Raw genomic sequence first — 72,089 nt, 5'->3', positions numbered from 1 at the left:
AGTTTGTGTGGGCTCTTCGAAGATTTTTTTTTTTTTTTTTTCTTTAGGAGCCCAATAACAGCAAAACAACTGCACACCAAGTGACTGTGGTCAAATGCTGGACTTTTCTCAATCATGCAAGATTATTTGCCATTCCTGAATGACACAAAGGGGCTGAATTACCAAATTTTGCTATTTTCAGAAGTGAGACGGGAATCACAATTGCATGACGTCCAAATATACATTAAGTCAACATTTGATAAAACGCAAAGAAAAGACAATACATATTAGTGCGACAAATTAATATACAGTAGAGTTTAGCATGCACTATTTAATTAATGCTTCTGCAACTAGTGTGCAGGCACACACATACTCGTACCAGTACATGTGCACACAGTCATTCTACACCGTTACTTATTGACACGTTTGCTTCTTACTGTTTACAATGGTTACTAGAGCGTGTGTATGATCTGTGCATTATGCTTACCGCCACACATATAAGACACACTGATCACTAATTCTGATATCAGAAGCTGATTATCTCTGCATAATGTCTACAGTGACGTTGGTCAGGGATTTCCCCCCCCCCCCCATGCTCATTAAATGCAAAACAAAAATGTTTCAAGATTGGTACAAGGTACTGAAAGAGGTATTGTTATGTCTAGACTCATGTCCACTTATAGTTCTACGTGCATTTTGCAAACTCATACATGCATGTACCAGGTATCTATAGTTTTACAGGTACACTTGTAATATTAAAGCAGGATACAAGTTCAGCGAGAAGTTTGGTTGGGAGTTTTAGCAGCTGCAGATAATTCTTTTATTAGTATTCTGGGTTTGAGATAATTTTGTGACACCCTTTATTTGAAAGGGTTAGATATCAAAACTGCATTGTTGGACTGAAATTTTTTTTTTTGGATTCACTAATTGATATCGCTCACAGATGTTAATAATGGAAAGCTCAAGTTCTCCATTATTTTGTAGTTAGGCAGCTGTTATTTCAAAAAGAGGCAGTTGTAACAGAAATAAAATTGATTATTCTACTATTTTACTGTCCTGTAGATGACACTTGTTTAATGAAATGTGCCTACCTGCGTGTAATAAAATAATCATATTTTAGAACTGGCCTTACAATTTCAAAAGGGCAAACCCCTTGCATTATGCCATTTCAATATTTTCTTAGTTTTCTTTTTCTTTAAAAAAGTACTAATGTGATATAATTTCCATTGTGGATGCAATGTCAAATATGGTGCTGTGATGAATTAATCATAGATATAATCATATATAGGCATATCATATTAAAGTGATTTTGTGCAGTGAAAGTACAGGTACTACAGGGAGGGGAGCTTTTGTTCTTGTTTAATTGTTTTTGTGTAACAAGCCAATTATTTGCATTTGAATGGGTCTTTGCTGAAGTTTCTGTACAAGTGACAATATGGTCATTGTATGCATAGAAGCGCAGATGGATTAATGAATGTGTGACAAATGCCTATGTCTTTAGTTGGCTATTTTCCATGCAAAGTTTTCAGGTGCAGTGCTGGTCATGTTGCACTTAAAGATTTGAAAACACAACCAGATATTCCGAAATTCTTCTCTTTTATGTTTGTTTTTCATTTTTGTTTTTCATTTTGTATTTGAAACATGACTCTAGCTAGAAGATTTTGTGTGGCTATAGTTCATTGTTTTTAGAGTTGGAATTAGGTATTGTTTGTTGTGTTACATTATAGATACATGTAGGTGCAAGAGATTACAGCTCTGGGTGGTGCAAGTTTTAGGTGCCCCACTAGTCTCTCCACATGTTGTATTTCCATGGTGCTTTGTGTTAAATTTGAGATTTTTTTGTTGTCAAATCAGGATGAAGTTTTCAGTATGTTGTTTCATTCTGCTCGTGTTGTTTTGTCTTGTTTTTATATTATGTTCATTTGTTTTGTATTTGTCCTCGTATGATTATGATTAAGAGATTAATTATTGTGTTGATGTTGTGCAGCATTCTGAAAAAGAGCTCCGCAGTGTTTTCATTGATGTTGAAGGTGTGGAGAATGGTACAGACATTTTAGATGTTTGGGACCCCATTTTGAGGAGGAAAAGAGCAACTGTAAAGTGTAATGATGCCAGTCACTACATTGTATCAGGCCCCCATCTCACTAGGAAGGCGACCATGGCAACCATTGCAATCTGCAGAAAATTTTCAAATCGTGGCACAATCGCCCTCCATCTCCATTTTTGGCCTGCAAGGCGATTACACAACGGTTTCTCCACGCTCACTCTGCGCTGTAGGCGATAGTGCCAAGATGATAATATGACTCTGCCACGTTGTTGCTGCATTTCCAGGCTGGCGAGACGCGCTGCTTCTGTGATCGAACCGACTGCATTGCGATATTTGTACGCTTATCAAGACCTCGCTAGAACAGTGATACGATCAGAGCGACTGTGATTCGTTAACGCCGGGCTCATGCGATCGAGGTATAAAATGGGTTTCATGATTGAATTTCTTCAGTCAGATCTTGGTGTCAAACCAACATGTATATTTAGCATATGGTTTCACCCTTAGCATTGGAGCACACACAATTTTAGCATTGTAGAACACACCAGTTAGAACCTGATGTGAAATTGCACATCAGGGTTAGTCATCCATTCAATTAAAAGGGTAAAATGTGTATATATTAAAGAAATGGCTTACAAGCAAACTACAAATCGTATCCTACAAGGAGCCGATTTTATGAAGATATATTTGAAAAGATTGCAACTTAATCTACTTGCATTGACTTGCAATGGTATATGATGTACAGACAATTCAATAAACAGAGTACGCTGAGTGTACGTGGTAAAATGAATTTTTCTCCATATCCACCTCCCTGATCTGGTGCATCACTTTCTTTCGTTCATGGTTATAGTTCCTGTTACATAATACTGTAAAAGTGGTAATTTTCATGGGCAATGGGGGCTGCTTTTAATGCGCTTGTGAGGCGATTGTGATGAGCTCTAAAACCACGGCGCTCTTACTACAGACGTTTCGGACATGTTCAAAACTTGGCGGCGACCATGGCGATGGCGGCGACCCTCCATGCTTCTGAACCGCTCAAGATACGATGGAGAAGATTTAAAGCGAGCAAGCCACGATCCGCCACGCTTTGTCCATTCTTGATGATCGTAGCGGAGTCAGATCTAGTAAGATGGAGGTATTAGTAACTGCCATTATTGTACACAGCATGAAACAACTGACATTACAGGAGTCTCATATAGTGTGTTGCCCATCTGTTACCATGGTAACTGCAATTGTATGTTGTAATTATGGTAGTCTGTTTTCAAGGAACAGGAGCACTGACTACTACAGTCTCGCAGCTTGATGCTGTACCAGCACTTATATAGCAAACATCTTGTATCAAAAAATGATCAGTATGCCTTTTTTTATACACGCTGCACTATTAAAGTGCCCTGTTATGTGTGTGTGTTCACTTTTTATAGTCATTGTTGAATGGTCATGGAAAGATTATGCATGTACCACGTGTGATTATACATTGTATGTAAACAACCGAAGTTTTATAGAATGTATTGTAGGCCCTATTTACCGTTAGCAATCTATGTGATTCATCATTTTATGTTTTGTTCATCTTGCCCACAATTCTTCGTGTGTGTCCATAGTGCATAATTGTTTTTAATTTTTGTTGAGTTAGTTGGTTGATTGATACATTCAGAAGGCCTAGGCCTATATGTGTTTTTAAAAATCTTACCGGAGATGAGACTAAATGTCCCAGTACATCTCCAGTCCAATGACATTACCAAGTATGTTTTTGTCATTGTTGTTGTACACTGATAATTCTTCATGTTTTGCAGATTTAATTGTCACCGGGTATTGTTGTTAAATTATGCTTCTGTTATACTCTACCTCCCCCTCCCTAATCTTCCACTATATACCACTTACCTCTTCAATGCAGTCCCTACAACCTCATGGCTTCCATGGAGGCAAGCAATCCATTTGTATTTCTAAAATAAACCATGAAGAAGAGTAATGATAAAAAAAAAAAAAAATCTTGTATGGCTGCATGCAGAGGTTGATGTGATTCTGTAGGAGACAAAGTTGATCAAAAATATCAAGGATTACACATCATGCTTTGCCAGAAATGCTGGCTCACGTGTTTAAGCCGGGCTCTCGACCAATACAATCCTGTGAGTCTATGAGAAGATTGAATACACTGTACAGCAAGCCCAAGGAGAATGCACAGGAAAGTCTGTAGCAGGTTTTTTTGTTTTTTATTTTTTTGTTGTTTTGTTGTTTTGTTGTTGTTTTTTTTTTTTGTTTTTTTCTTTTGCTCCATAACTGGGTATTTATAGATTTGCTGAAACAAAATGAGTATTTTTGTTTTCAGAAAAAGAATTCCTTATGGTTTGGCAGCCACATGGATATTCAAGGTGTCATGTTATGCAAGAGTGAATAACAGTAATGGATGAGTGCCCCCCCCCCCCACCCTGACCGTAACCTGGGATAAAGTTGCCCCCACCCCCCCCCCCACCCCCCTTCAACACACATGTTAGTGCACACCAAGTCTTTGACAAGGGTTTGATCTCTAGGGGGCTATGAGAAAGTGATAAGACTAAACTTGTACGGTCGTAAATTATCAGTCATATTTTGTGTCTTTCTTTTTTTAAGATTTATTTTCTTTGCACATAGTTCATTATTGCAATGAATCTGCCATGGTGCGTGAACACATTGCCCCAGTGGCTTGTGGAATTCAGTGAATGTTTGCCTAGTTTTTGTAATATTTTATTTATTTAATTTTTTTCTCTGTCGTTATGGTGTGTAAGACAGACGTGGATGCGATGACGTGTGTGTTGAGTAGCTCACTTGGATTGCCAGATTTCGAAAACTATCCGTCGTATTTGTAGTTATGAAAGCGCCATGCAGTGCGCAGGTGTTACAAGTAAGTCTACATGGAAACATTTAGGCATAAGTGACCTTTTCCTTTCTTGGACTTTTGGAGGAGTCTGTGTCGTTATTATCGAAAGAGTTAGATGAGTCAAGGTATGAAGACTGAACTCCTGCAGTACAGGAGAAATTGCAGGGGTGGGTTTGAAGTACCCATGTTGTATCAAAGAGGATGGAAATATGAGGTTATTTTTATTGTAAAGCATTGGGTCAGTGCTCACCCCCACCCCCCCCCCCCCAAAAAAAGAAATGGAATGCTCTCTAAAAGCATAATTATTCAGGATGCATTTCACTACTTTTGTTTGCACAAGTTTGGGGTCTTTTCTTTACAGCAAGTACGTATACACGGTATACTTGTCGCGTACAATATTTTGTAGACTTCATCACAAAATATACACTGTACTGTCTCAATAGTATATGGAGGAGCAGCTACCTTTTGGATGCCACATATGTTAGCTAGCTGCTCTCATCCCACCCGAAGGCAAAGTATATTTCCACTGGCATAATGTGCACATCATAATGACTCCCCATTGGTATAATGGGATTAAGTGTATACTACTTTATTAAGAGGATGAAATATTTTTTCCTATACAAATTAGCTGTATCCCTGTCACATAGCAGCATGTATGAGCAATGTTACCTTCTGTTGGCCTTATTCGTCTGGGCAAGATAAAGGGCGATGTTGTAAGACATTAGACGGATAGGCTAGTGTTGGGCGAGAACAGATTTAGAGGAAAGTTTTATCTCTTGTTGAACTTAATTGTAGGAGTGGAGTAAGTTTGCCAGGTCAACTTCTGTCAAGATAGAATGGCATTGACTGTATAGAATTATTTAATTTTGTAAGTGAGACAGATAAGTGCACACTTCATATAGACATCATTCTGGGTCAGGGTTCACTGAGGGGCCAACAAGCACAATGCTCTGATTGGGCAGTTGTTGATAGAAGCACAACTTTGAATAGTGATGGCTTGTTGCCAAATGTATTTGCCTTTGATGCACGCATGAAAGCCCATCAAGCTTGTATAGCTGCGAATTCGATCGTAAGGCATTGGTCGAAAAAATGAAGAAAAAAAAAAGGGGGGTGTTTAATTTTGTTTTTAAGTGATCCTGTACAGCATGAACACCTTTCTTGCTCTCAACCAGTGAAATGCACTTGACATGCATTAGGGTATGAATGATCAAGATGGGATTTTGATGGCTTTAATTCCATCCAATAGGTTCATGTTATGTTGCTTCTAGACCTGCTTAGATTGAATATCTGTTCCATTGGTAAATCGTGCTCAGTTTTCCAAAACAAGCATAAGTTATTTCCATTGGTCGGACCCAGATACTTAGCTAATAGGCTGCACATGGATAGGAAAACTTAGCCTCGGCATGCCAGGTCAAACAGTAGGGGCCCATGTTTAGAAATAACTTGTGCGTCTTTATAATCGAGTGTGTTTGGCAATTGGGTAAGCTCAGGCTCGTGTGTGTATTTAATATCCCTGCCTTTTTCTTTTGAGCACATGAACGATAATGACGTAATTATGCACTGTAGAAATGTGGTGACATTCATGTTTGTGATCGCCAGGATTTGATAGTCCTCTGCAATACAGCGTTTATCTGTGTCATAACAATTACTCAGAGGTGGCGAGTCATTTTGCGTAGGATTTTGCAATTATATTTCACAGTCACTTCTCTCTTTGTCGAAATAAATACTTTGATATCAAGAGGATATTGAGAACACACACACACACACACACACACATGCACACTAATGTTATTTGCAGGTATTGTGTTTGTGCATCTCATAATCTGTGCCATAAATTCATGTATCATTCTGTGACCACTGCACACCCTGCTTCTAAAGTCATTCACTGTTACCTTAATGATGATGCTATAAAGATTATCTATATCTTTAAAAAAACAAAAATGTGAGTGTGGTTTGTATCTTGTACCATGTTGACTGCAAAAGGCAATGTAAGAGCTTTTTGTGTATAGTGAGAGTGTGAGTACACTCTTTTGTGTACATTTTCAATCTCTAGTGGATTGGAAATGTACACAAAATAGAATGATACCTGGAAAAAAATCCTAAACAAAAGGAAAACCAACCCATTTGTATACTGTAAATGCTGTTATTTTTGCATGCAGATATTTTCGCAAATGACGAGGTCATAGACATTTTTGCGAAATGTTGTTTTTGCGAATCGATGGCGACGTCTACGTTTATGCTCTACTGTACGAGCTGAAATTTTCGCGTACAGATATTTTCGCGAATTGCTACTAGGAGGACATTTTCACGTGTTGTTAATTTCGCGGTTGCGAGGTCTAACTGTACTTATCTATTCGCACGTTGTTATTTTCGCGTGTTGTTATTTTCGCGGTTCAGAGGCGATTCGCGAAATTCGCGAAAATAAAACCACCGCGAAAATTTCAGCTCGTACAGTATTTAAGGTGCATAGTCCCGGTAGTGTAGAGGGTGCTGTTGATGATACTGCCAATCACCGTTAGCGTTGATACGAAGATTGCCTAAGTTGAGCTGTCATCAAGAGTAAAGAGCGTAGGTGTTGCTAAGTAACGTTGCCTTTTGTTGTCTTCTCTGCGCATCACGCAGTCAGCTGTAGTAATGCCACGGTGCGTGCATATGTGTTTCTTATCATGACATCACAAAAGAAGTTTGCTAAAGCTGTCATCCCCTCAGCCGAATCATGAGCCAAATTGTGATAGGACCACTGGCTACAGTGGATCGGACTTCTTCGGACTTGGGGAAGTGGGCCACAGCGTAAGCGCTAAAGAGAAGTCGATAGCGTAGGTCTCTATAGGAAATTTGTGCCGTGCGCCCGCGTACGCATTTGACTAAACCACCGGGACCATGTGCCTTTAACTCAGCGCACGGAGACATTTTTGCATGTTGTTAAATTTGCGATGCAACTGTGATTCGCGAAATTTGTGAAAATTGCACTCGCGCGAAAATAACAGCTTATACAGTATCAATTTTAGCATAACCAAAATCCTGGTTTTCTTTTTCTTTTCTTTTTTTTTTTTTTTTTGGTGGTAATTTTGGAGATTAAGTGGAACAAGGAGATACCGTACATTTTCTGACAAGTTCAGATACTGTAGATGATGTATGAATAATGTATTGGGTACATTGTTTTCATACACATCTTACATGTTACAACTGATTGAGAATATTAAATCAGTGTTGTAGTTGTAGCCATATCGTCGCTGGGGCGACAAGACCCCGTATCTACAAAATGTCAAATGTTCAGGAGAGCCAAAAAACGTGGTGGCCAAAGCACTGTGGCAAATGGGATAGCCTTTCCTTTGACATGCCATGGTGGCTTCATTTTTTGGAGTATGACAGTTGGGATTTGGACAGGACATCACTTAATTTAACCCATTATTTGACCATTAATAAAAAAAAAGTCATTTTCACCAAAATTGCAGATACAAGGTCTTGTCACCCCAGCGACGATATATTCATTCATATCCTACATAAGCACATATCCTAAGCACTGTTCAGACACTGTAGATGATGTATGAATGATGTACCGGGTACATTGTTTTCATACACATCTTACATGTTGGAACTGATTGACCGTATTAATCAGTGTTTTGATTGTAGCCATGATAAAAACATGAGCATACATACATTCACATCCTACATATTAGAAGACATAAGCATTCGGGGCACTTTTTTCTTCTTCTTTTTTAATCATACGAGTTTCTTATCAGATGGTTTCACAGTCAAGAAATAATTTTATACACACCATTTGAAGGCATTTCAGTTGTATTACCAGGGCCCCAATGCATAGAATTGAGATCAAACAAACATGTAAGTCAAAATATCAAACATTGTTTCTTGAATACTCAGTTCTGATTGGCTGATGTCTGACTAAGGTTTGACCTTCTGACTTCTGTTTGATTGCATCTTTTTATGCAATAGGGCTCAGATTTTTCCTGAGATTTTATGTCACACAGGATTATTGGCATTCAAATAAGAGAAGTAGGTACAGTGTACATGTTGAGAATTGGACATAGTCGTGGATTAATTAGCTTTAAAAGGTACACAGGTCTAGGCAAGATAGTCATGTTGGCATAAGCAATTACATAGGATCCCCCAAGGTGCCGATATTAGCACAAAAGAACTCTTCCATTCATATTTTTACCCAATTATATTGTTAAAAATAAGAGGAGAAAATCATGCTTTTGGTTGATAACCCAAGAATTACACAATAATCCCTTTCCTCCTGAAAATTCATCTGTAAAAGTCTTTACAACAATGCAATAATTTGATGCATACATAGAACACAAGTTATTTGTCTTGATCTGGTTCATCTATTTTTTTTAAAGGACCAATTTTGTGGAGATCAGTGTGCTGCTCAAAAGAAAACTTTTTGAATGAACTCTGATCACTATGAAATATAAATACCTTAGACTGTATGATTGCAGGTAACCCACACAATCAAATGTAGTTACTCATGATTTTTTTTTTCCAATGCTTATGTACGGTCTCTCATGTTTATCAAACACTTGATATCTTCAGACTTAGGAATGTGAAAACTACTGTCTTTTTCTTGTTCTTTTTTTTAGCACTTGTGACACATTTTAAATCTCATTGCCAGTTTGTGATACAATTCCTCTCAGGGTCCTCATGTCTTCCAGTATGGGCAAAATGCCAGGCTTTGTGAGCTAAGCGCGAATCAAGGAAGTGGTCTATACCTGTGTACTGTGCTTAGGCGACATAAACGCAGTTTAACGCTATTCGAAAATATTGAAATTCCTGTGTGCAAGTTTTGTAAGCGCACAGACGCATCTGAATAATTTGAAGGGCAGGAGGTTTGTTTGACACAGCTCAGATAGTGTCGTATTTCTCTCAGACATAAGTTCAACAGAAAAAAAAACCTAATGCACACGGTACCATCCATCGAGACAATTCCAGTAGCACTTGGACACTGTCATGGGTTAACATCCATTTCCCTGTGTTTAAAATAAACACACATATCTCTTTCTCTGATGAGAAGATAAGGAGTCATGATAAATACCGAGACAATGGAGGATGATGGCTTTCACAAGGCACAACGTTCTGTTCCTCATTGTGGACATGGGGACACAATTCGTTTGACCTCACAGATGGGTAGCGTACAGACCATTGGAGACGGTTAATTCTCTTTGTGCACCCATCATCGTGTGTTCATCCGAAATTCTCAAAAGGTACTAGTATATATTGGCTAGAAGAAAAGAGCAGGTTGAATCAAGGCTAAACTCTTGTATTATCACTAAGCTATGGATAATGCTGAGGTTCACCCCTCCCCCCCCCCCCCCCCCAACACACAATTTGATAAGTTAAGGTCTCTGAAGCTGAATATGTATGATTTACAGCATTGCAATATCCACTGTACTCACACGCTGGAAACTTACTTGACGATGATGGTGATGATGATAGTGATGATAATGGATGATTGAGGTGATGATGGTGGATGATGATGGTGATGATGGTGATGATGATGATGACCAGTAAGCCTGCAAAGTTTTCAACTAATCCCCCCCCCCCCCACCCACACACATACACACTGAAAAAATAGTTAATAATGTCAACCCCATGGGATAAGCAACAATGTGGGCAGTGAGATGGCTCAGTCAGTAGTGTGTCTGTGTGTTTGTCTTGCAATCAGATGGCTTGGTTCAAGTTCCATTGAGTCTAGGGGAGCAATGTTGTGTCTTATCAGGCTGTCTGTCTTCTCTAGAAAGAGGTAAAAACACTCTTGTCTCTGGAGAAGGCAAAAAATTTGAGACTTTCTGTGCGAGAGTCAAAACTCGTGCACGTTAAAGGAAACTCAACCCAAAGAGCAATGTGAATTGAGTGAAAGTAGCAACATTAATTAGTAGAACATATCAGTGAAAGTTTGAGGAAAATCGGACAATCGATGCAAAAGATATAAATGTTTAAAGTTTTGGTGTTGGAACCGCTGGATGAGGAGATTACTAGAGGTTATGGCATCATGTGTGGACAACAATATAAAGAAAATATAAAGGGCATTCCACAAAAATTCATTTTTCATGAAAATTACACATTTCATCAACTTGATACTGACGTATTTTAAGGGTAGTAATTATTCTCCCTGCTTTCTGAAAGCAGTTAGTCAAGTGCTCTTTCATTATGGTAGAAAAGTGAATTTTTGTGCAATTTTCTTTATATATTTTTTCACGCTGTTGTCCACACATACGTCATGACCTAGATAGTAGTCTCCTCATCCAGCGGTTCCAACACCAAAACTTTAAAAATTCATAACTTTTGCATCAATCGATTGTCAGATTGTCCTCAAACTTTCACTGATGTGTTCTGCTAATGTTGCTGCTTTCACTCAATCCACATTGCTCTTTGGGTCTGGGTTCCCTTTTAAGATCCCGGCTTCACTCGTTCATTGCAAAGAGCAGGGTGTAAACACGATGGAAGTGGTCCGACCCACACACACACACACGCAACAGAGGCAGGTGCTCGATGCCAACTCCTCAAGGTGAACCCCAGGTGACTAGCAACAGTCAACAGACAGTTATCAACCAGGCACGTTGTGCCACACGAGAGGGAGGAGCACTAATATCACAGCTGATATCACAATTCATGTCATTTGTCATCAGGAGGAGGATCGATATCTTGGGCAATCTTTATTACATAGCTTTCAGAGTAATCAAAAGTTGATTCTCTCTGAATGAGATGAATCTCTCACAGAGTGTTGTCTCGAGTAGATAGCATTGTGAGTGGCATCCAGAATAGGGCAGATCTTTTAGATTTGACTGTTTGCTTTAAAATTCAAGTCAATCATGTGTGTTTGTATTTCTACAGGATATGCGTACAATGTATAATGTTGATATATATGGATGTGTGTGTGTTTATATTATATTATATTATATTATATATATATATATATATATATATATATATATATATATATATATATATATATATATATATATATATATATATATATATATATATATATAATATATATAAATGTATATATATACTCCTAGATGGGTCATTTGGAAGACATTTCCATTTGTTTTATATGCAAATTTATTATATACATGTTCAATGGCAGTTTACGCAATGGAGACACGAAAATTGTCTCCTTAATGACCAGTTGTCTCCCTAATGAAGACACTTCCCCCCAATATGTCTTCCTAAGGTGCCAACTAGGGATATATAAATTTATATATATATATATATATATATATATATATATATATATATTTATATACATATATATATATATATATTATATAAATGTATATAAATAAATATATATATATATATATATATACACACACACACACACGCACACACACACAACATAACATGATCACATGGCTAGCACAGATGGAAGAGATGCTGTGCATGCCACGCTTTATATTCTTTATAAAAGAGAACATACGAAAATATTGCCTCCTGCAACACAATGCAATGTACATTATCTCCAAGGTAGGAAATAAATAACTTTCCTCTTAAATGAAATAGGAAAATACTTGCATCTAATTCCATCACCATGTACCGAATTCATCCACTCACTATACTGTCCTACAAGTCCAAATTTCCTCGAAATATGCTCCCAAATATTAATAGCATACAGAATACTGTACAAGCTGAAATTTTCACGTACAGATATTTTCGCGAATTGCTACTTGGAGGACTAATTTCGCGGTTGCGAGGGTCTAACTGAACTTAGTTATTCACGCGTTGTTATTTTCGTGTGTTGTTATTTTCGCGGTTCAAAGGCGATTCGCGAAATTCGCGAAAATAAAACCACCACGAAAATTTCAGCTCGTACAGTAGATTGTGGCTTTGCTCTGACCAATTACCAGTAATATATTCTTTGAAGGTAGAGAGACATTGAATAATTCATAAAACGCTTGGCAATGAAAACTGATCTTCTCAAGCGAAGTCATGTTCTGCTTGCCAGAAACCTACTGTTGCATCTTCCTGCTTCTTTTGTTGAGCTAGGTATTTTATTTTATTTTAGTTTTTATTTAGAAATACAGTGCAATCCCACTATAACGAAATTCCGGTCACAACGAAATAAAGATTCAGGCCCTAGCATTATCCACTCTATGTTTTTTTTATTGTTATAATGTTATAATGAAATTACGATATAACGAAAGAAAATTGTCGGTCCAGAGGATTTCGTTATACAGGGAGTCCACTGTATGCTGGACAAGTAATCATCTAATTCTACTTACAAAGCATGTCCTCTGTTAGGCCTTACCCTCATTCATACCATACCATGTCTCCTTTCGCATCATTGAGAAGGTAAACAAATTTTGTAATATTTCACTTCCACCAACTTCCTTGGACAACATAGTTGTTTTTGTGAATACCAGAGTAAACTGCACATCGATCTTTGGACCAGTTACACGCAACTACTATTTAAACAGATTTTGGCAGATGAGCCAAATATTCTGTGCAACACCCAAGCAGCCTCATATCTATGACGTCGCACTGTGTCAATGTGGAATGGGAAGAAGGAATATAAACAGAAACAATTATGAGTCTCTCACATAGTCTGTTGGTACTTGATAGATGGTTGACCTAAAAACCCACAAAAAGGTTTGTCCCACACATGAGACAGCTCAGATGCATTAATCTTCCACAGGGGGCAAAGGCTGCTAATTTCCTTGACTCTACTAACTGTTAACCCATCCAGTCGAGGGTGTGCAGCTCTCAATATCCAGAGTTAATGAACACTGCCTCATTTTGTTTGCTCTTTTTGAAGTGCCTTGACACTTGTGGCGTTCAACAAGCAATTCTTTCATTGTTATCCCTTCTGAGGCATATCAAAGTCACAACAGCGACAACACTAACAGCAATATTGGACATAAACACTTCATGAATTTGCTGGAAATTCTTCCTTGAATCTAGTTTTCATCTCCTCCCAGATATTTTTGTCTTAAATCTGGATTTGCCAAATTTGGGACACGTTTGGCCTTCTATGCATTTGTGTATTTGTGTTAGTCTACATTGCAATTAGTGCAGTTCACAGACTATTGAAAAGATCCACACTGTATTACTGCAAATAGTTTGCTTCCTGTTTTCTTTAATAAGTTAAAAGGTCTTTTTTTCTTTTCTTCTTTTGTTTTGCAATAGTGGTACAATCAAACATCTCTTCTACTACTGACCTACAAACACCCAGTGACGCATGCAGATTCGACATGTGTGATGTAACACTGACATTTGCTTGCTTGCTTAATTCACTTCCCTCAGACAAAGAGTTTGATACGTACCTGACTAACTTTACGTACACATTTTATTACTGGTGAGCTGCTCATGAGGAAACTAAGTGATTACACTTGAAGGAGGCTCACGAAATGTACACTGAGATTGAGCAGTGACACTAACATAGCCTTGCTTAAAGGGAAGGTAAACCCAAAGAGCAATGTGGATTGAGTGAAAGCAGCAACATTAGTAGAACACATCAGTGAAAGTTTGAGAAAAATCGGACAATCGATGCAAAAGTTATGAATTTTTAAAGTTTTGGTGTTGGAACTGCTGGATGAGGAGACTACTAGAGGATATGACGTATGAGTGGACAACAATACAAAGAAAATATAAAGGATATTCAACAAAAATTCACTTTTCTAGAATTATGAAAGAGCAGTGGACCAACCACTTTCAGAAAGCAGGGGGAATAATTGCTACCCTTAACATATGTCAATATCAAGTCGATGGAATTTGTAATTTTCATGAAAAATGGATTTTTGTAGTATTTTCTTTATATTTTCTTGATATTGTAGTCCACTCATACGTCATAACCTCTAGTAGTCTCCTCATCCAGCGGTTCCAACACCAAAACTTTAAAAATTCATAACTTTTGCATCGATTGTCCGATTTTCTTCAAACTTTCACTGATGTGTTCTACTAATGTTGCTGCTTTCACTCAATCCACATTGTTCTTGGGGTTTATCTTCCCTTTAAAGTCGACCTCGCATAAGTTGACTTGTCGCCTAAGTTGAAGTTCTTATCTTTTCGCTTTATATTCTATTGATTTTAATCCCTCTTAAGTTGAAATTTCTGTAAGTCTAAACTATTTCTTCGGTCCAAATAGATTCGACTTAGGCAAGCTTGAATGTAATTTTATGACAATTAAGTCTCACACCACAACACATCCACAAGCGAGAGACAATGTACTTTGGGAAGAGTTTTTTTTTTAAAACATTAAAGCTATAACATAGCTTTCAGAAGGGCTCAAAATTCATTTTTCTATTACTTGGGAATTTACATGCAATATATCAAAAGGGTCTTGTAAGAAACTTGTCTGGCCAACGCGATTTCCCATGATAATGAGTTGTTTTGGAATATTTTGAAATCAAAGGTGTGGAAATAATTTCTGTCGTAGTATGCAACTTTTGTTTCTGCGGTGCCCTTCGCACTCAAGTAGTGGGTATGTAGAAAGTTAGTAGCATACAAAGATAATCGAATTGCATCCTAGCAAATGTAGTTTGTACAGTACTGAATCACATGCAACTAACATGCTACATACAATTCACTCTTGTGTGATGGACACTGCTATGACCTGACGTATGCATAGAATCGATTTAATCAATTATAAAACATCAGGTAGCAACCACAATCAGTTATGCTCCGAGATTGCAATACTACTGGCATAGTCTTTCAGTAATATTTCATGCTTTTGTCATTACCCAACTGAAATTTTGATATCACAGCATTATTTTAAACATTTCATATGCACAATGTCTCCATTTTGTGCAAAAAATCAAACAGTTTCTGTAGTAAAATGGAAACTATGTTTTTCCTTTCACACATCAGGTCTACAGTCAAAATGTGAAGAAAAGGCTACAGTCAAAATGTGAAGATTTTTTTTTTTTTTTGTCGTATAGCTCTACAAACAAACAGCAATATCCCATCAAAGCCACTCTAATAATCAGACAGAATTCTTTCAATGCAACTCCACAGCTACCCACAAGACACATTAATCTACATGTTGTGCTTATAGATCCAGATAACAAACAATGGCAAGTCATCACACTGATGCATACACATGCTTTGTGAGCGGTTTTCTTGTGAACGTACCAGAATGAAGGGCAACGAGCGAAGTTGAGGATCTAAGGAAAGAAACATAACAAAATTCAAGCATTCCAAGCAAACTAAAATCGTTGTACGTCTGGCGGTGTAGAGGGGAAAGTGGAATTTCAAAAAAGGGAATTAATAGCACTTCTTCCTGTAATAAAAGACACAATTGGTCTATTTCCTACCCTACATACTCTTCTGCATATTTAAGGCAAGGTTATTGTGGGTGTTACATTGTTATTTTTTCCCTCTCGCTCTTTAATCTCATACCTCACATCTGGCTTGTATTACATAATCACAATGCTGAATGGGTTGTATTACATAATCACAATGCTGAATGGGGACATGAACACTGTGTATGGTCAAAAACTGCACAATGATTGAAGAAGCTGACCAGACACAGATTTTTAGTTTGTGATGATGTATAATGATGATGTAATGATGTGTACCTCAATACAAATGGACTTTCCTGACCTATCTAAATAATGGAAATAAAAGTACACACTCTGGAATAGTGCTTCCTGAGATAAGAGGCTTTGAAGTTTAGGGTCTATTCAAGTGCTTTGATAATCTCACTAAGCTGTGGTCTAAACAGGATGTAAAACTACAGGACAACCACAGTGAAGGGATCATCAGATTATGCTAAAATTTTGCCCACTCTATTAACACAATCTATTGATGAATACTGTCAACTTTCAAAGCAGTCGCATTATCTTTTCAAAAGTTATTAAGAGTTGAACATGAAGAGGGTGTTAAGAGTTTCGAAGAAATAACAGAAAATCTCTGAAACATAACTTATCACACTTCTACAAAAAAGTGTTCTAGAAAATCTCCAAATAACACAACATCCTATTCATGTTATGATTTCAAACTTGAACATTATGTAAAAGAAGGATGGCTCTTTTTGAAAATACATAAAAAAAATGAAAATTGACTAGGTTCACCCATTCCACCCATTTTGAGTCCTCATGTAAAATCTTGCCATGCGACTTTTCGTTCATTTTGTGATGCATGGTCACATATGCAAACGACTGGTGGACAGTTTTGGCCAACTGACCAGAAGAACATGTTCATATGCCTGGGGTGGTCTGGATGATAATTCGTCAAGAGATTTACTTTTCAGAAACAGGCTGTTAGTACTTTTTGATACACAGTAAATGGCATTTGTCAATTTATATGAAAGATATAAAAATTTCTCATCAACACACGTGGCTTCTGCATCTGCAAAATTATACAACCAGGCATAACGAAGAGTGACATGTTGATAGTTAAGTCTGCATCATGCTCTTGTAGCAGAAAAGCAGAGAGAGATGATTATCACTTTGTCTGTACCTGCAGACAAAAGTCAAGACATTTGGGGCCACATTATGGCAGCTCCAGCACAGTTCCTGCCTGCCTTCTACCAAACATTACATCACAGAGAGCACGGCTCTGCGGTCATCGCTACACTCAAAAGTCTGCATTGCTAGCTAGGAGTGGATTCCCCGAACGATATGTGTCACGGCGTAAAATGATGTCTTGCCCCGCAACGGATCTCACCGTCTCAACCCGCGGAGGAGGAGGTCTGCAACTTCAGCTTCCATCAATGTCTCCAGGTGAAGCAGCAGGAGGAGTGAAGGCCTACAGACTACACGAAGACAATTCGGTCTGAAAGACGGGCAGCAGGACGCAACACACTCATTAGCCACTCACTCAAGTCTTTTCACCAATGTCAACTGCCCGAATTCGCATCACAAAACAGGGCATACGCGGTCACATGAAGTGGCTGGCCGGCCGGCTAGCTGCCGGGCTGGGATGAGGCGGCACTGCCTTGCCTGAACTGGCGGAGTCCCTGCAGAAAGACCGTCTTGGTCTGGTCCATCATCTGGTGGTAGAGACGCAGGTCCTCCTCCTTGGCCTTCAGTGTACTCTGCAGGGCAGCCTTCAGTGCGTCGTTCTCGTCCACCTGGATAGCCAACCTGACGTGGTAAAAAAACAAAATGGTGTTCATGGAAGTAAATGGCGATTACTTTGTAAAGACATATCGTAACCTACACTGCACACATCAATAGGTTATGCAGATTACATGAAACAGCTGCCCTGAGGGTGATGGGGATTACCAGTGAAGGCAAGAACCTGATACAAGAAAATGGTACACCTCAAAGATATAATACAGATTACTCAAGAAGAAAATGAAAATAAAAGATGACAGAAGCACAACATGGCACATATGAAATGTATTCAAACAAACCTCAAATGTAACAAGGCAAATTGATTAACACCAAAGGAGACATAGATCGAGTGAGAAATTAAGCCCGGCAGGGTGAAACGGTACAGTGCAAGATTGCAATAATCAATCATGAGAAAAATCAAACATATCACAGCAAAATTGATCAAGTGAAAGTTGTTCATGCACTTTTCCCTAAAAAAAAAATGAAAAATGAAAATAAAATAAAATTTCAAGATAACACCTTAAAGAATGCTCTGTAGAGTCAAACAGTTGATTTCCAACAAAAAATGCCGTTTTATGAAGCAATACACTACATTTATTTCATTATATAGCAAGTTGGTAGAGTCTACTGAAATATATGCAAGGGGAAAAGACTGCACTGAGAGCATTGGCTGACCAATTTACATCAGAAACTTACCTCTGCTGCAGTGCATCTATGGAGTCCAGTGTGATTGGGAGCCCTTCTTTCAGAAGCTCCTCGACACCCAGCAGGCCGACAGATGTTTTGTTGGAGATGACCGCGGTCACTGCTTTACCACCTGCATTATGATTGACATTCCCAATAAAGTCAGTGTCATTACTTCCAATTATTGTAACAATTTCTGATGAGAAAAACAATTATGAAGTGCATGCTGGCTAAAGGAGGATAATGGAAGTTTGTAAAATATAGTAGAAGTTACAGAGTTTCTTGTTTTATGATATGAATATATAGATTCATATTTCACATTAACTCATGTTGACAATTGTGATAACAATATCTATACTACAGAAGATAACAATATCCATGTCAGTAATAATAGTAGTCTTATTTTCAGTACTCACATCCCAAAGTTATGATCAGAAAATGGCACTAAAAATGTCATTATTTTGCATCTACTCTGACACCACTATCTCAGGTTTAAATTGTTCTTCATACTCTTTGGCATACAAGCGTGTACAAATGAGATTCAAAGTAACTTGAAGACAGCAAATCAAGCCATCATCTCATATGTAGGAAATAATGTCATATATGCACAATGGCACTGCTAGCCTTGATTCAAGGGGTAAACGTACCTTTCCCACTGTCCATCTTGGCCCGTCCCAGCTGTTTCTCCAGGAAGACGTTTTTCTGCTTCAGCTCATGCAGGCTGTTCTGTGAGTCTACCACCTTGGTGGAGCTCTCATCTAACCTGGTTTCAGCAATAAAGAATGAAAACAAACAAACAAACAATTTAAAGACAGACAAGAAAAAAAAAGAAGAAGTGCTATCCTTCATCCATGCTGTCATCATTGTGAAATTTTTCAAGATTTGCAGCTGTCTTTTACAGTGGTTTTGCTGGGATCTTATCATTTGATCAAATAAAGATATCTACAATGTCTTTTGATGGACAGCTGTATCATTCTCCATTGCATATCATCTCCTTCAAGAGTTTTGAGGCATACAAGAACTATGCATTGAACTGGAGATGTCGAAAATCATTTCCTTCGCTCATTTCACACCAGAAAAATTAAAACAAATGTTATTATGCATAACAGCAGTTACATGGGCATCAGCAATACAACAACTTAATCATTTCATTTGCTGCTCTTGTAATTACAATTTTCGTCTGCTGCAATACAATATGTAATTGCACATTTCTCAGTGATACAAGGTCGTAGCATCTAAGTGTAGGATAAGCAGGGCTGCACACTGGCGCCGGTCCGACGGTCAAGACCGGCAAAAGTCACTGTCGGACCGGTAACTTTTCAGGAAATCCACAAGTTACCGGTCCGACATGACCAGTAAAAAAAAAAAAGCATTGGCGGGGTCAGTAGAAAGAAAAAGATCAGCCCCGATCAGGGAGAAACAGAATGCAAGATATCGCATTGTTCAACACGTTTTACGCAAGTTTTCGAATATGTCTACCGGTGCAATTTGTAAAGTAAACATACAATTGTATAGTTTTGAGCACTAGCATGCAGTCGACCAGTTATTCGCGCTCGCTTGCGCATTGGCGCTGCTCACGCACTGCCATACTATGCAATACATGCAAAGGATGTACGGTACAATGTAACTGTTGAAATGCATGGATTGTTTCCCCGATCCCGTTTTGTTTGTTCGTTTGCTTGCGATCGGCGGTCATGCCAGACAAGAAGCATTGATAGAAGCGCACGCATTTCTGGGTCATTTTACTCATGATTTTTTTTTTTTTTTTTTTTTTTTTTTAACGCAAGATCGATCCGATCCCGGCTTCGCAGCTTTTTAGAAAAAGTAAAAACATATTCTATATTCAGCGATACAGTAAATGAATATTTTCATTCGTTCAGAATGGTCTCATTATGAAGATAGGCGCGAAAAGGATCACGAAATCGGCCCTTAAAAAAGTGTAAAGAGATAATACAAGGGAGAAAAAAAATCATGAAATCATCGCAGTCCCGCTTACATATTTCAGGTAGAAATCGTCCCAAAAAGGATCATGAATTCGGCCGCGTCGTACACCTTTCAAAAGCTCATACAAGTACGAAATGCGAAGAGATTATAGAGGAGAAAAAAAAAAATAAGGACATATTAATTTGGTGCGTGCATCATAAAAGATTACAGCCGAATAACAATTCATGAAATCAACGCAAACCCGTTGAAATTTGAGGAAATAAATAGGCGCAAAAAAGATCTTGAATCCAGTCCTGCATGCCGTGTCGGTTATCAAAAACGCATGCACAAATGCAACGAGATTATCGGGAGAAAAATAAAGGACACATTTTTACCCTTCTGGTGCGTGCATTACAAAAGATTACATCCGAAGTAATCCATGAATTCGCCACAATCCCGCTGATATTTGAGGTAGAAATAGACGCAAAAAGGATCGTGAATTCAGCCGTGTCGTATACCTTTTAACAACGCATGTACTAAATGGTAGGAGATTAGCGGGATAAAAATAATGTACACATTTCCAACCCCTTTTGGCGCTTGCATCATATAGATTACAGCCAAAGAGTAATTCGTGAAATCATCGCAATCCCGTTGAAATTTGAGTAAACAATAATAGGCGCAAAAGAATCTCGAATTCGGCCCTGCGTGCAGTGTATAATTTTGAAAACGCATTCACAAATGTGAAGAGATTATCGGGAGAAAAATAAAGAACTTATTTTCAACCCTTCTGTCGCGTGTATCACAAAAGATTACAGCCGAAATAATTAATGAAATATCGCAATCCCGCTGATATTTGATGTAGAAATAGGCGCTAAAAGGACCGTGAATTCGGCCGTGTCGTATAGGCCTACCTTTTAAGAACGCATGTATACGATATGTGAAGAGATTATTGGGAGAAAAATACAGGACACATTTTCAACCCGTTTTGGCGCGTGCATCATAAAGATTATAGCCGAATAATAATTCATAAAATCATCGCAATCCCGTTGAAGTTTGAGGAGACAATAGGCGCAAAAAGAATTATGATTTTTGGTCGTGGCGTATATCTTTTAAGAACGCATTTACGAAATGCGAAGAGAAAAAAATAAAGGACACATTTTCAACCCATATTGGCGCGTTCATCATAAAAGATTACAGCCGAAGCAATTCATGAAATCATCGCAATCCCGCTGATATCTGAGGTAGAAATAGACGCAAAAAGGATCGTGAATTCGGCCGTGTCGTATACCTTTATGTATACGAAACGCGAAGAGATTATGGGGAGAAAAATAAAGAACGCATTTTCAACCATTCTAGCTGGTGCGTGGATCACAAAAGATTACACCCGAAGTAATTCATGAAATCGTCACAATTCCGCTGATATTTGAGGTAGAAATAGGCGCAAAAAGTATCATGAATTCGGCGGTGTGTAACATCTTTTAAGAACGCACTTACGAATTCGAAGAGTTTATCGGGAGAAGATAAAAGGACACATTTTCAACCCCTTTTGGCGCGTGAATCATAAAAGATTACAGCCGAAATAATTCATGAAATCGTCACAATCCCGCTGATATTTGAGGTAGAAATAGGCGCAAAAAGTATCATGAATTCGGCTGTGTGGTACACATACATCTTTTAAGAACGCACTTACGAAATTCGAAGAGCTTATCGGGAAAAAATAAAGGACACATTTTCAACCCCTTTTGGCGCGTTCATCATGAAAGAATACAGCCGAAGTTATTCATGAAATCATCGCAATCCCGCTGATATTTGAGGTAGAAATAGGCGCAAAAAGGATTGTGAATTCGGCCGTGTCGTATATCTTTATGTACGGAATGCGAAGAGATTGTGGGGAGAAAAATAAAGAACGCATTTTCAACCATTTTAGCTGGTGCGTGCATGAGATCACAAAAAGTTACACCCGAAGTAGTTCATGAAATTGCCACAATTCCGCTGATAATTTGTTTGAGGTAGAAATAAGGCGCAAAAAGTATCATGAATTCGGCGGTGTGGAACATCTTTTAATAACGCACTTACGAAATTCGAAGAGTTTATCGGGAAAAAATAAAAGGACACATTTTCAACCCCTTTTGGCGCGTGAATCATAAACGATTACAGCCGAAGTAATTCATGAAATCGTCACAATCCCGCTGATATTTGAGGTAGAAATATAGGCGCAAAAAGTATCAAGAATTCGGCGGTGTGGAACATCTTTTAAGAACGCACTTATATACGAAATTCGAAGAGTTTATCGGGAAAAAATAAAGGACACATTTTCAACCCCTTTTGGCGCATGAATCATAAAAGATTACAGCCGAAGTAATTCATGAAATCGTCACAATCCCGCTGATATTTGAGGTAAAAATAGGCGCAAAAAGTATCATGAATTCGGCCGTGTGGTACATCTTTTAAGAACGCACTTACGAAATTCGAAGAGTTTATATCGGCAAAAAAATAAAGGACACATTTTCACCCCTTTTGGCGCGTGCATCATACAGCCGAAGTAATTCATGAAATCGTCACAATCCCGCTGATATTTGAGGTAGAAATGGGCGCAAAGAGGATTGCGAATTCGGCCCTGCATGTCGTGTACCTTTCAGAACGCATGCACAAATGCGAAGAGAGTGTCGAAAGAAAAATAAAGAACCCCTTGTAGCTCGTGCATCAGAAAATATCACAGCTAAAATAATTCATTAAATCACGGTTATGCAGCAAGTTCGTGCGCCGATGTTTAGAAAAAGTCACAAACGCATGATACAATCTGATTTTTTTTTTCATTATCATTTTACACTGTAATTCACGAACAAACTTTCTATTTTTTTTCTCATTTTTTTTATTTCTTGTGCAATAAATAATTCAAGTTTAAAAAGACATTAATCAGTAAAATGTACATGGGGGGGGGGGGTACGTCCATAAAAACAAGAAAATAAGTTTGCAAGTAATTTAATGTTCTTTTTAGGTTGCCGTTGTTGACCGGTAAGTTTTCTGTTCGGACCGTTAAAAAATGGTAAAATGGGGCATCTACCGGTCCGACAGAGACATGTCGGACCGGCAGAAAAAATGGGTTAGTGTGCAGCCCTGGGATAAGGGTTAAAATTTCGATTCAACTTTCTCTCTTTTACAATATGGGGTTTGGGGCTAACATTTTACCTCTTCTGGAGTACGGAGACCAGCTCCAGAAGCCGATCCCTCTCCACTTCCGCCGCCTGGTTCAGGGATTTCAGCTCCTGGCATTGAAGCCTGAGGGAGTCTATGGCCTCTTGGGAGTATGAGGATATGCTCCTGCCATTGGAAAGAAAAAAAAAGAAAAAGTGATGAGTACACAGTCCAGCATTACTATGAGGAGTAGATCATTCTAATTAGGTGACTTTTTTATTTTCCTTCATACTGAAAATTATCATAGATTGGTGACTGTCATGTTTGTCAAGTAGGTGATGCCTGATACATGGAAATTATCACAAGGTTTTCTCTTCACGTTAAACACACAAACACACACACACACACAAAAAAAAAAAATATTGAAAGATATACAGTAGATCCCCCCCTCAAAAAAAAAAAAAAATATATATATACACAAAAAAAGAACAAAACAAACTGGAAGGAAACATGTTCATTAACTTGAGCTAATTCACACGTTGGATACAGTTAATGCTTAAATTTGATGTCTGCTGATGGTGTTGTATTTTGTTGTTCTTGTTATTGCTTTGTTGTTATTTCTTTGTGTGTGTGTGGTTTTGTTTGTTTGTTTGTTTGTTTGTTTGTTTTTGTGTGTTTTTTTTTTTTTTTGGGGGGGGGGGGGGGAGGGTTGCTAACTGCATCTTCAGTGACCTGACAAGAAAACAGGTCTGCTAATGTTTGAATACTCTTGATTGCATCACTCACCCTGTGCTTGCAGGGCGGACCGATCGAAGTGGCGATCCCCTGGGAGGGAGGTCGGCATCCCCAACACTCTGTCTGGAGCCACTCCGATTGCTCAGCTGTGAAGAGGTGCGAGCCCCTTGCCTGCACAAGATGGAAGTCCAGAGGTTTACACATTGATGTATAATCTGCTGGTTAGATGTGCAGATCATGCACTATTTCTATTTTGCTCGAAACCTTTGACATGGTGAAAATCCTTACCCAACTCTGACAGTAAACGTCTCTGTCACTTCCTTATGCCCTCTTACATTTAAAACATTAATTCACATATTTTACTGTGAAACATCACAATTTCCATTCTCATGTGATATTTCTGTTACCTGTTGGTTATTTGTTTGCATTTATAAATTTGATCCTTTATGCATCACTGAGTATTCAATCATATATTTGTTGGACTCATTTGGTCTCACATCTTTGCAAGACAGGCAAGAGCGTGTGACTGCAGCATGACATAGTTGCACTACTTCTGGTTCCGGAGAAGAAGATTTTTGGAAATTTATCAAATTTAGGGCTTCTCGGGCTTCGTGATTCACAGTTAGCCTGCCAGCTGGATGGCAGGCTCTGAAGGTACGCAATGGCAGTGCTGTCAAATTAAAGTTAGTAGTTTAAAACCCCAAATTCAAAAGAGCACAGATGATTTGACTCATTGTTCAGACGCTTAACTCTTATAATGCCATAAAGAATCACACCTGAATGGACTTTGTGTGCATATCGTGTGGTGTACTCTGGTGACTGTGGCATGCTAAAGAGTTAATTCAAATGCCTAGTATCACGGGAAGAGGTTTCATATCTCACCTTGATGATGGTGGTGGTGGTGCAGGGGACATGGGCGTTGTCTGTGAGCGCCTCCCGCTGGACGAGGGCGGCTTACTGTCTGGCCTGGCATCCGGGTTGAGGACGAAGCCTCCGCTGGATGGGGGTCTCCCGACGGGCGTGGCAGCAGGATTGAGGGTGAAGCCCTGCTGGGACGGTGGCCTGTCTAACCCGTTTATCTGCTGCTTCTGAGAATAAATCAAAGAATGAAAGACATTGACAAACGCTTTCACCAAGCTACATAACACTTGATACAATGTGATGCAGCTTGCAAAGTAAAAAAAAAAAAAAAATGAAACATAAAGCTATATCTGACGTGATTTAAAAAAGAAAATATGAAAACTATAAGAAGACCCTATCAATGGGGATTGTACACAGTATACTGTATGGCATATAAGACTAATTTTATCAAAAATTATCAATTATTGTAACTACTGAGGCTGATCAAAGGCAATTGGGACCACTGCAGGATATCAATACAATAAATAACTTCATGCAACCACATAATGTATCAACAAGATTCGTAACATGTTTGAGAGAACTGTGTCAAAACTGACTTGCACTGACACTAACAACCAGCAAGTCTACCGCAATCACTGTTACGGGGATAGTAAAGTTTACACTAAAACAAAGTCAGAATTATACAGATAAAAGACCACACCTTAGTATCACTTGAAGAATGTTTCATCCCCTCCCTCATGACTTCTGTCCAGTTTAGTTGAATTTGACCGTGGTCCCACATAAGTAGATGAAAATTCACAGTGAACAGCTATTGGTTGACAGATGATGGACAAATATTCATCGCAACGGCTCTCTTGAGCTTCATGTTATGGGTGAGCTTAACACTTTCTGTGCCAGGGACTTTGATTAGTGTGTACAACACTATGGGGTTTTCTGTGTGAATTGGGAGTCAACGGGTTAAGACAAACAAAGACCACAAACCCACAGAGCTTGACAATGTCCTCACCTGTCTCCTCATCTCCATGATCTCTTCTTCCAGCACCCGCACCTTGCGCTCCTTCTCAGCAACGATGATGCGGAGCTGCTCCATGGCGTTGGCCTCCCGCTGGGCCTGCATGGTCAGGTCCCGAGCGTCCCTGCTCTGCTGCGCGCTGACGTGCTGGTTGCGGGCGTTCAACTCCTCCAATGACGCCTTCAGCTGGCTCTGCTGCTTCTGCAAGTATCATACAGTCATCAGGAGAAAAAAAAAATAGTCGTGTAACAGGTAAAGAAATATGTCAAGAATAGCTGCATCTTGCATACTGGTTTGCATTGGGAGCATTCCAGTGCTAGGTGGAGATAGCATACCTCACAACAACATTTTCGACTCGAGTCAGAGGTGTCACAACGATCAATCACTTCACATACTTATATAATTTACAAACAGGCATCACTAATACAAAGCATAAAATCTTTGTACTATGATGTAGTATGTGTTATGTGCACTGTTTTCATGTCAACTTCCAGGACCGTATCCTTTTGGACCAGTTAGTGTTTGAGTGCTCTTTGGATCACATCAGGAGGTGGTCCACTTTTTTTTAGAACAGTATGGTACTGTTTGGTTTGCTTCATATCAGGAGTGTTTGAACGTTTCTCTGGAATGGGTACAGTATGGTACAGTTCTCGAACGATCCAATTGAATTCCAATTCATCTTTCCATAGAAAAAGGTTGGCACTGATTTACACACAAGAACAATCACTATCTTACAATGTGTGCAGTAAAGTGTACTAAAACTTTCAATTATGTTGTCTTTTTGTCCATGTGGATAAACTGCAGTCTCTTCGACTAAGTAACGAGCCATTTCTATGGTTAGAAACCGAGTCTGGGGACAGAAAAGGGGATCCACTTTAGGAAGCAAGAGTGTATTTACCAGCAATGCCTCAATGAGTTCGTCGTCATGCTTGCCCTTGTCCATGCACCGCGTCACCTGCTGTTTCAGGCCCTTGATCTCCTCTGAGAGGACCTTGTTGCGGGCCTTGCTGGCGTCCAGCTTTCCCTTGAGGCGGGCATAGTCCTCCTCCAGTGCTTTCAGGTCATTGGATGCCTTCTGCATGTTTGGAAGTTTGGGAAGAGGGGAGAAAGAATATCCTTGCATCTCAGTGGCTCTTATAAAAGTAATATTTACAGCGAGGTGCACTTTGCCATTTAGAATCAATGAGAGAAGAAACACACCATCCTATTGACACTTTAAAGAGTGATACTGTAGTGATGTCCGATCAATGCTTAAGTTTTGAGTAATCAAAGAAGTGACTATACACTGAGGTTAGTATATTGTAAAACCACAATTTTTGTTTTAAGCACTAGAATCATCATACTCTGTATTACCAACTTTAAAAGTCTGGATAACACCTGAATAGAAATGACCACATCACATCAGATAAACAGAAGAACAATACACATGATGACAGAGTCATTCTGGAATAACCTTCAGACAGGGCCTCTAGCAATAGCACAGATGGGAGAAAGATTTTCACAAGATATGTTGTTCTTTTCCTTTAATCTGCTAGTACACAACATGCTGGACAACTTGTCAGGAGAAAGACAAAGATACTAAACACAGAAATCTTGTTGTTGAAATGATTTTGTGACTGTGGGACAATATTCTAACCTCTTTCGCCTCACGTCTCTCCTTCTCCATCTGCCGCACTCTGCTGCGCTGCTTGTCGTCAATAGAGGGCTTGCTGCTCCTCGTGGCAGAGGGCGTCATCAGCGACGAGAGGTCCAGAGCATCATCAGTGACTCCCATGGTCATGAACTGGTCCTCCAGGCTCAGCTCCGTGTCGGGTCGCAGACTCTGACTCTGGCTCTGGCTCAACTGCGCCTTTAACCTGTCCACCTGCATAGGTCGAGAGGACGAAGATTGATGGCTGGAATGGATTTCTCTCCAGGATTATGACACACTGGCATATGATAGTTTTGTGAGCACCAACATTTTCCTTACATTGATCTCGACTCTCCCTGACAGAGATATATGAAACAGTGAAAAAATGTGCTTTCACAAGAATACATCTTCAGAAGTAATGAGCTGGTGAAGTTGTCACTTTTACTTTCCTCTCCCCCCCCCCCCCCAAAAAAAAAGATACTTCAACTGGTTTAATTGTACTCCTAATGAATGTCTATACTCTCCAGAGTACCATCCTCCAACTGATGAATTGATGAACTACAATACTCATTCCCCCACCCCCACCTTATATCAGCATACAAAACAACACAGGTAAAGCCTACATCCAGCTGAATTTTGAGGCAAATCAACAAAATCTCTAAGTGGGTAATAATAAAGACTGCGACACTTGATCCCACCTTCTTCTGCAGCAAGAGGACTTGTTGGGCCCGCCCCTTCCAGCCACTTGGTTGGTTGAGGAGGGACTGCACGTTGACGTTGTCCCCGACCTCGCTGGAGAGGACCTTGCCGTAGACCTTGACCTCCTGCTTGAGGGAGGCAATCTGGGTCCGGTATTCCCCAAGGCGAGCATTAGCCTGGCCCAGCTTGTCGCTCGTTGATTTCAACTCTGTTTGCAGGGCCGCCATCTTAATCGTATGAAGGTTGGAGATTCTTCAAGTTATTCTCACTTGGAAAATTTATTATCTTCTTGGACACACACAATAATTTCATCAACAAATGAATTCAGTGGAAAGAGACTTGATTGTAGTAAGTTGTCGAAGCAAAATGGACAAAATAGTGGATTAACTAAATCTAATGATTATAACAAATGCTTGCCAACTGTAAAATGTTAGTATTATATATGTAGACTGTACATTTTCAAACAAAGAAAAATGTGTTAACTGTAAACTATAATTCTTCTCTTAGCTTAAGCTCATATTGAAAGTGCAGTCACACAAATTGGATGGTCTTATATAAAGGATTGTATAAGAAGAGTAAATTTGCCCCTATACCGGCATACAAAAGAAAACAACACACACACCTAAACTAGAAATGTCGCTACGGCGACTGGTGTATGCCTCCGCCATAATACATGGTTCTCCTAATAGGTCTATAGTACAATGTCTTGACAATGTGTGATGACAGTTTCACACAATTGGCAAAATATTAAAATGACAGGTTTGCCACAAATGTGCTGAATGTTCACTTTCCTAGAACTAGGTTCAATTGGATGAATGATTAAAACGTCAGAGTGCAGGTATTTGGGGGAACTGATGATTTTCACTTGACTTTTGACCCTTTTACAAGTTTATGCATTGAGTAATTTTCAAGGTATTGAGAAAAAGTATAATTTCAGTATCAAATGGTAAAATAGTATTATCGAAACCTGGCCTTTGACCTTTGACCCCACAGTTCCAAAGAGAATCACTGTTAGGTAGAACATGCATAAATATGTAAGTTTCATGACAATACCTTGAGTTATTTTTGAGATATGGAGGAAAAAGTGCAATTTAGCACTTTCACTTGACCTTTGACCTTTTGACCTTTGACCTTTTGGCAAGAAACTTCCCACAGAATATATATTGGGTTATACATGCATACATCAAGTTTTTAAAAAATCCTTCAGGCACTGCATAAATATAAGGAAAGTAGTTATATTTTGAGGAGTTGACCTTGACCTTTGACCCCTGACCTTTGACCCATGACCCCCAACTTCCCTAGATAATCACTGCCCATCGGTACAAGCATATATACTAAGTTCCATGAAGATACCTTGAACCATTTGCGAGATATGGAGAAAAACATGAAATTTCAATTTTTTTTTCACAAAATAACCTGTGACCTTTGACCTTTGACCCTGTGACCCTAAAATCCACATAAAGTATCATCCCCCAAGGATATACCCTCATACCAAGTTTGATGCAAAACCACCAAACGGTTCTTGAGATATCGACAAAAACAAAACGGGACGGACGGACGTACGGACGTACGGACGGACGGACGACCCGAAAACATAATGCCTCCGGCCACTTCGTTGGCGGAGGCATAAAAAGAAAAATAGCTCTGCCAAAATAAAAGACCTCTGTGTAAATCATAAATGAAGGATAACAAAAATTCCAAAGTGTTCAATAACTAGCAATATCAAATTGGCAACACTGATTCATACCTTTTCCTCTGATGGGCTTGGTGGCCTGGCTTTTGCACTGTGGTTTCCCTGGCTCATCTGCATACACAATATGAGAAAAAGATGGAGATTTTCAAGGTCAGCATTTCCACTTAACTTTTGCTATGGTCACTTTCAACAGACTTCCTATTTCTGAAATGTTACTTGCCAAGAGATGCCTCTGTTGTGTGAACCAAGTCAAATATCTAGCAGCATGAAATACAATGAACACAAAGTACCCCATACTTGCTTGATATTTATTACAATATGGTGACATCACCGCGATGTCTTTGGCCTAGAAACGCTTTCCACGTTTTAGGCATGGCTTAACGAGGGCATGTCTGTGTGAGGACCAATCTAATGTCAGGTCAATTGATGTCTAAGAAACACAGCTTGAATTAATTTGTTTCATTCATTTCACATTGGTAAAGTAATAATGGAAAATGGCTTCCCTCGGGATGCATCTTTTGATGGGAAAGAAAAAACCAATAGCAAGCATGTGATATACTTGTGATTTTTTTCAACTCAAAATGCTTGCATGATGACTCACCTCTCTCTCCAAGTCTCGGACTTTCCTCATGAGCTGCCTGTTTTTGGTCTTCTCGCCCTCCAGCTCGGCCGTCAGCTCCCTGGACTTCTTCGACAGCTCCACGATCTTTGTGGCGGCTGTCTCGTTTGCCACGCCACCTCCTGCACATAACAGCATTTTTATATCCTTTGATCACTGCCCCATTTCTTCATATACTCGGGGATTTTAGCTTGCATCCAATGCAATGCTTGTGAATGAATTAATATTTCTTTTTGTTGTTGTTGCAGTAATTCTGTTCTTTTGGCTAAAGAGGATCCTATTAAAGAGAAATGTTCCTACCACTTTCATAGTTACAAATGTTTTCAGGTAATGACTCCTTCAACAGTCCTTGTATAGGGCAATTAATTTTAGCACATCTTTTTTATTTCGTAGTCATTCATTTCTCTGAGGAAATGGGTTTTTCATTGCATGATTACAATGGAGATTTAGCCATTTAATCAACTTTACTGTCACTTTACTTTAAGGCATGAAGTTGAAATATCTTATCAACAATTTCTGTTACTACCTGTTCATCTTAATTTTCTTCAACTCCATCTAAATCAGTATACAGCATGTCTCCTATCCTTTCAAAGATGAATACAAAAAAAAAAAAAATGATATAAGAAATAGACATTGTTGTGTCCCCACTCCACTTACATTTTATAAACACTCTCATATGCTATGACGTGGTCATTTGCCTTCTGATTATGTACATTCTTTGAGAGGTATGAAGCATATAAGCAGACTCACTATCATTTACATGTTAATCTAAATAACTGTACAGTTTTTTTTTTAATATCTGCCACAAAAGATTTGTCTGTTGTCACAAGAGTATAAAATGCAACTGTAATGAGAACAGAATGGCATACCTCCAATGGCAAGCCTATCTTGCTCTCTCTGCTTCTTGAGCTTGCGTATCTCGTAGTCCCTTTCACTCAGCAGCTTGTAAAGACGTCCCGTCTCATCCTTCAACTCCTGAAATGAATTAACGCAGCAAAGGAAAGTGCACATTTTGACCATGCACAGGCAGAGTCTTAAGGGTAATAACTCTGTACATGACATGATATCTCGAAAGACAGCAACTCCTGTGATGTGCAGACTGTATGATATGCAGTTGAGCAACATTTCCCTTGACTGAAGACGTTTTCAGCGTTCATTGTCTGTACCTTCTTTGGCTCCTTCTTCGCACTGATGATATTGGAATGCTTAACAGATTTTGCTGTTCATTCTCCATTGTACTTGATAGATCAATGTACAAAGTACCTTTAGAAGATTGGGACAAAATGTTGCTTTAGGGTATAGATTCCCTAAATAAGATTTACTGTTAATCTTGTAGTAGATGAAAGTAATTGAGCAAAACTTTGCAAGTCACGCTATCTTTAAACCACGGCAGGACAGAGAAATGGACCTCAAATTTGCCAATAGTAATAGCCTGCAGCTAGTGTCATTCAGGGAGATTTTGCTGTATAACAACAGTACCGGTATCACAAAACTTGATAATACTGTCAGGGTTACATATGAAGTCATTTACCACAGACTTATATCATATGCACAATTTTCACTTTCACTTGCCAAGATAATCCCACTAGATAGGTAGATTCATCACAACATAGGTTAAGAAGATTGATGAAGACTCACTCTTATTTGCTCCGAGAGTTGCTCATTGATATGTTCCTGGAACATGGAATTTTTTGTAACGGGATCACTCAACTGTCAAAGAGAAACAGCAAAACAAAGATTGCACTAAATGTATAATGTCAAAAACATGAAGAAAAAACTTGCATATCGATGTCCAAAATCAGACCACCATTATTTTACTACTGATTAGAATCCTTTTTGCACATGGTCGAGTTTTGGCACAGGTCATGGTCTATTTTTTGAACAGGAACTGATTCACTGCAAATTTACAACAAAGTCAAATACACTGTAACCGTCTCTGTAGAAACTTACACAACCCCCTCACAGGAGTTGAGTTCAGTTAAAATGCTGATTAACTGTCATCAATCATCACAGAAATGTTTGAATATCAGACAATCTCATTTCATAACACCTTCAATACAAACGCAAATTCCTGTCAATACAGTGCACTCCTGTTACAACGAACACGGTTATAACGAAATTTCGTTATAACGAAGTAAAACTTCTGGTCCCAAAATTATCGCCATTAAAGTATGGTACAAAATTCGCTTATAACGAAATTTCCGTTATAACGAAGTCTTTTCCGAGCGCCACTGACAAAGAAAAACAAAAGAAATGTGCTCCATTATAACGAAATGAGGATCGCCTTCAAAAATACGTAGCGGAACAAGCATTTTATTTATAGCGTCTCTACATGGGAAAACGCGTCACATCACTGTGTGTTCGCTTGGTGTGTCACGCACAGTTTCCGAAGGGAACTTGCGTTATTATATATGAATAACTACTTGTTTTCTTGTTCACGTAGCTTTCCAGTGTATGACAAGTATTCAACATACAGAATTTGATATATGCGTGGCTTTCTTGTTTTCGTTATATATCTTTTTTGTTCGGTTATAACAAAATTTCGTTATAACGAAAGAAAACTGCCGGTCCCGAGCATTTTGTTATAACGGGAGTGCACTGTAGTGTCCTTTCTTTGTTCATCATTTGGATTGTTTCCTTTTTGTTTTGTTTTTCATTTCAAGTTATGAAATCATATCTCCATTCAACAGCCATTCACAAAGTGGTAAACATGTATGCCATGGCAGCTAGAGCCTTGCTTCTTATATGGTAGTAGAATCTATTACTATTATGTTAATTCATTACATTTCTAGCTATACATAAAAAAACATAAGAAACAACTCACTTTCAGACCCAAATTATCATCCACACCAAAGCCATTGATCACTTCACTGGCATCAGCCCCTCCCCGGGGGCTCTTGCCCGCTCCTTCCTTCTTGTTGGCCTTTTCCTCTTGCCGCTGCTTCATCCGCATCAGCTTCTTCTGCTGCTGCTCCTGCAGAACCTGGAACTGCTGTCGCAGCCGCGTGTCTCCCTCCTCCATTATGCTGTCCAATACCTGGTTTTCTGCTTGATATCTCGTCTTGCCCTGGCCTTTATAGTGTCAGTGTATGCCGAAAACAAATTGAAATGCAGAACAGTTGAATAACTGTGTCTCCAGCTCCAGGTTACTTTATCTTGAAAGATGCGCCGCATAATATCATTAATGAACAAGAAATAGATCAGATGGCCAACTTCAAATTGCACAGGTAGGCCTAGTCTAACTAGTAACAGTAACGTTACTAACACAGGTCATCTATAATTTAGATCTACTCAATTGACTTGTTTTGAGCAATGACATGTAAACAGTTTTACTTTTACGACACTTAAAAGCTTTTCTGCAATATTTGTTCAACTCAAAATAGTCAAATAAATATTAATAGGGGCCTACATACAAAATTATATCTACAACAATGTATGTTAAACAGATATAGGCCCTCTTTAGATCTAGAAAAACGTTGTGTACAGATCTAGCGCCGAGTAGCGGTAGATCTAGGTCTAGAAACCCTATATCAAATCACTTTTTCTCAATATGATTGATTTTGTTGAATAATTTTTTAATACATTATAAAATTTCACAAAATCCCCAAATATTATCACATTGATAGTTCCCCAGAATTTGGATGGCCTCTCCAAAACTCAATTTGGCCATATTCGTTCGTACGTACCAACGACGTAGTCCGACCGACCATGGACATGGTCATGCATGGATGACCATGCAGACGCTGTGCGAAGCACAGCAGCTACAGTAGGGCCGGGCTGGTCAATTCGTAGACGAAGGAGTCTTTTATTTATTTTTTTTTTCATTTATTTATTTCATTTTATTTATTTATTTTTTTTTGACGTTATCACTCTCTTCCGGAGCTTAGCAGTTAACGTTAGAGACGGGATCCGATCCGTGAAGCCAGACGCAGTCTCCGCTAGCTCCGCGGAACATCCCCGACGACCAGCAGATACAGACCGCGGCCGGTATGTGCATAGATACCCTACAGTACTAGGCCCTACACGACACTGCACTGTATTTGGCCCAGCAGCAGCATTATAGTATCAAGTTTGAAACACATGTACTAATAAAACTACAAAGAGATAAAATACCTACAGCTAGAATTTAATCGTCTGTATTGCAACTACTCAAGAAATGAAATATTATGTCATTTTGGACCGTAACTAATACGTAGTTTACCTTCACAACGCTGGCCCAGGAGGAATGCACTGGCTTTTCAGTACTGTGACACATTATCTTCATCAAATATTCTATTTACAATTTAGTCATCAATAAGTGCGTTCAAATAAATTCATTCACAGAGTTAAATAATATTTATCATAGCATTAATTTGAACATTTGTTTTATTATACTTAAAACAACATAATAAGAAAGAATAATATCAAAGAAAGGTCAAAGGTCATATTTATCATCACAAAATTCCAAGTTGAGTGAGCAAGTCAGCCAAGTGATCAGGGTGGGTACCGTTCGAAAAATCTTTTCAAAGTTTTGATTTACAAGAGTTTCTCCCTTTCACGTGATACTTTCTGAATCGTAATATTCGAGTAATATTTGAGTAAAGTCATATGTTGATTATAATGTTATTTGCCATGCCATCAAATGGTGTATGTATGTGTCCTCCTGTATGAGATAAAGCCACACATGCAGCACAGCGCAGCAGCGTCTTTCGCTACACCTGCGGCTAGGCGGGCTGCTAGCTGCGGCTGCGTTGCCTGGTGTGAAGTCGCGGCGCAGCGGCGATCGAGTCCAACCAACCACCGCCTGCACGGCACAGGTCTGGGTACTGGGTAGCCCCGGAGACCGCGCCGCTATGCGGCGGGGTCCTGGCGGCTACCTCGCAGTTTCGCTAAAGTGAAAACCACGAACAACTCCCTATTACCACATACGGCGACTTCACGAATAAATTATGGGTAAATTTCTATTATAAACACAGTGACAATAAAAAATGAAATACACATTACCCCATTGCCTTGGTTCTTTTCACCAATTTATCCGGAAACTGCAAAATTTTCCACATTTTTTAGGAGTAAGCGGCCTGCCCTAGTGGGAGAGCCGTGCTACCATTTTGAACGTGTATATCCATTAGTAAGCATCTGCGCATGTAGCGAGTAATACGTAGCCTTTTGTCAAGGCCCTCTCGCTGCGTGGTGTAGAGAGCCCAGCCGAGTAAGGTAGCGCGACTCGCTTCGCTCGTCCGTTCGCTCGTCCGTTACAGCGAGAGGGCCTTGCCAAAGGCTAGCATGCAACGTTAGTAAGCATCGCTGAGCTGAAGATAATTCGCCTTATAAGACAACATTTTCTGCATCATAAGCAACGAAACGCATCAAAAAGTCGCCGATTTGAATCATTTAGGTTTAATCGACCCATGTAAGTATTCCTAGTAGTTTTTGTTGAAAAATTAAGGAAATATAGCGCCGCAACGGCACCCGTTTTGTACAACATTAAGATCTGAATGCGAAAACGGCGCAGCCCCAACGCTGCACGTTGGGGCTGGTCGCAGTTAGGTACTGGGTAGCCCGACCAGACGCTGTTACGCTATGCGAAAACAGCGTCTGACGAGCGCGGCATGCAGCCTCAAAGTGAGGAACCTCAACACAACTACAAAACTTAGGAAATTGTATACTTTTCTCCTTTAAACAGAATACTTTACTCACGTTAAATGCATGTTTCTATTACAGAAGAATTTTTCGCCACACTGGGTCCATGGAGACCACTTGCGATAAGTCCGTGGAACAAATAAATGACACTTTCTGGCGCAATTCCTGACCGTCGGTACGTCGCGACGTACCAAGTACAGCGACTGGGCTGTGTATAGTTATGCCTGGCGTGAAAGATTGTGTACCGTGTGGACATGCTGGATATGATGATCAATTTCGGTAAGTTTCATTGCGTACATTTGAATACTGATAGCATCAGATGTAGAGTAAATATTGAAAAGTATACTCGTTGAGTTTGAGGTGACAAAAATTATGTTAAGTATCAAAATTCAAAGCTATCGTAATACGATTACGTCGCTCTCCTAGTGGTTGGTGGTCGCGCGCGTACAGCCCTGTCGCGACGTACCATGTACAGCGACTGGGCTGTGTATAGTTAGGTACTGGGGCACAGCTTCACAAAGCAGAGCAGAGCTAATGGCGCTAACAACCTTAAAAGTTTTAGAGCTGCGTCGGTCATGGATGAATTGAGCCGCATATTCGCAGCAGCAAGCAAGCAGTGCAGTGCTAGTGCAGTGCTAGTAACCATCTAGAATTACAACTCTAACGTTAGTTTGCTTGAGTACCCCCCCCCCCCCCACCCCCAGCTGGCAACTATTTTTTTCAGCCGGCCTCCAAAATCCAGACACTTCTCACTTATCACAAGTCAGCAAGTTCTGGATTCTGCTGTCATGACACACGCATATCACATCGTTTCACATAGCACCTACTTGCACACTCGTTCACCACAGAAAAGTGCCTGAGCTGAGTCGCCTCCAAAGATCCATCTAAAATCCCAAATTTTGCCATCAAAAACACAGAATCGGCGCAACTTTTCCAAAGCGTGTGTGAATTAGGTCCCGTGTTAAGAATTAGGGTCGCCGAAAAAGCGCTATAAATTTGAAAATCACGCCATTCTGCTGCGAGATTTTTCGCTTATCGCAAGCTCAGAGTGTGATGGTATCCTCAAAAACGCAAAAGAAAAACAAAATATCAGACATCAGTTTTCATGTCGTTGCTCAAAACAACTTGCTCTTTGTGAGCGATCACGGCATACATGTATGCTGCCTGCACATTCTGAAACTGAAGTTAGTGGTCTAATATTATGCAACAACTCCTTTAATTTAAGTTTCATGTAACTGGGAACAGAAAATCAATGTACAAAACGATAATATTTCAAGTTCAATAAAGTTTGATTAGAAATTCAGCTCCTAGATCGCACAAGACCACCCACATATACAGACAGACAGACAGACACACACACACACATACATGCACTTCTCAATAACTGCAACTTCTTCAACTTGCCACAATCATTGCACATTGATTTTTAGTACGGTAAGGAATAGGACTTAGCTAGTCACTAGCTAGAAGAATCTAGATCCTGATAACATTAAAGCACACACAAAAAAAAACAAAGGCAAAAGTAAAGCAAGTAGAGTACACTGCATCTAGGGCCTAGTGTAAAGTCATAAAACTATCAAATGAAAGGAAATAAATTAATAATAATGTTAAATTACTGTGAAAGAAAAGATACTGATGATACTCAGATACTGTAAAAGTGGAAATTTTCGCGGTGTTGAAATTTTCGCGCATTTCGCGCAACCAGAAACTAGCGCGAAAATAAAAACACGCGAATATTTTTGCTTGCCATACGTTCCTGTGCGTGATGTCTTGATTCCGCGGAATTAAAAACACGCGAAACTCTTCTGACCTGGCCTAGCGCGAAAAATTAATCGCGCGAAAATATCCACTTTTACAGTATCGTGATGATTTGGGGATTTGTCTAACTATTAAACTTGTCTTTTGAAGTTTTGTAGACTCCTGTCATCATGAAGTATTTCTCTTGAAATCTGCATTTGCCAGAAGGTGACTGATGGCTGGGTCATCACTTTAATTTGAAGGACAGGGAAGCAAGAGTCATCTTGATAATGGCTGATTCAGACGTCTCAACTTTGGTGAGTACAGAAGATGCTAAATTTGATTAATTGAAAGTTCCAATAGTGTGGATTACATGTGCTTTAATTGAAGATCTTGCAGCTAGCTGTCTTTTTACTGCTGAAGTCTGAATGAAGAAGTCAGCATTACTAAACATCACAACAAAGGTACTCCACACTGATATTTTCCAAAAGAAATAGTCCCCGCGTTCACATTGGTCCCCGCGACGTGGGGAAAGTTCCGAGCTGTGGGACTTTCTCCTCAAAAACCATAATGTGAACGCTCGCTGGGACTTGTCCCCTCGTCCCCGCGAAGCAGGTCGGGTACGGGGACAAGATTTGAGGGGAGAGTGACCTTGGGGCGCAATTGATGGCGTCCAGCTGTGGTCATCAAATGTACGCATGCGCTATGCCTGGATTCAAGTGGCAGAGCTCGCTCCAAGCCCCAAAATGCCCCCACAGCTCGGGGACAGATGAGATACCAATGTGAACGGTCAGTCGTAAAAAAGATAAGATCTCTTGTGGCTGTCCACGCGTCGCAGGGACCAATGTGAACGCGGGGTGTATGGTATGCATGTATGAAGCTTATACACTGTGTAAATTTCATTTTTAGCAGTGGTACATGCTTTGTGCTAGCTTTCAGGTAGAATGAAATTCTTATATAAGGACATTGGAATGGAGCCTGCTTGTTGATTAAAACACAAACATCAATACCTCAGCCATTGAAAGCGAAACCGCAAGAGTTTCTTGTCACTTTTTGCACACTGTACAGTGCCATTGTCTAATTTCTTGTTCTTGCTCTCTCGGCAAATGTCAGGCGGCCATCAACTTTTACTGTCAGGAGAAGCTCTACCGCCATGTACAGCGTGTAGCCCTTGAGGCCATCAAGAAGTATGGCAGCGATCCTGTACTCCTCTTCTTCAAGGGGTATGGTCTCATCTTGGAAGGTCAGTGACTAGAGTGTTACAGTTACAGTTAGGCTGCGTTCACATAGAAGTATACTATTCGGGTATTCGGGCTCGTTTTTTCGAGGGCACGCGAATAGCTTGAATCGAACGATAGGATTTCCTCACACCGGTTCACATAGGAGGGCACTATTCGAAAGTACCGAATAGCTGCGAAAAGTATAGTAAAGTGGGAATCGAACTTGTTCTATTTTCTTGCAGCGTATACCGTCTCTCGTTTATGAAATAATGACAATTTTGGTCTGGATTTGCCCTTTAGCAAAAATAAGCATGTAGACTGACATTCTGATGCAGTTTAGAAATTGTTAATAAGATTTGCTAGGATGTAGGAGGAAGAAATCCTCTCTGCATGGGATGGTGAGTTGACGGTGCGGGTGATGATGTATTCGGGGCCTGAATAGCGAATAGCGAATACCGAATACCGAATACCGAATACTTCTATGTGAACGCAGCCTAACACTATTTCTTTTTTATGGCAGTTGCCCTCCATTGCAAGTCACTGTAGCATATCCTCAGGGGGGAAAAATACCATGATACAAATGGGCCTTGTTGTCAAGATAAATTCCTTGAGTAATTTGTTTATTTTTGTTGAACAATATGTGAGCTTTTACCATGACATTGACAGGTGCTGTTGATGATAAAAGGGACTGAAATATTCATGTCGGCCATGCTACAGTACTAACACTACAGACTAATGACAGATTGCACTTGTATGGAAGAGAGCTTGTGGAGTTGTTTGTGGTCATGTCACATATTGTACACTCATAAATTTCTGAAAATTTGAAATCAAGATGATTTTGTGGATTATAAATTCTTGCACATTGCGATATATACTATATTTGACAAAGGAACATGAGTCAGGAGCTAATCATATGCAGTTAACAGCCTCTCAGCTATTGTTAGCCCACGAGAAGAAAAAAAAATACATTCGGAATTTGATGGTCCGGTATACAGCTAGCCAGTGAGCTGTAAATGATCTCAATACTCTGATCTGCACATGTGGTAGATAACAAATGCATGATACATTCAAGCAATCACTGTTTGATTTTTCCTATAGACCGTCTCAGTGAAGGAATGCGGGAGTTGGAGTCTATACGTGACAAGCCGGATGTGATCCTGTGCTCCACAATGGCTCTTATCTATGCACACAAGAAAAGCAAGAATGTTGGTGAGTTATCATGCGTACTTTAATAATGATAATGATAATAATAATAATAATAATGATGATGATGATGATGATGATGATGATGATGATGATGATGATGATGATGATGATAATAATAATAATAATGATAATAATGATAATAATAATAATAATAATAATAGTGGCCTCTTATAATGTGCTGAAGTCCATCAAGAATGATGCTCATGGCGCTCTTACATAACCAGCACGAACAGTACATAATACAACCATACAGTATTCAAATACAATAACTTATCAGAGCAAATGAAATACAAACAAAAACAAAATGCTGTACTATACGTAACACAATTAATCTCAGAACGTAAGAAAAACCCATCATAATCTTATCTGACAGTTGTCTGATACCTTAGACATGCCTGATTGATGTTTCTTTTTCTTTTTTTTTCTTTTTTTTTTAGAAAGCATGCCTGATTTGTGATAAAAGAAAATTGATGATGAAAGGTTGAGAGCTACTCTCACGTCATTTGGAATGCCACCAGCATCGTTTTTCATTATATGTTGTCAGGGATGTGCCTACATTCTAGATGTACACTTAGAGTTTGTTTATTTGTATGTTTGTTTTGTGTGTGTGTGTGGAATAAGGGAAGGGCAATGCTTGTTTTATACTCTGCAGCTTCTGATTTTGCAATTGCCATGACTGATTTATTATTCCCTAGTACAACGTGTATGTCAGCATGATTGTGCATACCTATATGCCTAGTGACCCATTTCTTACATGCTAAACCCCTTAAGTGTAGTTTGTATATCAAACTTCTCAAAAACTTTGTTGAAGTTCCTTCAACCAAAACCAAATTTTAAAGCCTGACTCTACTATTTCATTGTAATTTAACTAGGGTATCCCCCTCCCCCTTTTTTTTACAATGGCAGATAAAGAGGCAGTTCAAGAATTAGATGCCAAGATGAAAGACGACAGAAAGAGAGCCAGCGACAAGGTAAGTTGCACCGTCACTCAGTACATATCTTACATGTGATAAGAACTATAATCATGTCGCATTCAGCACCCAGGTGTCTGCTTTCAGTCAGCAAGTGTGTACACAGTACACTTGGAAGAAAATTACTTTATGTATGGCAGTATTTTTTTTTTTTTTAAGTAATGAACACAAAAGCAGCACAGTGAGTGTGTTGAGTGACAGATTTGATGTGATATTGAAAATCTATGACTCGAAGTACTGTTGAATATACTCTGTGAAACGTCTAAAGCACTAAACAAGATATTGCTGTATCCATGGCAAAGCAAATTAAGTTTCCCCAGGATAATGTATATTAATGAACCATCCTACTTGACTACACAATAAATTGTACTTTCTTGTGTTTTGAATATCTTTCGTGAACAGGCTGTGTATTTTGCTGCCCTCTTCCTGTGGCACACTGGTCGTCATGACAAGGCCAGAGAGTATGTCGACAGGTCCATCAAAATGGCTGGAGGATCATCACTTGATGTGAGTATGATTGTGACACATGACTGACATGATTATCCCATCACCAATGCTTGTATAATTTGCTGAAGGTAATCATTGCTCACAGGATGGATCAGAGTGACTCAAATTGATGGAATCTTTGTATCCTTGATATTACTCGAGCAGACTGAGGATAAGCATAGGTCTAAGAAGAAAATTTGGAATGTGTGACATCATATCCACAAAAGTTTCAACAAAATTCAAGTAGTATTCGAGTCAAGTTATCGCATTTGGTTCTTTTGTTTGTTTGTTTTGTTTTTTACAGTTAAACAGGGATGTCCATCGATTGCCATTTTAGAGACTCGTACCAATCAATGAATTGGCCATTTCTTTTAATTTGTCAGTCTTCACAACACGTCTGTCTGTTTTATGGCAATTGTTTGAGCCCATCTTTTGCACTTTCTTCCATGGATGGCATCTTTCTGGGCAGATGAAGGCCGTTTTCTTTCATTCTGATTGTTTTTGATACATTGTGCCTACCAAACTCTTGGGAATGTCATTGGTATGATTATCCAGGGCTCAACTCTCCGGGGCTGGATCGACCTGACGTCAGGCAGAGACAACTACCTGAAGAAGGCCGGCAAATTCTTTGAAGAAGTCCTCAGGTAGCCTCATAGCATTCCAACATAAGTTTTGTATGTGTGTGTGTGTGTGTGTGGGGGGGGGGGGGTGGGGTTAATCTGCTATACATCCAGTTTAGATGACTGTTGAAAGTTAGTAATGTATGTTTTAGTGGATGGAAATGGCAAAGAGTCCAAAATAGACATAGAAAGAGAACTGTATATCATTGGGTATCTTTACCACAAAAAGAAAAACATTTCCCACATTTCCATTTCCCTAACATTTCCCTTTCCCTTTCCCATTTTCCATAACATTTCCCTAACTGTCATGCAAATACTGTAGTGCTCCCCAGTATCTTAATCAGCACTTTTGTCATTTGGTAATAATTATAAAAAAAAACAGAAAGAAAACAATTATGCAGAGCAGAAAGTAAGTGGTGTCTGTAAATGGAGGGTATTAAAGGACTAAAAGGGAATGAAAATCATTTGGAAGATTTTAATGTGACTGAAATTTGGCATTGTGACATTGTGTCGTTTTTTTTTTTTTGTATATGTATATGACAGTTTATGACTTAGAAATGTATGTTTTGAAATTCATATGTGAGATGCTTCTTGTGGATCTGAGTATTCAGATAATAGAGGTAGATTTATGAAAAGATATGCATGTATTGGTTGGTGTTTATTGACTTGGATGTAATACCCATCCTCCTCACTTCAGTTATCTCTTTCTTCTGCGGGCATAAGTTTCCCTGATCATCTACTGTGTACGCCATATATTTAGCAAGTCGATTTTTTCGCGAATAGGGACTTTCTGACAATTTCGTGAGTGGTTTAAATTCGCGATTGTGGAGCACAACACAGAATGGATAAAATATTGTATGCGTGCACGTCACATCCATGTCAGGATCAGACTTAATATTTCTGCCTGTTTTTAAATTTGTGAAGAGCACCTGGCTTGCGAAATTTGTGAAAATAAAAACCTCATGACATATTCGACGTATACAGTACCCCTTTCGCATCTCCCATTTTCACACATGTGCATGCACTCACATTGCAGTGCTACCCCCAAGGCCATCAGCGCCCTCCTGGGCAAGGCACGCTACATGGGCATGAGGCACAACTACAGCGGTGCTTTGGAGCTTGTCAACCAGGCGGTAGTCTCTTACCCAGGCTTCATGCCAGCCCTCATCGAGAAGATGAGACTGCAGCTGGCTCTGCAGGACTGGGAGCAGACTGTTGAATTAGCTCAAAGGTACTGGACTCATCAAGCCTGCACTGTTGAACTCGAGTTCAAATCAAATGAAGGTTTTCATATTCATTTACAAGTCTTAAACTTGTTCATCTCAGTTCACAACTGTAGCTATCACCTACAGATCATTCTAATTATTTTGTTAACCGTTTCTTTTAATGAGAGCTAGCTTCTGTTAAGTTGAAATTGAAGAAATCGGACTGAAAGCTGCATGATTTTATGATGATGTAGAACAGATTATTATTTGTGAAAAAGACCATTTTTTTTTCTTACCGTTAGCTTATTTGTTAGAATTTGTTTTACTGACCCCAGATAAAAGATACTTGCATTAATTCTATTGACACATGCAAATCAAGCTGATGATACTTCTCCTCTTTTTCATTGCACCAAACAATGGAAAAATGTGTATCAAACATTGACTAATGCATGTCCAATGTCCTTCATTTCAGAGCCATTGTCCAGGAGCCAAACTGCATTGAAGCCATAAGACTGCAGGTGTTACAGCTGCTGTGCAAAGAGGGCAATTATTCAGAGGTATTTCACCCTCTTGCTGCATAAATGAAAACCATTAGGCCTTTTCAGCCAATAGCGATCTGCCAACCTGTGGAACTTTCAATCCGAGTACAGGCCAAGACCCTATAGACTTACTAAACCAAGTGGAAACTGAAATTTTAAACTTACTGACCCAAGTACAGATTGTGCATTAGATTGTCATCCTGTAAACTGTTTGAACCAAATACAAACTCTGAACCTCTGGACCTTTTGATCTTGCTGAAAACTACAAACCCATCAAAACCACTTGAACGGAATACAGATTCTGAACTTGTAGACTTGCAGAGTTGATTACGGAGTGTGGACCTCTAGACCTGCTAAACTTGGTACAAAGATTCAGACTGTACACCCATTTGAACTCTGAGAGAACTGCAGATTAAGGCATCACACCTCCCTACTCTGCTTTGTAACATCAGTCATCCAGTGGTTCATACACTGGTATATGTCTTCGTAAAATGCTTTCTTTTTAAAAGCACACTATCAGAATGAGCAGAGATCACTAAGTGCAGCGCACAAAGAGTGAAACTTGTGTGATTGTATATACCGACGACTTTGTGGTTGTTTGGTTTGCTTGACCATCTCTGCATTGTGTACCTACAGGCTGCAGCCAAGATTGGAGAGCTCATCCAAGTCATTGACAGATTTGAGCCAAAGAATGCCCACATCTACTGCCACTTTGCCAAGACGTTTGCACGCGTGGTGAGTGGACTGATTATCCTTTCTTGATATCTCCCAAGCAGCAGTAACATTACACACTCCCAAGCATCATTGATATTGTGCTGTCTATCAGGTCATCATAAAGGGCAACTGATCTTCAAACTAGATTAATCAAAACCAATATGAAAGCAATTCACAGTGACCCTTTCAATGGCCTTCTCTGGAAATGATAATTGCTGTAACACAGATACTAAATCACAAGATGATTGCAATAGCACATATTTCTTGGAATAGCTATGTTTGGAGGAGCTGTTATTGCTGAGCGGTTAAGACTATGCAGATAAGACCATGGTTTTCCATGCACGTGTAAAGAAGTTGGCATCCAAGCCCAGTAGTATTCCCCTTTGGCAAGACATTTTACCCTTGTTGCCATGTCTTTTGGAGCTGGAGGACTCTTGAGCCATTGGTCCTGCGTGTATGAGGGCTATACCCTATACACAGAAGGAAACATACTTCTCTCATAGTCCAGGTTGAAATGCAATAGTCTTTAGGCTAGAAGGAGGCAGCTTATCCTAAAGAACAAAAGATTAGAAGGAGGAGCTAAATCTAGTTATCCATGCTCAATTGATCCCCCAAAGTTCCTCCAATACGATGCTCTTCAAAATTAAGGTTTAGATCGCTTTGTGTTAAGTAATTAAAAAAAAAAAAGCTGATGATGTCACTAAAAGACACCACAAATTCTGCTTTTGTCCCCCATCCAGTGTTCCAGAAGCCCTCAGATCCTCCTCCAGACCATGACGATGGTGGAGAGGGCGATAGCGCTGGACGGCAACGACGCCGACTTCTACAACGAGAGCGGCTACCAGCAGATGATGCAGGGGAAGAACCGGGATGCGGTCAAGGCCTGCAGGACAGCCATGAAACTGGACGAGACCAGCGTTGTGGCCCTCACAGGTGATGCCTCATTTCGTTGGTGGATTCAACTTGACACAGTTTGATGGCAGACCTGGCACATGGCTGCCATTTCTTCCTGACATTCCCTGACTTTGCTGTTTTTCTATTCAGACCTTCTGTACCTGGAGAATAAAAAAAAAAAAAAAAAACAACAACCACCATGATCTTTCTTGCCTCTGGTTACTTTTATTTTCAATTACAAGATGTAGTATGTCATGAAGTAAGATGCGTTCCTGGCCGATCATGCTACCTGTTTTATGAATCAAGCTTTTATGGTGCGGAACACTTCTTTTATAAATTAATTACCTGGTAAACATTTTTTTTTTTTGCTTTTGAAGTCAAAGAAATTAGGAGATATGCCCTCTGTATGTATTCAGCCTTTAGTTCCCAAAGGGTGACACATTCAGAAAATGTTTGAAGTGATTTTCTTGTCCAACCATACCTGCACACTAGTCATTGTGCCTTCTTTTATTCAAAAAACTTGATTGCAGAAAGAATACTCAGGCCCTGCAATATTATCTTTGTTCCCACGAGATCATCTCCAGTCATTGTACCAGCTTGGTAAAATAGATTCTTGTGAAGAAGGAATAATGACATAGAAAACAGTCCTCAGATATCTTATTGCTCATCTTCCCTCACATCAATTATATCCTCACCATCCTTATTTCCCCTTTTGAACTTGACCACCAGGCATCATCCGGTACCAGCTGCACGACGGTCAGCTGGACGACGCCGAGCAGCAGCTGGACTTTCTAGGGGAGATCCAGGAGAGCATCGGCAAGTCCTCGGTGAGTAGCCCTGAACTCTACTTGTCCAGCCCATGAAGGTGACCCACATTCTCAGGCCAGTCACCCCAGAGTTTGAGAAGGAAAGCTGGGAGACTGTAAATGAATGTGTTTACCAAGTGAAGAGTTCTATTGCAAAATGGGCTAAGCGCCATTTTTAAACATTTCAAAGTAAGTCGATTATCAGATAGGGCAAAATTAAACCTTTCCAGTAATACCTCACTTGTAACATAACAGGAAATATTCTAGAAGTTATGATTAAGAATATCCTGAATATCCTGTATTTTCTTATTATTTTCTTTGCTTTTTAGCAACTTTAATCACAAATATCTCAACTTTAACAAGAATGGATTTAGCTCATTTTGCGATAAAACTCCGGTGTCTGGCTGGGAATGAAAGTGAAATGTCACTCAATGACTTCAATAGATTAAGTAAAGTCAAGCACACAGAACAATAGAAATTTCATTTGAAAACAACATGATGAAAGAGAGTTAGGAATTTTAGAACTCCAGCCAATGGTATTCGTTACTACCATGTATGCAAATAAAGTGAGGTGATCTTGTCTTAAATGCACAAAGCTCCCATTGGTATATGTGAAAAATGATTTGTCAAAATCTTTTTTTTTTAAGTAATGATTCAGAGACTACAGTCGTCTTCCTTTAGAAGTCTCAATTACTAAATTGCAACTCTGCAAAAATTTGATGCAAAGGCTATGATCCATTTTTTGTTTGAAGTTATAGGAAGAAATTGTAGTGAAGATATAACAAATGAGTGAGAAACTTTCAAAGACATTGTCATCTGATCTCATTTGACATGTTTGTTTCTTCTGATCTCACTTTTAAGCTAATACATGATAAGGGTTATAACTCTGTAAGTTTCTTGTTAGATGTCTAAAATCAGTGAAACTTCAGCCATTCTGTTTGTTAGATTCTGCCGTGTTGTCAAAATCAACTCAAAACATGGAGTGACTTTTCACATACAGAACAAAGGATGAGACATTGGCTTTTGTTAAATTCTGCATGATCCAAATGTTTTGAAACTCTGGAGGTAAAACCACTCTCGTCTCCCAACTCTCTGCCCCAGGACATCCTGTTTCTGCGCGCCCTCCTGTCCAGGAAGCGCAACAAGTCCGCCGAGACATCGCTGGGACTCTTGAACGAGGCCAGCACCGTCCACTTCCAGTCCCTGAAGGGGCTTCCCCTGGGTAGCGACTACTTCACTCAGATGAACCCAGATTTCCTGGTGGAGATGGTTAAGGAGTACCTCCTCTTTGCCCCTACAGAAGTAAGTCTAATTTACATTTCTGAAATGAATGATTTTTTTTTTCACCATTTTATTTGGCTCTTCCTGAAATTGGATGAGATAAATTGACTTTTGTATGAAAGCAAATTCACACATACGTGTACGTAGCATATCTTTAGTGCTTTAAAGCAATAAGCAGTAAAGTGGAATTCTGATCTACTCAAAATCTTTGGATTATATGTAAATGTTGAATAATTACTGAATCATCTGAGTAATTCTGAAGTTGTTGACTAGTTTAAAAAAAAAAAAGATGACATGGAACATTTCATATATTATTTATCCATTTGTAGCAGCACAAAGGGGAAAAAAGTAATTGGCAATCTTGACACTGTTCATAATTTATAAATACTAAATAAAATGATAGAGATTGCTTTTAATAATTTCTTGCTGACCATTCCCTTTCGAGAATAAAAGCAGGTATAACGTTGTACTGTCCAAATGCAATGAATGTCGTAATTGCTTTTAGCAAGCTGGTTGAACAAACTAAGTGTTCCAGTGAGCAGTTACTAAATTACGGTAAAACCAGAAATATTCATGACATAAAACTTCTGTGAATTGGAGTGGACCGCATTTTGGGGAGCATGAAACTTTAACAAATCGCCACTGACATTCATTGCATTGTGTAGACAAAACTTTTCAATCGCATTTACTTTTATGAATCTTGGCTCTTTGCAAAAATTTGTGAAAGTTTCATACTCGTGCAAATATTTGGTTTTACAGTAGTGTGTAGTGTGACAAAAAGCCACTGTGGTAATGATCAAACATGTGACACTCTTGCTACATGCAGCCCCAGTCTCCAGGCCAGCCGGCCGATCCTGCTCTCGCCCGCTGCAACGCCGTGTTGGACCCCGTGTGCAAGGCGGTGCCAGGCCTACTGGAGGGCTACTACCTGCAGGCCAGGGTCAAGTTCCTCCTAGGCCAGGTGGAACAGGCCCAGGCCAGTCTCCAGCACTGCCTGGACCGTAACCCAGAGTACTCCGATGCCCATCTACTCATGGCACAGGTTAGTCCCCCAGTGCTGAATGGAGCAATGGAGTTTTTGGTTTCATTTCTCCGTTGAAAAACTAAGCAGGTTTCTTCTCTTTTCAATATTAAATTATCATTATCATTCCTTGGCCCCGTTTTATCAAAAGGTATAATCGATTATAAATTTCCTTAACACACAGGCTGCCGTAGACTTATTATAGAAATCAACTATATAATCAGTGATAACTCTTCATAAAACGGAGCCCTTGTTTACTTGCCTACATGACTGTACCCAATTTACCTGTGGCTGAATGTATTATTTCTACAAGTTTTTCCATGTTTGTACTTGTGTGCTTGTTCTTTTTAAATTTGTAATGTAAGTTTGTGGTCTACAGAAGTGAAATACAGAACTCGATGAAACAAACAAATAGGTGTGATTATCATAACATTCGTCCTTTTTCTGTCTGTGTGTCCACTTATGTGTATGTAAAGACAGCTAGATCAAGTTAATACATGAATTGAGAGAAAATGGATACATAGATAGATAAATAGATAGATGGGTAGATAGGTCTATGGAGGCATAGTTTGATGGTTAGGTAGATGGATATCAAAACTATGACTTGATTGTCTGTGTTCCTTGTTGACATCTTACGATGAGACTTAGTGTTTACTCAAGAATAGCATTCTCTTTGTAATGGAATTTTTCAAGTAAATGAAAGGTTGCCAACAATGAATGTTTTTTTGAAGCAGCTACACTTTTATATGATGTACCACCTACAAATCTGTACCATGTATTTAATATATTTTGCCTTGTTTTCCAATGAATAAAGATTTTATAAATCCTGTTCTTGTTGCTTTCCAGATCTACATGCATCAAGGGAACTACCAGCAATCCTCTCAGTCTCTTGAGGTCGGCCTCAGCTACAACTTTGAGGTGAGTTTCCGTTCAGTAGCGCTCACTCAGTTTGCACCAAGGGCAAGTGTATGGGTAGTGGCTCTCTTAGTCCCACCAATAGAGTCTTTCAGCCTGCTCTGTGTTTGCATGCCCATTTTGTGCCAGGGATTTTGCAGTGTGGACCTGTCTGGCACTACCATGAAGCAAGCTTAAGGGGCTAGGGTTTGCAGTGGCAAGTTGTGAGGTGTGATCACAAGCAATAAACAAAGGCAGAAATTGTTTGAGAAATAATTGTCACTGCCTGTTGCAATCAGATAAACCACAAGCCAGTGGCTCCTTGATGAGTATTCATTGTGGATGCAGTGCTGTGCATTTCCAAACTAGTTAGGCCACACAAGTTCCATGTATGGCTGATAAGAAAGGTTGCAATGTTTAAAGAATATTCATTAGCTCTAGTTAGCTCAGAATAAAACACAGACGGGGCACTAACACATCACAATTTGCTAGCCAAGGTTAAAGAAATTATTAGGGGAGTAAAACATCAAAAGACATTTGGTAGAAAAAGGACACAATTTCTCATTGTGTCATATGTGTTTGTGTCAAACACGTTTGCACAGGAAGTTTTGTATCTATGAATGCAGGATATATAGATGAGTAAATGATAAACTGAGCCTCGGCAGGGTGTAATTTTCACCTCGTTGCTGTGATATGATAGTCCAGATAGGCATTGGCCACTCTATCCATTCTTTCTCATTGATGCTGTTAGATTTGTACTGAAACCACCCAATGTTAGAGATGCAACCTTAGCAAGGAATGATTTGCACTGCGCTCCTGTGATATGATAGTCCGGGAAGGCATTTGCCGCCCTACCCATGCCTTCTCATTGATGCTCTCCCATTTGTACCGAACGGTTTCTAGGTGCGCGAGATGCCACTGTACCACCTGATCAAGGCCCGCACCCAGAAGAAGATGGGGGAGATGGAGGAGTGCTGCAAGACGCTGCAGGCGGCCATGGCCCTCCCTGGGGTGAAGAAGAGAGGTGAGGATAAGGATGTGGGGCCTTCTTGTGTGTGTGTGAGAACATGAGGATGTTATCCCTGGGCCCTGTTTCATATACCTGTTCGTAAAGTTACGAATGACTTACGAGCGACTGGTGATCTGTTCTTGTGCTGAATTATGGAAATTCTGATAAGTATAGCACATCACAACTGATCACCAGTCGCTCGTAAGTTGTTCGTAACTTTACGAACAGCTTTATGAAACACCCCCCTGGGGTGACAAGCACTTTTATCTCAATTGACATATGTTGTATATTAAAAAAATCTCCTAACTCAATTTTTAGAATCAAATACAGTACTGATTTAAGTTTTAAAACATTATAGTCATTAATAATATAATCCTAAACAGTGCTTCTGCATTATTTCCCATTGATATTATTTCGCAAAAATGTCGCAAAAATGAAGAAGCTTTTCTCCTGTCCTAAAAATTCATCATTTTTGAGGTACGAGGCCTTGTCACTGCAGGGACAACATAGGAGTGTATTTCAGATGATGTGTGGATATGGGGCACAACAGAGAGTTGCACTTTAAATGGATTTTGAGCATTGTGCCCAATACTTCCTTATACGCAGAAGTACCTTTGTGAGATTACAATGAAGAAAACGAAAGTTGACCATTGTGGGGAAAGTGATCGTGCGACAGCATGAACTACTAATACTTTCGTGCAATACATTCTTATAAGCAAGCCATAAAACTTAGTAGCCCTCAAAAATGTTCAACTCTTCTTCTCCTTCGTTTCTGTGATATGACAGCTGTGTCTGCATCCAGACGAATGAAGGGCGGACCCATCTCAACAACTGACCGTGTGTCGGTCTTCCTGGAGCTAGCTGAGGCATACCGGGAGACAGGAGCTCAGGTGAGTCTAGATGGATGCAGCGGCAGTCTCCATTTTCACGATTTGTCATATCTGGATTGGAAATTTCTACAGTCTGCAAGGTTTCAAAAGGAAAATTGATATTCTGTATCTTGACCCGTATCAGAAAAAAAGAAATGTATGTGTATATAATCTGGCAGAAAAGCAAGATTTCTTCAACTGTGGTGTTCTAATATGTGCAAGGTAATTATTAATATGTGATTTGACTTCAAAGTAATGTAGACATACCAAGCATATCCAGTCTATTGCTTTGACCTGGCTTCAGCTTGTACAGCTACTGTAGGAATCCTGAACATTGCTTACTTCGACACCGAGAACACTATGTTATCTGCAAGGTGGTAGCAGAGAAGTCTTGCAGCCTTTAATACCGTCGGGGATGTTATGTCAGCAGTTAAGTTCTGCACTGTGTAGAACTGAAACTAATACAGAAAAATCCTGGCATGAGAATCCTGGCATGAGTCGCTGCTAGGATCTGTATGTTTGCTGCATCGGTTTCTCACATGTCATGTCAAGTTGTGAAAAGCAGTCAGATGGTACAATTTATAAGAGGCCTTTGTGTGGTGGTTTGCCATGTTTGACAAGTGAGGCACATATTTCCAACATTTTTTTTTCTAAGAAAAGGAGAGCGGGAAGTTACCGCATCCTGATGCAGTGTGCATCACTACTTCCTTATAAACCCAGTGTCGTGAGTTAAAGAAATACATTATGCTTAATTTCTCTTTATTTTGATTCCCCTTCTTTTTCCTAATAGCATGAAGCAGCGAAAGTCATGCAAGACGCCATCAACGAATTCGGGGGCACCCCAGAGGAGATCCGCATCACCATCGCCAACGCCGACCTCTCCCTGGCCCGGGGAGATGTGGAGCAGGCCCTGGGCATGCTGAGAAACATCACCCCTGAGCAGAGGTCAGTGGGGGATGGGGTCTCAACAAAGTTGGTCGCTTGTCAGTGTCAGTTAAATTATTTTTTTTTAACTGTTTGTTTAAAGCCTTGATAACATGGGTAGTCTGATTGAATTAACTGCCCATGCCCATTAATCGCTTTTGAATGTTTCTATAACAGATATCTGGCACTATACACAAATGCTGTGGATCATCATCATCAGTAAAATGTGTCCTGAGGAACAGCAAAAGCTCAGAGACTTTGCAGTGACATACCAGTTGTATGGCCATTATCGTGCAACTAAACTTTGCCAGCCTCTATTAGTCTCTTTACTCAATTTCTTTTTACCCAATTGGCACATTATGTGCCAAATTATGAACTATTTACAATCGTGTTTACAATAGTGTATATGTGTATGCCCAGATGTTTCAGTGAATGTTCACATTTTCATGGTGTCAAATAAATTCTCTGTGGTAAATCATCAGTCAACTCATTGACTACTTGTTGTTGTTTATTGCTCTACAGCTACTTTGTGAAAGCTAGAGAAAAGATGGCAGAGATCTACTTGAATCACCGGAAGGACAAGCGACTCTATGCCAGCTGCTACAGGTCAGTCTGTTTATTTGACTACATAGTTGTTGGTTTGTTGTTGTTGTTTTTTTTACTCTGAACTTGTTGGCATACGTATGTCCTGATGTTGCTACTCAATTACTTTACTGTAATGGCAATACTGAATGATGTACTAGGATTAACACTGGCACAAACATGTAGAAACTCTGATCATAGCAGTGTTGTTTAAGCAATTTTTTACAGGGCATACAAAATGCATCACCCAAGTTTTAGAATGAAATTATGTATTTGGATTGCCAAACATAGACATTTGACCACTTTTACGCTCATTCCTCTGAAGTGTAATTTCTGTGTTGTTATTCTTACACTTCAAAAGTTAAAAGATGCAACATGAGACTTTCTACTGCGTGCATTTTTTAACTCAACGAGTGAAGATGGAGAGAGTGTTTTATTTACTGTGTGCGAGAGCCAAGATTCGCGAAATTAAAATGCCTGTGAAAGTTCTTGTCTACACTATATGCATTCAATGTCAGAGGCAACTCGCGAAAATTTCATGCCATGAAAAAGGCCGTTGGCCCCAATTCGCGAAAATTTCATGCCGCGAAAATATGTTTTACAGTAGTCTCTGACCATGAAACAGAGGCACTGAAGTTGCTATATGCACATCTCTTCTTCTATGAAACACGTAGCTGGAGCTCCCATTCAACAGTCAGATCCTGTAAGAACTGTAAGAAATGTATGAAATTTTATATTCCTGAAACTCTGTGAGAGATATGATTCAAGCAGTTGAGTTCTTGAATCTTCCAGAGAGCTTGCAGAGAAGTACCCCAGCTCGCAGACGTCCATCCTGCTCGGCGATGCCTACATGAGCATCCAGGAGCCAGAGAAGGCGATCGAGGTCTACGAGAAGGCGCTGAAGAAGAGCCCCCGTGATAGCGCCCTCGCCAGCAAGATCGGCCAGGGGCTCGTGAAGACGCACCAGTACGGACGGGTGAGAGAGGTTTCTCTTTTCTCCGGCTTGATGGTGATCTGTGCCCAATGTACAATGGAAATGATATGGTGTGCTGTCGATCAAGAATAATAGTCTGTTGTATGACTTGAAGGAAACCCTCTGTGTTTGATACATAGTTGGTATTGACAGTGATATTCCACCTCAGCTTCAAGTCAAGACTCTTTGTGGATGTTAGTGTTAATTAGTCCAAGTTCAAGTCTTTAAAAAAAAGTGGAATATTTTTGTTTTCTTTTGAGAGGCCACTCTGATTGATTGGGCATTGTAACTCAGTGGTACTCTGGCAATAGTACCCATATTTTTATTATGCCTCCGCCACGAAGTGGTGCCGGAGGCATTATGTTTTCGGGTTGTCCGTCCGTCCGTCCGTCCGTCCGTCCGTCCGTCCTTCCGTCCGTCCGTCCTTCCGTCCGTCCGTAATGAATTTTGTGGACAAGGTAACTATCGAAACCTGTTGAGGTATCCTAATGAAACTTGGCATGTATGTGTATTAGGGGGTGAAGTTGTGCCTATCAACTTTTGGGTGCACATGCTCAAGGTCAAAGGTCAAAAGGTCAAGGTCAAATACATAAAATTTCACTATTTCCACCATATCTATTGAATGCCTGAAGATATTTTCTTGAAACTTAGTGTATACATGTATTACCCAATTAAGATTCTCTGGTGAAAGTTTGGGTCATGAGGTCAAAGGTCAAAGGTCAAAAGGTCAGGGTCAAATACATAAAATTTCACTATTTCCACCATATCTATTGAATGCTTGAAGAGATTTTCTTGAAACTTAGTGTATACATGTATTACCCAATTAAGATTCTCTGGTGAAAGTTTGGGTCATGAGGTCAAAGGTCAAAGGTCAAAAGGTCAAGTAAAAATATTAAAACTCCTTTTTTTTCTCCGTACCTTGGAAAATTGTTCAAGGTATCTTCATGGAACATAGTATATACATGTACTGACTGGAAGTGATTATCTAGAGAATGTAGGGTTCATGGAGTCAAAGGTCAGGGGTCAAAGGTCAAGTGCAAGACTTCAAAATTTTACTATTACCCTCATATTTATGCAATGCCAGCAGGGTTATTTTTTTACACTTGGTGTATGCATGTGTAACCTAATAGAAATTCTCTGGAAAGTTTTTTTTTTTCTCTTTTTGCCTCAAAGGTCAAAAGGTCAAAGATCAAGTGAAAGTGCTGAACTAACTTTTTCCTCCATATCTCAGAAGTGGCTCAAGTTACCTTGAAACTTAGTACATATTATGCGTGTTCTACCTGAAAGTAATTATCTTACGAATTTTAGGGTCAAGGGCCAGATGAAAATGGTAACAATTTACTATTCAATTCAGAAATTTCACTTTTTCTCCACACCTGTACCTTGAAAATTACTCAATGTCTAAATGTATGAATGGGTCAAAGTCAAGTTAAAGTCCTTAAATCCCTAGATACATGCTCTCTTATTCATCCAATTAAACCTAGGTCAAGGAAGGTAAACATTCAACACATTTGTGACAAACTTGTCATTCCAATATTTTGCCAATTTTGTGAAAATGTAATCACACAGTGTCCACATGTACTATCTAGACCTATTGGGAAAATCATGCATTATGGCGGAGGCATACCAGTCGCCAAAGCGACATTTCTAGTTAGCTATATTTCAGGATTTAAAAAATGAAATCATGACCGTGCATCACAAAACAAACAAAAAGTCACACCCCTTGATTTTACGTGAGGACTCAAGAAAGGTGAAATGGGTGAACCGAGTCAATTTTTAGTTTTCCATATTTTCTGAAAGAGGTATTCTTCTACATTATTCTTGAGTTTGGGATCATAAATTGAATGGGAAAGTGGGTTTTCAGCAGTTTTTCTACAACCCTTTTTTGGTAGAGTATTGTGATCAGGTTTTTCTTAGAGGCCCCTTTCATTTCTTGAAAATCCTTTGCACCCTCTTCACTTTCAACTCTAATAACTTTTGAAAGAATGATGCATCTGCTCTGAAAGTTGACATTTATCATGGTCAGAATGTGATAATAGACCATGCTCAATTTAAGCTTAATTTGATAATCCCTTAATTGTTGGTGCTACGGTGGTTAACATCTTGTTTTTGTCCCATTCATGGCACAGGTATCACAGCTTAGTAAAGATTAAGCACTTGAATAGACCCTGTACTTCAGAGCCTCTTTTCTCAGTTCACACTTTCCAGAGTGTGCTTTCTTTCCAGTATTTATATAGGTTAGGAGAATCCATTTGAATTGAGTTATACATCATTTTAAAGCTTAGAGTCTGTTCTTTCAGAATCTGCCCTTAACTAAAAATCGATGTCTGGCGACTTTTTGTTTGTTTTGTGGTGCAGGGTCACAAATATCATATTCATGGCAAATTGGATAAATGTTGCCCTTCCAGAGAGGGGTATATATCCTAAGTGCATTTGTGAAAGAAGTGCCGTTAACATAGATGTATGATATGAAGTGTAGGGGTGCCTTGATGTATGTATGGTTGGGGCACCACCTATCGGCAGGGCACCTTCCATTCGGCACCCAACGTATCATGGCTGTTTGCGTATAGAACGAAAAGGTACACGCGGGATTAAGTGTCATTAGCTATAAAGACAATAAAAACGAAGAAACGAAAATCAAACTCAAACAAACCAAGCTAAAAATTACACATCCGCTCAGTAACGACGCATGGCTGTGAAATTCACGTGTATTACCTATATGCGGTGAAATTCACGTGTATTACCTATGCTGTGAAATTCACGTGTATACCTATGGAGGGGAGGGGGTGCCGATCGCAAGGTACCCTTTTTAGCTGCGCGAAGAAAATGGAACCCACGCACTAAAATTGCGCTATTTTAAAACGGAGATTCATAATTAACGAGACGGTCACGACATTCAAAACTGCAGTATTTATGGCATATTTCAGGTAAGAATTAGGCGAATTTGTGTTATATTTTTAGAATAAACAAGCTGCAGATCCTTAGGGATGATAGGTGGTACCCCCAACCCTACATTGTATGTTACATTATCTCTACAGGCCATCAATTACTATGAGGCAGCCTTGATGTATGTACATTGTTTGTCACATTATCTCCACAGGCCATCAATTACTATGAGGCGGCCTTGAAGACTGGAGGCCAGAGCTTCCTCCGCCATGATCTAGGGGAGCTGCTCCTCAAGCTGAGGCACTATGAGAAGGCAGAGAAAACTTTAAAGATGGCCTTGGAGCATGAGCCATGTAAGTTTGAAGTAAATGTCTCATTATAGCGTTGTGATATATTGTCATAAGATAGTAATCTGATTGCATGATGATGTTATGATTTATAATGATGTACAATGTGTAGCTACAAACAGATTGAATTGTTCATAATACAGACTTAAAGGTAGGTAGATAGGTAGGCAGGTTTCTTTATGGTTATTCAACTCAGATGTTCTGAAAGATGACAGTACATCAAAATGCATCAGGGCTATGTAAACACTGAAAGACATCTAACATACTAACAACCAACACAGAGTAAGAAAGAGAAGGAGTGGGGGGGGGGGGGGAGGAGTTGAAGAAAGCAGTTGTAACATACAGTAATCAATGAAGAAATAGAGAAGATGAGACGGTTTGAATATGCCAGAGTTGTCAATGTATATGTCTTTTAAGATATTTAGTTTGTTTTTCATAAAAAATGAGAACATGTGTGTTTTTTCTAATGGAAAATATGTTGTTGTTTTTCCTGACATATGATATTCCATGCGTAGTTTTGTGCAATTTTTCCTTCTCTAAACAGAAATATATTTTTCCCTCTTACATATCAAATTTATCGACCATACATCAGTATATTTTAAGATCAGCAAATGTTGACAAACCTGGTACTGGTATGCACTATTTCTCTCAAGGTTCCGTATTTTGAAATTCATATTTATGTATATTTGTACAAATATTTTTACTTTTTGATATGTAAAGGTCTATATATTGCAAAATCTTTGAATCTTCACCTGTTGAGCAGGAAAGCTTAAGATAGAGAGCTCCTTGCTTCAATATCTTTCTCTTTTTTTGGTCCATTCTCCTCTCTGAAATTTGATGTTACCAGCCAATGAGCTGTCTGTGCTGATGGACGACGCCAAGCTCCTTCTGCTGCTAGCCAAAGTTCACAGGAAAGGGAACAAGATGGAGGACGCCATGTTGGCACTCACCAAGGCCAGGGACACACAGGCCAGGTAAGCTGGACAGGGCCAAGGATGGATGGTCGCTCTGGTGGGACAACAGAGGTGGTAGCCATGGCAAATGTACCAAGCACTTACCCGTCCTTTAACTGCCAGCGAATGAATGAACAGTACCGTAATGCAGCCATGTGTGAGATTTCATGTATAATTTGTACATTACAGTGCACTTCTCGTTAAAACGAAGTCCTCAGCATCAGCAGTTTTCTGTCATTATATTAAAATTTTGCTGTCGCTGAATACTTAACGATATAAAGATATTGATGATGATTTTGGGACCTGAATTTTTTACTTCCTTGTAATGATAATTTTCATTAACACTGTGTTCATTGTAACAGGAGTGCACTGTAAAAGCATTCAAAAGGGTGTGATTTATTTCTATCACTTATAAACATATAGCATATTCCAGGTATCTTGGTTTCTCACTTTTTACTTGCCTTTCAGAGATGTAGCTCTAGAATAGTATAGCCATCTTGGTTGATATGCTTTGTAACATTTTGAATACCAGCAGCTCTTAATGTTTAGAATGGACATTATCATACTGTAAGTCTTGTGTCTGTGATTGTTTTTCTCTATATTCAGGGTACTCAAGAGAGTGCAAGTTGAGCAGCCGGATAATGTCCCCGAACAGAAAGAACTGGCCACAGGGTAAGTTGTGAGAATCTCTGTTGTGCGTACTGGTGAGAACATTTTAATTTGTTTACGATCAATTATAATTGTAGTGCAATATATTGAATGGTTTGATGGTGCTCCAGTGAATGGCTTCTTGGATTCACTTGGTTAAAGTTCTTCTTTTTTTATGTTCCCTCCTTTGGGGTACAGTATTGATGAGTGGAGCCAGACCATGGTGACATGTGAATGGGGACAATCTGTATTCACTTTATTCAAAAAATGACACCCGTGGCAATGTAGGCATAACCTCCCTGAGCCAGAGATGTGAATGCTTGGACCAAGGCCTGCAGCGTGACAGTTAGTGGTCAATATATGCTTTCCCAAAGATCTTCTGTGGCTCACTTTTTGTGTATCAATTTGCCACTGTAACCATGAATTATGAAGGCACGCTGTCGTCCCTTTGCTTATACTGGTACATTTTGAATCCTTTACCCACTGAGGACGAGTCCAGAGTATACTTGGGCAAGTGTCTATGGAAAATGCGGGTTGTAGCAAAATCAGCCAATCCTCAATGGGTTAAGAATTCTGCCAATGAAATGAATATAATTTGATGTCTCAAGAGAACACAGATTTGTGAAGTGACTGTGTGAAATTTGCTGTTGATGATATTTGCTTACCATTGTAAATGATAACCAACAAGAAACTGTGTATGAAGTATGTTCTCATTTTTATTTTTTTAATCATGTTATGTTCATTAAGAATTGGAAAAAAAAGTGCCATGGTGTAAAGAATTCAGTGTATACATCATGACTTTTCAGCATGAATGCTACATGATTAACCTGTGTTATCCCACTAATGATAAATGCAGCATCTGCTCCCAGATGGCGGAGCAGTGCACCTCGCAGCGCGACCTCGACAAGGCCATCAAGTTCTACAAGGAGGCCCTGGTCTACTCCAGCCACGACGGCAAGGCCATGCTGGAGCTGGCCCGTCTCTACCTGGCCAAGTCCGAGCTGGACTCCTGCCAGCACCAGCTGGTCCAACTCCTGCAGGCTGACGGTGACAATGACGCTGCCCTGGTGGTGAGTATGTGTGTATGTGTGTATGTTAAGTGAGTGTGTTTGTGTGTGCGTGTGTTGGTGGGGTGACACACTATTTGCTCCTGCGACAATTGCTCTGGTCTTATTTTCTCCAAGGACTTACGGTTTAGTTTTTGTTTAGCTTCTAGGTTTCGGTTTAGTTTGATGGGAGGATAGGATTAGGGATAGGGTTATGCTTTTGGATAGGTCTTATGTTTGGCTTAGCGTGCAGATACAAGTATTTCATGTTACGGATCCATCGATGGAAAGGGGGGAATGGATGACAAGAAGGGAGAGGAGGGTGGGGAGGGAAAAAAGAGGAATAGACGGATGAAGAGAAGTAAAGACGAAGGTACAGGTAAATGCTTAAAAAACAAAAATTTTCAAGTACATGAAACTTTTACAAATTTGGCGAGAAGCCAAGATTTGTGAAACTAAAATGTGTGTGAAAGTTTTTGTCTGCACAATGCAGTAAATGCCAATGGTGATGTGGCATAGTTTCATAGTGCGAAAAAAGGCGCCTCCTCCTATTTACGAAAGTTTCATGCCACCAATGTTTGTGGTTTTACAGTGGGGAGAGAGGGAAGAGAGGAAGGGAAGGAAGAAGGTAAAGATGGAGAGAGAGAGAGAGTTTATGTGTGTGTATGTTTGTGTGTGTGTGTGTGAGTGGTTTATGTGTGAAGGGTGTGTGTGTGTGTGTATCTGCACATGTTTGAGAGAGATAGACTTTTAATGGGTAATATCAATGGCTGTTGATTGGTTGGTGCTAGTGTTATATTTGGTCAAAATGCAGGGATTTTTCTCTCATCATGGTTTTCAAAGAGGCATTTCTGTATCATGGGAAAGTTTTGAAATTATAATAGTTGGAATGCTAATTATGGTTTTATTTACTGTTAATAGTATACAATTATGTGCAATTGTGATGCGACATGAAACGTGAGGGATAATGCCTCATTAGATTAATGATCACTTCAACTTAAAGATAATATAAAGTTTTGGTATTACCTCAAAAGTTTCCCTGAATTTCCTTGTCTTAGTTTGTGTTTCAGGTTAAAGTACCTTTCATATAACTAACACTGTGAGACTTACTCGCCCCAAAGTGCTCTCATGTCTTAGTAATCATGCAATGATGGTTTCGTACCAGAGCCGCCGCCGTACGGCGGCGAGGTAGTACACGTATTGTACGAAACCATTATTGCATGATAACTGCGACCAGCAGCGTGCAGCCCCATACGCATACTGAGTAGCTAACTGCGACCAGCAGCCCCATACGCATAGCTAAATGGGGCTTCGCATTGTAGCTACAGGATCATGACAGATTTAGTATCGCAGGTAAATATCAACTTAAAATCCACAAAATTCTTCAATTTGAAGACTTACCAATTAAGTTAAAGTCTTGGAAACAGGCTTCGGGCAACGTTTGGTTCTGCCAATAGTCCCTTTCTGTTCGAATTGATGACTGAATGTGACTCGGTCGAGAGGACCTTGGGAGAGCTACACTGAATTGACGGCCAGCGCATGCGCACACAAACATCTTATCCGTTCGTGGATTTGAAATTTGTTCGCATGTGATGTGTGCGTATGCGCTGGCCGTAGTAACAGTGTATGTAGCTCTCCCAAGGTCCTCTCGACCGAGTCACATTCAGTCATCAATTCGAACAGAAAGGGACTATTGGCAGAACCAAACGTTGCCCGAAGCCTGTTTTCAAGACTTCAACTTAATTGGTAAGTCTTCAAATTGAAAGAATTTTGTGGATTTTAAGTTGATATTACCCGCGATACTAAATCTGTCATGATCCTGAATGCTACAATGCGAAGCCCCATTACGCTATGCGTATGGGGCTGCTGGTCGCTATGCGTATGGGGCTGCTGGTCGCAGTTAATTGCATGATTACTAAGAAATGAGAGCACTTTGGGGCGAGTAAATCTCACAGTGTTAGTTATTTGAAAGGTACTTTAACCTGAAACACAGAAATTCAGGGAAACTTTTGAGGTACCAAAACTTTTTATTATCTTTAAGCCACATTTTAGAGAAAAAAATATCAAGAGAGAGAGAAAAAAAAAATGATAAAGTTTTAGCTCTATGTTTGCATGATGTACTTCTTCCTCCTGGTTTGCTTTGTGTAGGTATCAACTTTGGTTTCTGGAATGAATTGTGCTGTCCTCCTTAGCTTGACTTCATGTACCATGTTTGTAATCTGAATTCAAATTCTGACACTTTGTTTCCATTTGGCACAGATGATGGCAGACCTGATGTTCAGGAAGGGAGAGTATGAACAGGCAATGTTCCACTTCCAGCAGTTATTGGAGAGATCTCCAGGTAGATATTGATCAGGATAATTGCTATGTTTCTCCATCCTTGAGTGCCGTATTGTTCTATATAATCATGCTTTAGTCATGATGTGCTCTTCAGTGATTTTGATGTAAGAATGGTGTCTGCAATATATGTGCATGTATGTTTCTCACAAAATGAACATTATCCTTCTACTTGTAGTTATAATGAGCATGTAAGCATCTCAGTAATTTAATTTCACTTGCAAAGTGTGAAAGAGTAGCATAATTGTTAATGGAGTATCAAGTTTGGTGATGAATGATAATTTTTGTTTTTGTTTTTGTTTTTAAGATGTAGGAACTGTTGAGTGCAAACACATTATTGTGCACACTTACACCATTACATGCTTACATTCACACCACAGCATAGGTTTTGTACATTCATGCTATTGCAAGCACTCATAATCATGGCATACATTCACACCAGTATAATCTGCCCACTCTGCATACACTCACACCATAGCATATATATATATATGCTAACACTGTAATGACTGCATATATTTCTGTTTTGCAGAGCACTACGATGCCCTGGCCAGACTGGTGGACCTGATGCGGAGGGCGGGCAAGCTGGAGGAGGTGCCCCACTTCCTGGACCAGGCGGAGAAAGCGTCCCCCAGGGCTGCTGTTGACCCAGGCTTCAACTACTGCAAGGGGCTGTACGCATGGTGAGGAGATATTTGGTCACTTCTCAACCCATGTCAGACTGTAAATAGAGAGGAGTTGCAAAGATCAGTTAGCCCACATTTGTCATAGTATTAAGATATTAGAATGATACCAGAGTGATACCACAGTAGGTGAAGTAAACAGCCTCCTTTTATCTTTTTATGCCTCCGCCAATGAAGTGGCCGGAGGCATTATGTTTTCGGGTCATCCGTCCATCCGTCTGTCCGTACGTCCGTCCCGTTTTGTTTTTGTCGATATCTCAAGAACCGTGAGGTGGTTTTGCATCAAACTTGGTATGAGGGTATATCCTGGGGGGATAATACTTTGTTTCGATGTAAGGGTCACGGGGTCGAAGGTCAAAGGTCACAGGTTATTTTGTGAAAAAAAGGTTGAAATTTCATGTTTTTCTCCATATCTCGCAAATGGTTCAAGGTATCTTCATGGAACTTAGTATATATGCATGTACCGATGGGCAGTGATTATCTAGGGAAGTTGGGGGTCATGGGTCAAAGGTCAGGGGTCAGAGGTCAAGGTCAACTCCTCAAAATATCACTACTTTCCTTATATTTATGCAATGCCTGAAGGATTTTTTTAAACTTGATGTATGCATGTATAACCCAATATATATTCTGTGGGAAGTTTCTTGCCAAAAGGTCAAAGGTCAAAGGTCAAGTGAAAGTGCTAAATTGCACTTCTTCCTCCATATCTCAAAAGTAACTCAAGGTATTATCATGAAACTTACATATTTATGCATGTTCTACCTAACAGTGATTCTCTTTGGAACTGTGGGGTCAAAGGTCAAAGGCCAGGTTTTGATAATACTATTTTACCATTTGATAGTGAAATTATACTTTTTCTCAATACCTTGAAAATTACTCAATGCATAAAGGGTCAAAAGTCAAGTAAAAATCATCAGTTCCCCCAAATACCTGCACTCTGACGTTTTAATCATTCATCCAATTGAACCTAGTTCTAGGAAAGTGAACATTCAGCACATTTGTGGCAAACCTGTCATTTAATATTTTGCCATTTGTGTGAAACTGTCATCACACATTGTCAAGACATTGTACTATAGACCTATTAGGAGAACCATGCATTATGGCGGAGGCATACACCAGTCGCCGTAGCGACATTTCTAGTTTTTTTTTTTGTGACAGAGGTACAGTTGTAAATAGATTGTGTGCATATGCAAAATGCCAATCATTAAAAAAATCATAATATACAAAATTCCTCACACACTGCTAACTGTAAAACCAGAAATTTTCGTGTGCATTCTAACTTTGCAAATTTGGCGAGAGCCAAAGTTCATGAAATTGCAATGCACGCAAAAATTCTTGTCTACTCTATATGCATTGAATGCTTGTGGCAGCTTGTGAAAATTTCAAGCTGCAAAAAAGACCATGGCTCCAGTTAGCGAAAATTTCTTCCTTTACACTACTTTGATCCTGTTGAATGCATAATGTGTAAAGGCTTTTGTAATGTATGTATTCATGTATGTAAGTACATTCAATCTGCATTACACCATTGTAGAAATGTGATAGTCATGAAAGGTTCAATAAACTGTTGTTTGACATGTAACTGAGGAGAGAAGACGACACCTCCCCCCCCCCCCCCCCACCCCAATCATTTTCATTACGTTTGGATGTGGGCATGCTGGCTGACTTGCAGGTACATCGGAAACCCGAACGACGCCCTCAAGCACTTCAACATGGCTAGAAAGGACAGTGACTGGGGCCAGAGGGCCATAGCCAACATGATTGAGATTTGCATCAACCCAGACAATGAGACCCTGGGGGGAGAGACTTTTGAGAATGTTGATTTGGATGCAGCGTAAGTGGAAACAATGTGTCGTCATGTAAAATAGTAACTACGGTAGTCTCTTTAAGGAACAACAAATCTATGCTAGCTTACTTGAAAGTCAGTTGCCATCAAAGCTTGAATGATAAGTTTGTATGACTTTTAAGTCGAGAGATATGACCATATAAACTCGCAATTCTATTAAATATATGTACCGTGTCTTGTAGCTATAACTTGCGAAACACTTCAGGTACCGCAGTTAAGTCACTGGGCATGTATTTGTTGTCCATGCCAAATTGATTTTCAGTCTTGAGGTCAAGGATCAAAGGTCTTAGGGGTCACAGTAACAGGGCATTTTCATCTTGGTTCATTTCAAACACTTGTTTTGAGATGCTTGTCATGAAATATGATGAGACTGTAGTATTGCCATATTTTATCAATTTGCCCGATTTATCGAGAGAGATTTGACAAAGGGCAAAGGTAATGCCTCTGTGGAGTGCAAATTGTATCTTCTGGAAGGAATCATTTATGTATATTTGATGAATGATGCAACTCGCCTTTCAATGGGAAAGTAATGATGCCGTACATACTTGATGGGTCTGTTTGAAGACTTGTGAGCTACTCTGATACTGAATCGTAGCTCTTGAACTCTGACCCCATAGGACCGCTGCAGAGAAGGCAGATTCTGAGCAGGTGGCTGCAAGAACAGCAGAGAAGCTCATCAAGGTATGTGTACATCTGTCTGAGTCTTGTCTCATGATTGGTCTGTTTCATGTTTAGTTTTGTTTTTGTTTTTGTTGTTTTGTTCTTTCCCTCCAAGATCCTTGAATAAGTTATGTTGGTCAGCATCCTACAATAGTCTGACTGCAGCACAATCCAGTTATTTGCAGAGAATAGCCAGTTAAAATAGTGAAAGTTAGGAAAGATATGATGAGATAGAACATTGAATGTAATTTCTCATATAGCGAGACTATGTGTTGCTTGATGCTTAGCTATTTCAGTAAATTATAATTTCTATGTATTTCTGCATGCTGCCTCATTTCATTAGCAATTCTTTTCAAATAAAAGTGTTTTATTTGAAAAAAATTTCTAGATTTGTGTGCATGGCATTCCTTTCAATCTTGCGACATGCTGATTAAACTAAAGTTGACATGACCTTTTGACCCTCAGGAACTGAAGCCCAAGGAGGGGTCAGACACACACCTGATCCTGGAGATTTACACCCTGATGGCAAACAAGACCAAGGCCAACATAGAGAAGGCCCTCTCAGCCTTCATGGAGCTCGTGTCCAGCAGTGAAGTACGTTTGATGGAGATCCACTCTCAAAAGCCGTGCCTTTTGTATTAAAAAGAATGATCAAAATGATAGATACTCGATGACTAGAGTGAACAACCCTATTTGCAGCAGGTCTTGTACAGGGTGCCTATTTGCGGCAGCGGCCATTTCATTCATTGATGGAAAGGCCCAACCAGGTGTCACTTCCCATAGCACGTGCGAGTAACTCCCGCTTGTGGTCTGAAGTGGGACTAAGAACAATGGTGTTCATTAGCTGTTTTATTGATGAATGAAAGTGCCCCTGCCAGAAATGGGCACCCTGCCTTAAACAGGGTTGATTACTCTATATCTCCTCGTACGGTCACAGTCCAGTAGAATATTATCAGATGTCAGGAGACTATTTAATGTATCGAAATAGAGTAGCTACCGGAAATGATACTGTCGCAGAGTCTTTTGCAAAAGTACTTGCTGCCATTTGTAGAGGGTTGTTTTGTTGCAAAGGAGAGTGCTGCTTGACATAAAAGAAATGACTCATTCCTGATATATATTACAGAAAGTCAAAACATGATCAGTAGTAACAGTGTAACATTTGATTTAATCAGTCACTCGTTTAGCTGCTGCAGGGCCCCCTTTAGCATTCATGGATGAACTTGAAGAAGAAGGACAGAAAACAATATGTAGTTTTTGCAGCCTGATGGAAGGTTGTTGCGATGCAATCTTTGGTACATACTACAGATTTCACCTGTCATCTGCATTTTCGTAATATTTATTGATATTTGTTTGAAAGGGGAAATCAGTAGAGAGCATGAAAGAGAAAACTTATGTTAAGTTTATGATGAGCAATGTTCTCCTTTAGACCTCACAAGGCATGGACAAGGTAGCTGAAGTATTGAGCAATGACTCATTTTTTGACAATTCTTACTGTGCATGGCAGAGGGAGAACGTCCCAGCCCTGTTGGGAGTGGCCACGGCTTACATGATGCTGAAACAGACGCCAAGAGCTAGGAACCAACTCAAGCGCATCGCCAAAATGGAATGGAACCCAGTGGTAGGCATTGTATATATACTATGTACTGTCTGTATCAGAATACAAATTCATGAATTTGGATTGTCAGAGGGAATCCCTTTTCTGTGTGCTCTGCTACATATACAGCATGTATATGGAATAATTCGTGTGACTGTTGTCATGTTTGCGGCCTGTGAAGTACTTTTCTCAAATGCGGTTGAGAACAGGGTCCCGTTTCATAAAACGTGTTATCAGTAACAACTGCCACATCTCTAGGACAAATTTGCTCTCAGCCAATCAGATACAAGGATTTCAGTAGCTTATAACAACTATTGTAACTTGTTGTTGATAACAAGTTTTATGAAACGGGGCCTAGGTCTCAAGCCTTGGAGTGTTGTGTGTTTAGACATCAACACCATATATGGAGCACAGATTTATTCCACTTAGAGCTCAATACCATTTGTTGATAATGATTGCTGTATTATCATTTTGACAGAATATAGCATGGCAAAAGATGGCTGTGTTAGTAGTTAGTAATATGTCTGTCTTATGGTCAAAGAAATTGTAGGTGCTAGGGCCCAGTGAGACCAGAAGAGCAATGCTGCTTGTCATCAGGGTGTCCAATTTGTAAAGAGACGAGATGCTCTGTGTCTAAGAAAGGTCATAGAATGGAGGTTCTGAGTGTGAGAGTGTCAGAAACTCATACACTTATGAAATACCACTTTACTTTTCACAGAGAGTGTAATGAATTGTCTTTTTCCTATGGCAACACATGCCTGGTTAGTGCCGCTCGTTAACTAAATGCTGGTCACCGTGGGTGATCACGAGGGGTCAGCACCTCCTGCCTGTTTTCTTGTTTCGGGTGGACCACTTCTCCGGGTGGCAGTTTGTGAGGTGTGAAACAGGATCTGTTGTACGCATGGGTTGTGACTCTCTCACACATGGGACCTTCATTTTATGCCCTATCTGAGAAACATGAGAGTGTTTTGCCTCTAACTAGAAGGGGTGGCACAATAACACACAACTTTGCTTAACTAGACTCACCGGAAGTCAAATCCGAGCCAATCGCTGCCTATAGTATGATGATCTGTCCTCCACACACCGAGGAATGATCCATGTGACCTCTAGAAGTTTGCCCTAGGTGACTTGCACGAGTCAGCACCATTGATATAAGCCAGGCACAATATTGTATTGATTGAGGAACTTTCATACCAATATCATCTCAACTATGCAGGATGCAGAAGAGTTTGAGAAGAGCTGGCTCCTGCTCAGCGATGTCTACATCAACTCTGGCAAGTTTGACATGGCCACTGAGCTCCTCAAGAAGTGCCTCAAACACAACATGGTGAGCATGATGGGTTTTTTTTTTCTCTCCAAAATAAGTTATGTTTAGGTGATAGATTTGTGAAGTTTAAAGGGACTGTACAGTACTGGTTTAGGTGGGGATTCATGTTTTGAACATTCCTAAGTGAGATAATGAAAAGCCTCTTATGAAATATGAAAGAGCATGTAATTTTAAGAAGGATTTAACATTTATTTGATGAAAATTGGTTTTCAAATGGCTGAGATATCCAAAAAAGTGCTGATAATAAAAGGCGACATGCCACAACTTTATTAGGATCTCTTTGTTTCACCTTGTTTTTGGATATCTCAGCCATTTCAAAACCGATTTTCATCGAATAAACTTTTGATACCCCTTAGAACTGCATGCTCTTTGACATCTCATAGAGTGGTTTGTGCATATCTCGCAAAACGTTAAAAGCTAAATCCTCACCTCGACCAGAACTGTACACACCCTTTAAGAAAAGTCCACTCGCTAGTTTTAAGTCCCATTCAGTTGCTAGATATAGATGTGGTTTTCATTTAAAAAACAGGAAAAGTAATAATTATTTAATGCCAATTGAATGCACTGTATTATGGTGATATGATTTTTTTTTTTATAGCAGCTACTTAACAGCTCCATTGCCCCTAATTTGTTAAGATGTAGTATGCCATCAAAGCTGTTTAGTATGTGTAATATTCTACACTGTATGTAGCCATTGTATGATTTTACAGCCAGATTACAAGTTTGATGATAAGGCAGCATCTGGGAGTGCACTACTAACATTTGTTCTGAGTGGTTCATTACAAATGCCAAATGTACCAGTAGTAGAAATGATTTGAGCTTGCAAAACAGAACAAAACAAAAAAAAAAAATCATTCATAAGAGTTCACAGTATACCTTGTGCACAACAAACTATGCTGGTGTGACTGTTTTAGACTATTAATTGCATGCAACTTTTCTTCTTCTTTTTCCCCAGTGGCATTTTTTTTTTCATAAAGATGGTCTTTAAGGCAGTTTTAATGTTCAAACTATCTGTTTAAACCTGTTCTTTGATATCTCTTAACTCTGTTTTTAAGTTGAGCAAAGTTTTCCTTTGGTATGATATCCTGCACAAAACAATCTAAAGTTTTTACCAAGGACCATCTTCCCATTTTGTATTGTCTTGTGTGTCATATGCTAGTCTTGCTGCAAGGCTTACGAATATCTGGGATTCATCATGGAGAAGGAGCAGTCCTATCAGGATGCAGCCAATAGCTACGAGAAGGCCTGGAAGTATGGCAACCAGCACAATCCTCATATAGGTTAGTGCAATATGTGTTTAAGCCTTTGAGTGTTTTGACTGCCGATTGGCACAGAAAACCCCATTATGTTGTACATACTGTCCAAATCCCTGGCACAGTAAGGGTTAGTACATCTCTAGCCATCCTTCCTCATTTACATTGCAAGATGCTTCATATGCAGCGGTTAGGTTCGGATTGATGTGGACACATTGACATTGACATAAAGTGAAGTGTGTGGGACCTAGAGAACCAGCCAGCAGGACTGCCAATGATGCAAGTGTGTGGATGAGTTCTGGTGGAATGTTATGTGCCATGTAGTGATAGGTCATTAATGAAATTGCACTGAAAGCTCCGGTAATGGCGAAATGAGGCAATTGATTCCAGTTGGGCTACATACAATGTCCTGTGGGAAATAGGAATAATCATTCTTGGCTGACAGTTTACCCAGCTATTAGGCACAGATGAATTATTACGATAGTGAACCAGTCTAATCCTAGAGTGTCAAGAAGTAGGGTATTTTACTGTTCTTGTCTTTCATCAAATATGTAGACAAATTTACTTGAACATTGTGTAATCATCAGGGAAACTAGGGACCATTTCAGTGAGTAAATTTCTTGTCATTTTTAATGTTGTATAACTGCAGTGCTCATAATGATGAAGGACATTCATCTATTCAGCATTTTATTCTATCATGTACTAGGAGCAAAACATTTTGCGTTTTTGTAATTTCACTGCATTTATAAATACATTAAGAGTCTACCAGGTACTATGAAATTGTGTGAGGTGCACTTTGTGAGTTGCATGTGCAGGTGTTGATATAACCAAACTAATAAAGTGTATGAATGTGTATAGAAGATAATTTTGGGACCCAAATTTTACTTCATTGTACCCAAAATTTTGTTATAACCATGTTTTTTTTTTTATAACAGGAGTGCACTGTATACATGTATATGTGTTTTTAATTGCATTGGTCATTATACAGAAATAAAATGACTGTTTTGACATTATCAATGTAAGCTTGGTTTCCTTCAATCCCAATAATCATCTCTGATTTCACTCGTCTGTCTTACACTCTCTTACAGGTTACAAGCTAGCCTTCAACTACATGAAGGCCAAGAGATTTGTAGATGCCATCGACATCTGCCACAAGGTCCTTGCTTTCCATCCGGACTACCCCAGGATGCGCAAGGACATCCTGGATAAGGCCCGGGCCAGCATCCGAGCGTAGGGGACAGAGCGGAGCTTTTTGATAGACTTGAAGGGGGAGGGATGGGGGAGGGTGGGGTTGGGGGAAGCAGATATGGCAAGAGACTTTAATCTTCTATTTACGGAGCTGAACTCGGGGCATATTTGAATGTGATATTTGCCAAGAATACATGTACTGCTGCTTGCATATGAATTAAGAATGGTGGTGCAAAGAGATGCATGTACAAAGACTCACCTGAAAAAATGGTGGTGTGTGACCTCATAGGGGATGGCATTGACAAACAAACAAATAAACAAGCAAGCAAATATACAGCAAACAAATTGAGGAAAATAAGAAACCAAAACACTTCATGAGCTCATCTACAAGTTTATGTCACTCATGTGTGCATTATTGTGACACAATCAATCAAAAACATTACAAATTTATATGGTGCAGCGAACATTCAGAAGATGAGAACAATAAGCAGTAATTTTTTCGCAAAGGTGTTAGCAAACATCTTTATAAATATATCATATGAGCAAGAAGTAAAAAGTGTAGATTTATGATGCTGAAATTAAAGGAATCATATAGTTTTGGTTGAGACCTAATTTCAGGTTTCTAACATTTTTTGGTGAGATAATGAGAAACCTCTTATGAAATATGAAAGAGCATGTAATTCTATGAGGAATTCAACGTTTATTTGATGAAAATTGGTTTTGAAGTTGCTGAGATATCCAAAAAAAAGAGCAATTCTAATTAAGTGTGGGACCCACACTTTATTACGATCGCTTTGTTTTACTTTTTTTTTAATGTTTCAGTCATTCCAAACCCGATTTTCATCAAATAAATGTTGAATTCCTCTTAAAATG

At 39.5% G+C, this 72,089-nt stretch overlaps 2 protein-coding genes across 2 annotated transcripts; one reads left to right on the top strand and one right to left on the bottom strand.

Moving 5' to 3' along the window:
* Nucleotides 1-17,452: 17,452 nt before the first annotated feature.
* LOC140237605 (coiled-coil domain-containing protein 13-like) lies at nt 17,453-33,952 on the bottom strand. Its single transcript, XM_072317537.1, has 15 exons — nt 33,709-33,952; nt 32,523-32,594; nt 31,754-31,859; nt 30,867-31,006; nt 30,320-30,376; nt 28,572-28,799; nt 27,880-28,107; nt 27,142-27,318; nt 26,238-26,444; nt 25,253-25,458; nt 24,422-24,541; nt 23,690-23,821; nt 19,225-19,340; nt 18,590-18,710; nt 17,453-17,920 (listed from the first exon to the last, which is right to left on the bottom strand). The coding sequence occupies exons 1-15, from the start codon at nt 33,904-33,906 to the stop codon at nt 17,740-17,742; spliced, it is 2,289 nt and encodes a 762-aa protein (XP_072173638.1). The 5' UTR covers nt 33,907-33,952; the 3' UTR covers nt 17,453-17,739.
* A 4,578-nt stretch (nt 33,953-38,530) lies between these two features.
* Nucleotides 38,531-71,283, top strand: LOC140238206 (tetratricopeptide repeat protein 21B-like). The gene is made up of 32 exons (XM_072318143.1): nt 38,531-38,557; nt 39,354-39,483; nt 40,559-40,669; nt 41,573-41,637; nt 42,040-42,144; nt 42,679-42,767; nt 43,780-43,974; nt 44,421-44,505; nt 45,124-45,222; nt 45,942-46,134; nt 46,825-46,922; nt 48,003-48,203; nt 49,009-49,224; nt 50,050-50,121; nt 51,001-51,121; nt 51,893-51,996; nt 52,766-52,920; nt 53,422-53,505; nt 54,274-54,457; nt 57,555-57,693; nt 58,535-58,661; nt 59,247-59,312; nt 60,145-60,358; nt 62,594-62,675; nt 63,204-63,354; nt 65,021-65,182; nt 65,812-65,875; nt 66,320-66,448; nt 67,359-67,472; nt 68,665-68,775; nt 69,935-70,055; nt 71,117-71,283. Exons 1-32 carry the CDS (start codon nt 38,531-38,533, stop codon nt 71,260-71,262), a joined length of 3,960 nt encoding a protein of 1,319 aa, XP_072174244.1. The 3' UTR covers nt 71,263-71,283.
* Nucleotides 71,284-72,089: the final 806 nt, after the last annotated feature.

The sequence above is a fragment of the Diadema setosum genome, chromosome 14 (assembly GCF_964275005.1).
Source record: "Diadema setosum chromosome 14, eeDiaSeto1, whole genome shotgun sequence".
In the NCBI taxonomy this organism is placed as follows: Eukaryota; Metazoa; Echinodermata; class Echinoidea; order Diadematoida; family Diadematidae; genus Diadema; species Diadema setosum.
This window is presented reverse-complemented; position numbering and strand designations above follow the sequence as displayed.

What these genes read in the sequence shown, in the direction of transcription:
- LOC140237605 (XM_072317537.1), bottom strand. Translation starts at nt 33,906, where the DNA reads ATGGAGGAGGGAGACACGCGGCTGCGACAGCAGTTCCAGGTTCTGCAG. An exon ending in AACTCTCGGAGCAAATAAGA is followed by an intron (nt 31,860 to 32,522) that starts GTGAGTCTTCAT and finishes AATTCATTTCAG; the next exon opens with GAGTTGAAGGATGAGACGGG. An exon ending in TCCTCTTGCTGCAGAAGAAG is followed by an intron (nt 28,108 to 28,571) that starts GTGGGATCAAGT and finishes CGACCTATGCAG; the next exon opens with GTGGACAGGTTAAAGGCGCA.
- LOC140238206 (XM_072318143.1), top strand. Translation starts at nt 38,531, where the DNA reads ATGGCTGATTCAGACGTCTCAACTTTG. An exon ending in GCCAGGGACACACAGGCCAG is followed by an intron (nt 58,662 to 59,246) that starts GTAAGCTGGACA and finishes CTCTATATTCAG; the next exon opens with GGTACTCAAGAGAGTGCAAG. An exon ending in AAATGGAATGGAACCCAGTG is followed by an intron (nt 67,473 to 68,664) that starts GTAGGCATTGTA and finishes TCAACTATGCAG; the next exon opens with GATGCAGAAGAGTTTGAGAA.